We start from the raw sequence: 72,089 nt of genomic DNA on the forward strand, positions 1-72,089 counted from the left end.
ATAATGTTATGGGGTAGCTTATCTTTACAAAGAAAGTCTATATTGCTCAAAAAACGTGGTGCTTACCTACGACCATCTTGTAGATATGTGTTTAAGGAGTTGATAATATAGACTACGGCTCCACAGTATGTTGTAAATAACACACGGAGGTCAGAAGGAAGAATGATGTACTAACTACAATACTAGAAGAAAAAGACATTCATTATGTCACATTAAGGTTGTCTCTAGCACAAAAAGGGTGTACAGTGCTGCAACCAAAATATTTGATCGCTTACTCAGCGATATAAACGGTCCAGCAGACGCCAAAGTAAAAAAATAAAATTTGAAAATAGACAGAAAAGTTTCTCCTTGACTGAAATTTATCATGTAAATGATGCATGGAACGGGAAACTAACTAACTAGCTGACTAACTAACTACCAAATGAATACTGGTAAACTTTCCCACATGTCAAAGCGATCAGTGGAAGGTTGGCCAGGCCACTCCTTCCTAATGCCATGGAGAAGGAAGCCTGTACTCTATATGCAATGAGGCCAATAGCCCAGTCACAGGCTTAAGCCACAGACTTAAAAATTCACCTACTTAGATTTAACCTAATGAGTTAGAAAGGAAACTGTTACTTGGCTGCCTCCTCATTTACACTAAACAGTTGTTGTCTATGCTAATGGTGGGTTAAAACTTACATGATTAATTTATTATTTTTCAAAAAAAAGTAGTATATAAATTTTCGAATATAGAGACCTGTTTACGATACACTGCTATTTGTCATGCAGCTCCACAATGATTACTTTCACTTTTCATGTAGCTAACAAGAATTTTCAGTACTAGAATCTCGATAGGAAGGAATTTGTAGACGTACTTTGATCAGTGCATCTTGAATATATTTTCAGTAGAGTACGTAACTATACCCTGAATACTATATAAGGAAATGAAAATACTTTTTATTCGTCGCCGTAAAGGCAAAAAATATCTACTCCTTATTTTCTTGTTAATCACCAATGTTTGTTGCTTTTGGTCCATTTACGAATGATTTGAAACCGAATAGGCAAACTACAATGATCACTTCTTACTGGAGACAGAATGAATGACTGAATAGTTCCTGTTCTGCACAACAAAGCGTTTAGCAACCCGTGACTTCTGTTCATCCCGCATTAGATAGCCGGACGTTGTGGCCGAGTGGTTCTAGGCGCTTCAGTCTGAAACCGCGTGACTGCTACGGTCGCAGGTTCGAATCCTGCCTTGGCCATGGGTGTGTGTGATGTCTTTAGGGTAGTTACGTTTAAGTAGTTCTAAGTTATAGGGGACTGATGACTTCAGATGTTAAGTCCCATAGTGCTCAGAGCCATTTGAACAATTTGCACTAGAGAAACAAGATTATTCTGCAAAAATTGCACAAATCAAAATTTAACTGCCACTACTTTTTAATACCAACAAAACTAATGCATTAAGTAGTCAAGCTACTGGGAACTGAGTGTAAGAATTTAAAATTTTTTGAAGAAAACTATGCTAGATGTGCAGTTATCTACTGTACACAACAGTTTTACAGCTAGTTTCTGATGATTAAAACCTCTTTTTACTTTAGGTACACCGCTCCATAAGACAAAAATGAGAAAAAATAATCAAATCAATACACTTGGTTTTAGGTCAACGCACTGAGAGCAGTCGACGCTGAACTGAGCTTCTTGAGTAGTTTATCCATCTGTTGACATCATTTCAACTTATCCAGTTAGACCAAAAATAATTAAACACTTTTCATTTAGTTTTGGGACATTAATGTCTTCTTCTAAAGATCAATATTGTTTGCTCGCAGTGGCACGATTGGAACTGTCTGCCGCGCGGGATTAGCCGAGCGGTCTGTGGCGCTGTAGTCATGGACTGAGCGGCTGATCCCGGCGGAGCTTCGAGTCCTCCCTCGGGCATGGGTGTGTGTGTTTGTCCTTAGGATAATTTAGGTTAAGTAGTGTGTAGGCTTAGGGACTGATGACCTTAGCAGTTAAGTCCCATAAGATTTCACACACAACTGAACATCTGATCCGGTGGGAGCTGTTTGCTGTGACCAAGTTGTAGGCCTTTCAGATACAGTTCTACCCGTCTCTAGTAACATTAACTTGTGACCCCTGATTAGATCCTTTATGTCACCAGCAGACATTAGAATTATTGAATACCTGAAGTCATTGGAAGACAATTCAGGTTGGTTGAGAAGAACAGAGGCTCCCCATTCTGAGACTTTCATCACTTAAGTGAAACAATCAAGGTGAATTTCAGCTTTCTTTTATAGAGGTAAATGCGTATACATGCCAGACGAAGGTCATTAAACATTTTGATTCCACAGGTACAATTTTGTTACTTACACAGTCAGAGGCTTTGCAATGGTCACAGAATATACCACCATAATTTTTTTCTTGATTCAATTAGCTACGTCTTCATCTGAAGGTCTTATATGGATTTCAATGTGGAGAATCCCTTATGAAAACCAAACTGAACGGCAGTAAACAAGCTCTACTCTACTCGGGAAGTGTTCCAGTCACGAATGAGGAATGATAACTGCCGATAAACGTCAATATGAGTCCTAATTTCACTGATTTATTCTTCGTGGGTGTTTTGCGATACATTTGTGTTTGGAAGTAGTATTTTGTTGACTTTTTTTGAAAGTACGCTCTCGGAAATTCAGTTGTAAACGAGCAACGCTATAGCCCAGAAGTAGTCAACCACTTTTACCTATCATCCACTTTAGTGTCTGCCTTAGTAACGAAATTTTGTCATTGCCCACCCAGTTCCACAATATTGATGATACCTAAAGTAGAGAAGAAATTTTACATTATAAAATTTGCAATGGAGAGTTACAGCAAGTTAATGAACGTATGTAATAAAAATTACTTAAATACTTTGTGTCAAAATTTTATGACAAAGTACTGAAAATGATTTTAGAACTCCTACCGACCGCCGCCCACTATGAAAGCTGGAATGCCCACTCGTGGACGGTAGGAACCAAGATGACTACCACTGCTCTAGCTCTCACTAAACGATCAAGTGACGAAACACACAGCTCTTCGTTGTATCTTCTCAATCTCTTCTATTAATACAACCTGGTAAGGTTCCCAGACTGATGAGTGATACTGAAAAATTGATCGAACAAGAGATTGTATGAAACTTCCTGGCAGATTAAAACTGCGTGCCGGACAGAGACTCGAAATCTGGACCTTTGCCTTCGAGTCTCGGTCCGGCACGCAGTTTTAATCTGCCAGGAAGTTTCATATCAGCGCACACTCCGCTGCAGAGTGAAAATCTCATTCAGGAAGAGATTGTATGCCGGTTCTTCTGCGGGTGAATTACAGAGTTACAGTACCTTACATTCCTCCAATAAATCTCTGCCTGGCCTCTTTTTTTCCTATTATTAAAAAGACTTAACATCTATGGTCATCAGTCCCCTAGAACTTAGAACTACTTAAACCTAACTAACCTAAGGACATCACAAACATCCATGCCCGAGGCAGGATTCGAACCTGCGACCGTAGCGGTCACGCGGTTCCAGACTGAAGCGCCTAGAACCGCACGGCCACACTGGCCGGCTCCTATTATTAGTTTTATGTGGTCGTTCCTCTGTAGGTATCACTGGACAGGTACTCCTTGGTATTTTTTTAGTAGTTATCGCTTACACCGATTTATACACAACAGCGTACACAAACAGTAATGTATCCTTTGCCTCTTTATAAGCAAAATGTGGCATTTATTTACGTTCAGGGTCAACTTTCAGATTCTGCACCAGTCATCGATCATCCATAGAACTTCCCTCTTCTCGCTACAGTCTTTTGGCGTTGTATGTAACCTTCCTACAGGCTGGAGTAATTTTAACGAACAGTGTCAAGGAGCTTCGGACTTCATCCACTACATGTTTTATATCGGCGTCGTTCAACAAGCAATGCAACACTTGCTTTCGCGCCAGTTTCGATTGAAAATATGCGGAACCCTTTGTGCATCCTTCAATCTTCCCGCTTCAGCCACTATAATTTAGTGAAGTTCTGACAGGAGCCGGCGTTAAACGTTCCAACCAGAAGCTGTCGCTGTGTTTCTTTTTCGGGAAAGCATCGCAGATAATCATAGTCGCTTGCAGGGTGTCTACGGAGACCTGGCAGTGGTCAAAAGCACGGTGAGTCGTCGGGCGAGACGCCTGTCCCCACCGCAACAAGGTCGCGCAAACCTCTCCGATCTCCCGCGTGCTGGCCGGCCTTACACAGCCGTGACTCCTGCAGTATTGGAACATGCGGACGCTCTTATTCAGGTTGATCTACAGATCACAACCAAACATCTCGACGCCCAGCTGGACGTAGCTGTTGGTAGTACTGACACACTCGAGCACCAGTTGCGGTACTCAAAGCTGTGCGCCCGCTAGTTTCCTCGCCACCTACAGAAGACAGTAAAGGGGAGGTTACTGAAGCAACGAAACGGTGGCTCCGACGTCAACCACTCGGGAATATAGGCCGTCACAATGAACAGAGATTATGTTGAAAAATGTGATTTTGTTGCCACAAGAGTAAGAAGTGTCATGGTGTATTGGGATCCTGAATAAAACCAACCTGCCATGAGGAAAACTGTGTTGCACTACTTACTGAACGTCCCGTGTATATTTTGTAACAGTAATGACCCAATAACACTTGCTGGGGTTCTCCTAAAGTTCTTTCCATCTATCGAATTCGGCCGTTATTAATGTCGTGCTGGATTCTACGTCTAGAAAGTCCTGTATCCAGTCACAGACCCGCTCGGAAACTTTGTAGATAATGGGGAACTGTATCTGCTGTCTTCTGGAAAACGAAAAAAAAGGCACTTTTTATGTGGGGTTCTCTTGAACTCACGTACGAACAGGACAAGCTGAGTATAGTATCATTGTTTTCGGCATCCTCGTTGATTTTTAAGATGGAGATATTTGCTCTCGTCCGCCGCTCATGGTCGCGCGGTAGCGTTCTCGCTTCCCGCGCCCGGGTTCCCGGGTTCGATTCCAGGCGGGGTCAGGGATTTTCTCTGCCTCGTGATGACTGGGTGTTGTGTGCTGTCCTTAGGTTAGTTAGGTTTAAGTAGTTCTAAGGGACTGATGACCATAGATGTTAAGTCCCATAGTGCTCAGAGCCATTTGAACCATTTTTTTATTTGCTCTCGAAAAAGGTTAAAATACGTGAGGATGAAATGCGTTCCACGAATCTACAACATATCGTTGTCAGCGATAGTGACCTAGAGTTATGAGCACCTGTCTGACGATTCTTCTCGAAAACGAGAATAGCGTGCTGTTTCTTCCAATCGTTTGGTATCCTTCACTGCTGTAGCGACTAACGATAGCAGAGGAGGAAATTCTTTCGCATAATCCCTGCAGTACCCCGCAGGCATTTCTGCATAGACTACTTCCTCAAGACCTTTAAAATGCAGGAGATCCTGCAACGAATTGTCGCATGGTGAAGGGAATGGCAATTGGTTCAAATGGCTCTGAGCGCTATGGGACTTTACTTCTGAGGTCATCAGTCTCCTAGGACTTAGAACTACTTAAAACTAACTAACCTAAGGACATCACACACATCCATGCCCGAGGCAGGAGTCGAACCTGCGACCGTAGCGGTCGCGCGGTTCCAGACTGTAGCTCCTAGAATCGCTCGGCCACTCCGAATGGCCACTGAATCTCAATGTAGACAAGTGTAATGCGCTGCGAATACATAGAAAGAAAGGTCCTTTATCATTTAGCTACAATACAGCAGGTCAGCAACTGGAAGCAGTTAATTCCATAAATTATCTGGAAGTAGGCATTAGGAGTGATCTAAAATGGAATGACCATATAAAATTAATCGTCGGTAAAGCAGATTCCAGACTGAGATTCATTGGAAGAATCCTAAGGAAATGATGTCCGAAAACAAAGGAAGTAGGTTACAGTACACTCGTTCGCCCACTGCTTGAATACTGCTCACCGGTGTGGGATCCGTACCAGATGGGGTTGATAGAAGAGATAGAGAAGATCCAACGGAGAGCAGCGCGCTTCGTTGCAGAATCCTTTAGTAATCACGAAGGCGTTACGGAGATGATAGATAAACTCCAGTGGTAGACTCTGCAGGAGAGACGCTCAGTAGCTCGGTACGGGCTTTTGTTGAAGTTTCGAGAACATACCTTGCATGGGGGCTTCATTATAATATAATGCAAGTAATTTTAATTTTTGGTATTTTTGCTTTAGTAGCTGTCTGTCCGATTAGGAAGTCTCGTAAACGGTTGGCCCTGACTAATATTATTACGCTATCTGACTGCATAGAACAACAACAAAGAATGAAATGGTAATTTTCATTAACACAATTAATTAATTAAGTCCCCAGCAACTATAAAACTTACGAAACCAAAGCACAAGTATAACTGTTCTGTGTGTGGAAGTATGACTCAACGTACGCATCTGGCACGGTTCTTCTTCAATAACACAAGAAATTTTAAATATCATTTATACTGAATTAATTAAAGAAAATAAAAATACCATAATTACTCAAGAAAACCAGGTTTACACTCTAATCCAAGAACACAAGCCAGATGCTTTGTTGACTGAACCTGTAATGAAGCATTATTTACGACATTAAATAATGAAAAATAAATCAAGTTTCGTTACCTTCATATATTGACCAAAATCACTCTAATCATTACAATATATCTCCACACCGACTCGCTATTACCACATCTCAACAAGAACTTTTCAGTATCACATCTCAGCAAGCACTCCCTACTAGCACATCTCAACAGACACTGTCTGCTACGAGTTCTTAACAAGCACTGACTACCACGAGCTCTCCCCAAGCACTGCCCACTACGACATCTCAATAATCACTGCCAGTGGAGGCGGCGGAACAATACTCTCTAGCGCGATCTCTGGCGCTGTGGCTCAGTGTAGCCACCTTTCATATGCCCTTCCTCCACAGGCTAGAATTTGATGGTATTTTTGCCAGCATTGGTGGTGAAAATACCACCAAATTCGTCAAAAAAAAAATACAGACAAAAATAAAAGATAATATTAATGCGTAAATATCATATAACTAGATAAAATTTTGGCTTTGCACTGACCTTTCAATAACCTAATATATAAAATACAGTAAGCAATACAAATTCTTTCATACATGTGACTTTACATAATAGTTCACACAAGTATTATGTGGTTAAACAGTTCAATCAATAGCGTCAGCAATGACGAATATGTGCAGGTAAGAGTCTCATAACTTTTCACAAACAGTAATACACAAAAAATCAGTTTATACAAATATTCACATAAACGCTTTCCATAGCTCAAGAATAAGCAGTTGACAGTTCCAGCAGTAGCACCCAGTAATGGTCAACAGGTGCAAATACCAACAAGTAACACTATTTCAGTAGAAACAGTCCATCAGTGGCACCCAGCAATATTGAGCAGGTGCCGACACCAACAAGTGACATCATTTCGGTAGAAGCAGTCCATCAGTGGCACCCAGCAATGTTGAGCAGGTGCAGACACCAACAAGTAACACCATTTCAGTAGAAGCAGTCCATCAGTGGCACCCAGCAATGTTGAGCAGGTGCAGACATCAACAGATGACATCTTTTCAGTTGAAGCAGTCCATCAGTGGCACCCAGCAATGTTGAGCAGGAGCAGACATCAACAGGTAACACCATTTCAGTATAAGCAGTTCCATTAGTGGCACCAGCAATGTTGAACAGGTGCAGGTATCAACAGGTGACATCTTTTCAGTAGAAGCAGTCCATCAGTGGCACCCAGTAATGTTGAATAGGTGCAGACACCAACAAGTAACACCATTTCAGTATAAGCAGTTCCATTAGTGGCACCAGCAATGTTGAGCAGGTGCACACAACAACAGGTGACATCTTTTCAGTAGAAGCAGTCCATCAGTGGCACCCAGCAATGTTGAATAGGTGCAGACACCAACAAGTAACACCATTTCAGTATAAGCAGTTCCATTAGTGGCACCAGCAATGTTGAGCAGGTGCCGACACCAACAAGTGACATCATTTCGGTAGAAGCAGTCCATCAGTGGCACCCAGCAATGTTGAGCAGGTGCAGACACCAACAAGTAACACCATTTCAGTAGAAGCAGTCCATCAGTGGCATCCAGCAATGTTGAGCAGGTGCAGACATCAACAGATGACATCTTTTCAGTAGAAGCAGTCCATCAGTGGCACCCAGCAATGTTGAGCAGTTGCAGATATCAACAGGTAACACCATTTCAGTATAAGCAGTTCCATTAGTTGCACCAGCAATGTTGAACAGGTGCAGGTATCAACAGGTGACATCTTTTCAGTAGAAGCAGTCCATCAGTGGCACCCAGCAATGTTGAATAGGTGCAGACACCAACAAGTAACACCATTTCAGTATAAGCAGTTCCATTAGTGGCACCAGCAATGTTGAGCAGGTGCCGACACCAACAAGTGACATCATTTCGGTAGAAGCAGTCCATCAGTGGCACCCAGCAATGTTGAGCAGGTGCAGACACCAACAAGTAACACCATTTCAGTAGAAGCAGTCCATCAGTGGCATCCAGCAATGTTGAGCAGGTGCAGACATCAACAGATGACATCTTTTCAGTTGAAGCAGTCCATCAGTGGCACCCAGCAATGTTGAGCAGTTGCAGATATCAACAGGTAACACCATTTCAGTATAAGCAGTTCCATTAGTGGCACCAGCAATGTTGAACAGGTGCAGGTATCAACAGGTGACATCTTTTCAGTAGAAGCAGTCCATCAGTGGCACCCAGTAATGTTGAATAGGTGCAGACACCAACAAGTAACACCATTTCAGTATAAGCAGTTCCAAAAGTGACACCAGCAATGTTGAGCAGGTGCACACAACAACAGGTGACATCTTTTCAGTAGAAGCAGTCCATCAGTGGCACCCAGCAATGTTGAGTAGGTGCAGACACCAACAAGTAACACCATTTCAGTATAAGCAGTTCCATTAGTGGCACCAGCAATGTTGAGCAGGTGCACACAGCAACAGGTGACATCTTTTCAGTAGAAGCAGTCCATCAGTGGCACCCAGCAATGTTGAGCAGGTGCTGACCGCAGTCCATAAAATTCACTATCACTAATCACACTGTTCATCAGCAGAAATTAAACATGTCCTAGTGGTACCAATCATGTAGAAAAAGTGCAAGTAACAGTCCATAATATTCCCAATCACTAATCACACAGTTCATCAGCAGAAATTAAACATGTTCTAGTGGCACCAATCATGTAGAAAAAGTGCAAATAACAGTCCATAATATTCCCTATCACTAATCACACAGTTCATTAGCAGAAATTAAACATGTCCTAGTGTCACACATCATGTTGAAAAGTGCAGCACCATCACTAATCAGACAGTTCAGGCATGAACAATAGTTTGAATACACATACAAATGCTTTTACACTAAACATACAAATCATAACAAACACACAAATGATATCAGATAATTGTCCTATTAACTATTACAATACACAAATAATAGTAAACCTATAATATTTATGGGTGTCAGTGCAAGCCACAACAAACAAGTAAAATAATATTTAGGAGATAGGTTGGGATCACTTCTCTGGGATTATAAAAGGAAAACACACAAAACACACTCACTCATCTTTCATCCACATTAAGTGCTACTGTGTAGTTGAATAGCGTTAACTGTGTAAATGCAATTCTGTCAAAATTTTATGTTCATCATGTGTATCAAGTAGTAGTGGCAGCAATGTATAACAGTCAATAATAGTTAGTCAACGTCATAGTCATCATGTCAAGACCAATGTTTGCCAAGCCATATCAAAACGTACGGTTGTTGAACAACTGTCAGTGAGCCAAGATATGCAATTACTTCCTCTCTCCAAAAAAAAGTATATACTGCTTATTGATTTAACAAAGTGTGTGTGTAGGCAATCTTCTTTCTACTTGAGTGTTCTAGTCTGCCATCTTCATCCTCCTTGTCCCATATAGACCAACAAAAAAATATGCTCCTCACTTACTTTACCTCTTATCCACCAAAACTCCAATAATCATCAGCATCACATAACCTCAATACTTCTATAATACATCTTCAGTACGTTGATACATATAAACCTTATCATCAATATCATTTACCTTACCTCTTGTCCACGAAAACTCCAATAATCATCAACTTCACATAATCTCAATACCTCTATAATACCTCTTCAATACGTTGATACATATAAACCTCAGCACCAATATCATTTCACTTCCATAACAACTCTTCCCTCTAGTCAGTCTCCTCGAACAAGTACAGACAAAATCCTAGTGCAAACTTCAATTCGGCATCCCATACAATCTGAAGACACAGTGTCCACACACAACCTCTGTATAATCCATCTGACTCAAATCTTCTACTCATTATAAATTATAAGATACATTGTGGTTCCTTGTCCATCATTAAATAAAAGAAATGCATACATGACCTCTAACAGACTTAGTTCGAATAACTCTCAGTAATGAAGTACGATTATGAAGTGTTAATGATCGTGATTTTTCAGTGTGTACACCACTTCAAAAATTATGGCAAACAGAAGCAAACATGTGGAGTATTTCTTGTGTCAAGTGTCACTTCCTATTTCAATTGCTCACAAAGAATGCAGTGTAATAACTGTCAATGGTCTAACCTAGTGTTGGTATGTCATGTCGTTAACTTCCTTCCTATTAGCATAAATTTATACAGCTTCCATAAAACCTCCAGCTCATGTGACTTCTATGAAGTTTCTCGTACTAATGTCGTTCGTCGAATTATAGCAGTTCATTTTCTTATCTTAAAAATATAAGGCACTGAGCGTAAGCAATACATGCAATATCGCGACAATATACCAGTAGCGAACAGAATGTCAACAAGTGGATGCAGCACAATCCTTATAACGAGGCTCTGCCAAGCGAACAATCTACAATTAATACCATAGTGTAACCTAATCTCCATGTTTGTACACTGTACATCAGCATTGCTATATTCTAAATTGAAGAGTAGTTATGACAACAAAAGGAAATGTGTTAATATATAATCCATACGCAAAGCAGCAAATATGTATCTTACATAATAAACAGGCCATTATCATCATATCAGCATAAGCAAATAAATGTTCATACGTAATCTTAATAAGTAAACATGAAGGCGCAAGCAGATAAATCACAAAGTATAACCTACATACCTAATTACAGTCAGCACAATTAATCAGGTGACAATTATAATTTAAATAAATAAGCACAGCAGGCACATAATAAAAAAATATGACATCAGTGAAAAAGCATAGCAGCCAAGCGATGTATAATATACACAAGTAATAACACTGTTCATTAATCAATCATCGTCAAAATCAGTAAATGTACACAAGCACGTCGCTTCACAAGTAAATTCATAGAACATGAAATTTAGCACAAAGTATGAGTCACGTAATCGCAAGCAGCAAATTACGTCTAAAGTACGTACCTAAGTGGAAATATGTTACCTGAAAAATAAACTCAATTAATAGTTACCCTTTTTAGTTTATTACTTTTTTCTTCGAAATTACATTCTTCCTGAAATTTCCTCCAAAGCAAGTCGTCTTAACGTCGGACACGCACAGAATTTACCTGAAGGTCTTAAATATTTTACACAACCGTATCCTGAAAAATGCTGAACGTTAATAACATAATTTATAAAGTCACCATAGCTTTATACTGAATTTAATCCGAGAAATTAGACTGTGTATTTGTTTACGTCTGTCAGTGCATTCGCACTGAGCGCTCGATCAGCTGTAGGCGCGTGACGTAGAAAGTGATTGTTTGCGGTCAACGACAGCCTTGTGTGGCGCGCCGACTTCACTGTTGCTTTGAGTATCTGCCGCCGCCGGAACACGGCGCGGTATCCTTGCATTCTCCGCATGTTTACTTATAACTGTTGGTTTCTCAAAAGTATGTCATTCCACAAAAATTTTTACATTCGATATGTGATGTATTCCCTTAGAGCGTCGAGATTTAAGAGTTTCTACTTCAACAGTGTTATCATGGATAATTTTGCGAATTCTGTATGGACCGTTATAAAGCAGAAAAAATTTGCGACATAAGCCTTTTCCTTTATGAGACAAACGATGATACTTAATTAACACCTTTTGACCAACTGACAAGATTTTTAAACGACCAGGACGTTTAGCTGATTTCTCTCTTCTAGCAGCTGCAGACGCAATATTTCGTAGAGCCAGGTTGACAACTTCAGAATGCCGCAGTTTCCGTGAAGGCGGAAGAGGAACGATTTCAGAAATGTGATTTGTTGGTACTTTATTTTTTAATATCAATAGGGGCGGTAAAGAAGTTGAGTCATTAGGAAGTTCATTCAGAATGTTTTGAAAAATATGAAGATACTGATTCCAAGTTCTGTGATTCTGATGACAATAAAGACGGCACAATTTATTGATTTCCTTCTTCCATCTCTCTGAAGCATTAGATTGAGGGTGAAAAAGTGAAATAAAAATTGGTTTAATCTTACGACGCCGTAGAGTACGAAGCCAAATTTTAGAGCGAAACTGTGATCCATTATCTGATATAACCTTATCAACATGACCAACTTCTTTAAGAAAATGTCTGATGAAAGCATTAGATACTGAACGAGCTGTTGCTTTGCGTAAAGGTGTAAAACACACATATTTTGATGTCAATTCCACTGCTACGAAAATGTACGCAAAACCATTAGTAGAACGAACCACTGGACCGAACAAATCGACTGCAGCCATGTCCTTTAATTTCGCTGGAATGATAGGAAACAACGGTGCTCTGTGAGAAGCAGTTGGCGGCTTAGCCTTTTGACATAATTTGCATTTGGCAAGAACAGATCGAATACGTTTTTCCATATTACTGAAGTAGCAATTTTCTCGCAATTTATGAAAGCATTTTCTGGGACCAAAGTGCGCATAACTGAAATGTGTGTACCAAATCAATTTATTGACCCACTCATCAGGAATACAAACTAACCAAACAGAGTTGTTGACCGATTTTCGTTTGAAAAGAATGTCATTGCGAACTAAATAATGCTGTCTAATCGCTACGCTTTCCTTTCTCCTCCACTTCTCCTTAATGTCCTTCCAGATTGGATCCTTATTTTGCTCCTTAGCGATGTCCTGGAGCGAAGACGAAATAAAGTTCTCAAACGCAACACCTTGAATGTACATCAAACAATAATGGTTTTCTTTGCAGTCCTCTTCAGCACTTTGTTTCAAACCCATAGGTGCACGTGATAAAGCATTAGTAACAATATTTGAAGATCCCTGTATGTAAACAATACTAAAATCAAATTCCTGTAGGTACAACGCCCATCGTGACAATCTGCCATGAGTTAATTTTGTCGACATAAGAAATTCCAGAGCTTGATGATCAGTGTAAACCTTAGTATGTCTGCCAAACAAAAATGTGCGAAATTTTGTGAAAGCTCAAACAACAGCCAAAGCTTCAAGTTCCGTAATCGAATAATTCTTTTCGGATTTAGAGAGAACACGACTTCCAAATGCAATAGTCTTCTGTACTACAACGCCGTTTTCCTCTATCTCTTGAAATAAATGTGCACCTAGGCCTTTGTATGATGAGTCCGTCGCCAAACAAAAATCTTTAGACAAATCCGGATGTGAAAGAAGTGGAGCAGCAACTAAAGCATCACGAAGTTGTTCAAATTCTGACTGAGCTTCCTCATCCCAACACCAATTAGAATTTTTTCCAGATAGTTCACATAAACGAGGTGTGGCCAAATTGTCCAATCTAACAAAGCGTCTAAGAAAATTACAGACACCAATGAAACTACGAACATCACGTTTTGTGGAAGGAACAGCATAATTGCGAATAGCGTCTAGCTTCTCTGGATCAGGAAGAATACCTTTTGTAGAAATAATGTGACCGAGAAATTTCACCTAAGAACGACCAAATTCAGATTTTTTCAAGTTCACTGTAATGCCAACTCTTGCAAAAATACGTAATAATGAATCCAAAATTTTGTTATGCTCACTCCAAAAACGTTTAGCAATAAGAATATCGTCAACATATGAAGTAATATTGTCACGAAGATAAACAGGTAAAATTTCATTTAAACTACGAATGAATGCTGCAGAAGATACAGTAAGTCCAAACGGTAATTTCCGAAACTGGTAACAGTTACCAAAGGCTAAAAAGGCAGTATATTTTCTACAATCAGGGTGGAGTTCTATTTGCCAAAAACTTGCGCGCATATCAATCGTGGATAAAACTTTAATTCCATGGAAATGTTGAAGAAGTTCATCTAAATTTTGTGGACGGTCAGTTTCAGGAATGATGATATTATTTATCTGTCTGGAATCCAGAACCAAACGAATTGACCCATCCTTTTTAAGAACAACGTGTAATGGGCTGGTATAAGGGCTGACTGCTGGCTCAATAATGCCCTGATCTAACATGTATTGAAGTTCATTCTTAACCTTGTCTCTGTAAGCCAAAGGAATAGCGTACGTTTTCCCGCGAAATGGTGTGTGTTCTTTTACTTTAAATAAATATTGTAAGCCTTGTATAGTTCCTGTGTGATGACTAAACACTGTAGCATGTGGAGTCAAAATATGGTGCAGCTCTTCTCTTGCAACGTCATCTGGCACTTCAGCTTTCTTAACCTTTTCATTAATTAATTCTTCGCTACTAATTATATCCTCCATCGCGTTTCTGTATCTATTGTCATTGTCATGAATAAACACACTGTCGTCATAATGCTCAACGAAAACATCAGAAGTAAGAAACCTTAAACATTTTGTATCTGATTCAGATCTTGCTAAACACTCGAAAAATTTCAAACATTTCGGCATTCCGGCAACAGTCAAATTCACATTTCCTTCTTTAAAGTTCAAAATTGCCTTATGTGTGTTAAGAAACTCCATACCTAATATAATTTGTGTGTTGAGTAATGGAACAATTATAAAATTAGCAGACAATTCGTATCCTTGACAAATGAAATTTAGGTTGGTCTGTTGTTTAACTTCCACACCTTTTCCAGAAATCGCTCCTCGAATTGTAGTTTTAGAAATAGGTAACACAGGACAGGCAATAGTTCTTTCACATATATGAAAAACTGATTCACTAACGACGTTCAATTGGCTCCCAGAATCTAAAACTGCAGTGAACTTATTCTTACCCACACATACTTCAATAACAGGATGTAAAAATGCGTCTACATTATTTTCCTTTTCGTCTAGCAAAATGTCTCTCATGTCTTCCAGGCGTACGTAGTGTAAAGTCGTAGTGTCATTACTTTCTGAACCGTCTATATTGCTGCCAGAAGCCGAAGCTGCAAGTCATGGTCGATTGTTTGCGCCACGTCTTTGATTATTCCCGTCATTTCGCGGATCAATTTCTACTATTTCCACTTGTCTCTCTGAATTTCTGTCACGCGGAGGATGCCAATTAGGTCCTTCCTGTCTGTTAGATGCAAATTCTTGGTTGTGTCTGTTATTAAAATTTCTGTTTTCCTGTCTGTCTGCATAACTACTTCTTGTATAATTTCGACTGTCACTTCTGAAATTATTGTTGTATCTACTACCCTGGTTATTTCTGTAGTAAGAATTTCTATTATTGTATGAATAATTTCTGTCTTGATGACACCGATTACTGTTTCCGTATGATTGATCATTCCGGTACGAATTACCGTTATTATAATTGTCTGTGTAATCTCTGTTAGAACGTCTGTTATTGTCATAAGGCTGGTATCTATTGTCCTGTCTGTTACGTCTGTCATTCTCAAAATTACCCATATAACGCCCGTTCCGATCACTATCCCTTTTCTCTGAAAATCTATCGTAATTACTGTTACTGAAAAAGTTACAAGAAGTCCCGTCGTCGTTGTCATACTCAAGTTCTTGTAACAAAGTCTTAAAAGTCTCAATGTCGTCTTTACATCTTCCAGCTAAAGCAATTTGTCTTATGGATTGTGGCAGCTTAGTTAAAGAAATGCGAATTAATTCAGTCGGGCTATAAGGGTTGGACAGGAACTGATTCTTTCGAATCATGTCTTCAAAGTATTCTGCCGGCGTGCGGAACTCAGACTGTTTAAAATTACGCTGCATAATCAGACTATGTTTGACTCTGTCTTGTGTGTTTTCGGACCAATATGCTGATAGAAATGCATGATAAAAATCATTCAGATTATTACAATCTCTAATGAGTGCGCGCATCCGCGTCGCCGGTTCGTTTTCTAAATATCCACACATAAATTCCAGTTTGTGACTTAGTGGCCAATTTGGTGGGATAAATTGATCTAACCATGCACATGGATGTATGTCATTCTTAGAATTGCGGAAGATCTTAAATTTCCGAACAGTCAAAAAGTGTTTATGGTCAAAGTTTTCGCCTCGTGGCGACAAAGACCTACCGCGTCTGTCCCAGTTTGAATGTCGATTATTGTCAAGTTCGCGCGCCTGGCGCTCTCTTGTTGCATCCCGTAAATGAAACAAATTATTTTCTTCAAACCCCTCTGCTATCTGTGATTCCAAATTTCTTTTGCTGTCTTTTCCTACAATTTCCCCTTCAATTTGTTTGACTTGCTTTCGTAATGCCTCAACTTCCCTTTTAACACGTTCATTAAATTTTCCCTGATTTTCAACATGCTTATTTATGTTCTGGTACTCTTCGGTTTCTGCAAATGGTAATGGAGCTGTATCATCCGACTCTCTGTCCCCATGTAAACTAAGATTTGTCAATTTATCTGAAATCTCAACTCCTTCCGATAAGTTTACGTCTTCCGTCAGTGTCGCAACTCGGGTTTCGGTATTGTCACATTTAGTAGTTGACTGTTCACACTGTTGCGTTAAGTCATTTGTTACGGATTCCTCGATTCTCTCAAATATTTCCTCCTTATCGTGTGCACGTTGTAAATTTAACTCTGAAAATTTTTGTACTATCACGCGATCTTTTTCTTCCTGTTCCCTGTCCTGTTCCTCTTGTCTAATTCCTGTTGAAATTAAACTATTATTGTGAGCCTTCATAATCGGTTGTACTTCTTCTCTAATTTCTTTCTTTGATTCATCATTCGTATTTTTGAAACAAGTCCCTATCCGTGAGCATAACCGTGTTGTCATTGCTTCCATCTCCGTTCTAATTTCAGATCGTAACTGTGAACCCACTGTTTTTATCTCGGTTTCAATTGTTCCTATTTTTGAGCAAAACCGTGTTGTCATTGCTTTCATCTCAGTTCTAATTGTTCCCATCTCAGCTTTCATCTCGGTTCCAAATGTTTCTATTTGTGAGCCTAACTGTATTGTCAAAGTTTCCATCTCCGTGTTAAATCTTCTTATTTGTGATCCCAAATTTAATATAGCGCCCATCAACTGCTCCATCTCTTCTGTCGTTAATCTCGTATTCTGAGAATTTTTCGATTGTGAAAAATTTTGAACTGTTTCCGGACTATTTTCCCTACTTATTAAATTATTTTCAACTTCATTATTCATGATACTGTTTTCCTCTGTTGGCGAGTTCGACATGTTAACAATTTCGTAATTCTCACTATTCATCATTGTTACCTTTTTCATCGATCGCGTAATCATTTACAAAACATACAAAACTCGTCACTATATGAAAATTACAGAGAATATAACACGTTATCACCAACAATACCATTCACACGAAATGTTTCCCTCAAACACGATTAATCGAACAATTGAAATAATTGCACCAAATTGTCAAACGCGTATACAAGACAACAAAATTAAATTCTGAAAAAAAAACATTAGAAGAATGCCAATTGCCAAATCTACACATACAATATAGACTACAATTACTAGACTACAAATTACTACAACAATTCTACTGTCTACTATTTTTACAGTCAGAAGATTCCAAGGGACGATCCGAAGCAGCGGTCGCCACGTGCATGGGGGCTTAGTTAAAATATGATGAAAATAATTTTAATTTTTTGATTTAGTAGCTGACTGTTCGATTATGAAGTCTCGTAAACGGTTGGCCCTGACTAGTATTATTACGCTATCTGACTGCATAGAACAACAAAGAATGAAATGGTAATTTTCATTAACACAATTAATTAATTAAGTCCCCCAGCAACTATAAAACCTACGAAACCAAAGCACAAGTATAACTGTTCTGTGTGTGGAAGTATGACTCAACGTACGCATCTGGCACGGTTCTTCTTCAATAACACAAGAAATTTTAAATATCATTTATACTGAATTAATTAAAGAAAATAAAAATACCATAATTACTCAAGAAAACCAGGTTTACACTCTAATCCAAGAACACAAGCCAGATGCTTTGTTGACTGAACCTGTAATGAAGCATTATTTACGACATTAAATAATGAAAAATAAATCAAGTTTCGTTACCTTCATACATTGACCAAAATCACTCTAATCATTACAATATATCTCCACACCGACTCGCTATTACCACATCTCAACAAGAACTTTTCAGTATCACATCTCAGCAAGCACTCCCTACTAGCACATCTCAACAGACACTCTCTGCTACGAGTTCTTAACAAGCACTGACTACCACGAGCTCTCCCCAAGCACTGCCCACTACGACATCTCAATAATCACTGCCAGTGGAGGCGGCGGAACAATACTCTCTAGCGCGATCTCTGGCGCTGTGGCTCAGTGTAGCCACCTTTCAACCTTCACCGAGCAGTCAAGCAGTATATTGCTCCCTCCTATGTGTATCTCCCGAAGAGACCATGAGGATAAGATCAGAGAGATTAGAGCCCACACAGAGGCATACAATCTTTCTTTCCACGAACAATACGAGACTGGAATAGAAGGGAGAACCGATAGAGGTACTCAAGGTACCCTCCGCCACACACCGTCAGGTGGCTTGCAGAGTATGGATGTAGATATTTATGTAGAAGTATGTATAGGAGGGAAATGGGTCTGTAGTTGGAGATCTTCTGCTTGTACTGAGTTTTATAGGTGGATTTTACCGCAGCATTCTTATCTCTGTTAAGGAATACGCCCTCGGGCTGATCACAAAGACAGTTTAAGAACAGGCCTTTTCAAGTTACCACAAGAGTTTAAGATCGAGACAGAAACACCATCGTAGCCAGCGATCCCAAGGAAATTTATTAAAACTCGTACTACCATTAAAAGTGGGTAATACCGGAACCTGTGTTTTGAACTTAAGTCTCTCACTTCGATAAAAAATGTTAGTCACGTATGCCGCAGATCTCCCATTCATCTGGTCATCCACATATACGAATTCGTGTCGTCGTAGCGCCGTTTATAGAGATGGTGATCATTTCATTGTGAGAATATATTTTTTTCTTCATCTGCTTATTGCGGATATGGTAACCCACTACTGAGGTACAGTACACTAACTAAAATCGCATTTCCAGAAGTATTCTTCTCTACTGAAGCACTCGTTTTGCAATGTAACTTCATTCTTCATGACTTCCAGCGTCCTCATTTTCCTGGTCTTGTCTACAGCCTAGGCTGTTCATAAACGACTGCCACTAGCAACTTCATTGGACCGACAGTTTTTCCCTAAACATTTCTATATCTACTGCAAGGTTATCACAGGTGACGTCTTCTGCCAACTTGACATTAGGAATTATTGCCAAAGCTATTCGTGGCACATCTCTCACAGAGTGACGACATCTAAAGATGGATGTGCATGGGCGCACTTGAAGAACGCTCATAATAATAATAATCTGCAAATGAATCTCTAACTTAAACACGTTTGCATGAAGTCTAAAATACTAATAAGGAATCGATGTTCGATGTTCTTGCATTTCGTAATCACAACCGCTGGATGTTCGCGAAAGACATAGCTAAACTACCATAACTGCTACGGAATCTTTAATTAACAAATTGCATCAGAACAATTACACTAATATTTTCCATTTTGCTCTCTGAATACATGTAGCATAGACATTCTTCCTTTCAAAATGTTATCTAAATGAAAATTAAAAGAAACAGTTAGCAACAGAAATTGACAGACTGCCCTGGTTTCACTTACACGTTTTTATAATGCGACGAGAAGCAATTTTTATTTTATAAATCTTGCTTCCTTCTAGGCAAACTTTCTGTTCAATTCAAACCAATTATTATACAATAATTTTCCAATTATTGAACAAACAGTGACACAGAATCCGGTATGTGTATGTGTATGTGTGTGTGTGTGTGTGTGTGTGTGTTATTGGTCCCTTTTTTCAGTCTTGGGTAAATGCAAGGAAGTAAACATAAACAGGAAATAAAAAAATCTCATATTCTCAATTTCATCATTAGTGAAGGACCTGAAGATTCAGTTCCATAAAATGCGGACGCTGAAATGAAAATAACAATTACAAACATCGTACACATAATAATTCAGCAGAATTTGCTGCATGTTACACTCCTGGAAATGGAAAAAAGAACACATTGACACCGGTGTGTCAGACCCACCATACTTGCTCCGGACACTGCGAGAGGGCTGTACAAACAATGATCACACGCACGGCACAGCGGACACACCAGGAACCGCGGTGTTGGCCGTCGAATGGCGCTAGCTGCGCAGCATTTGTGCACCGCCGCCGTCAGTGTCAGCCAGTTTGCCGTGGCATACGGAGCTCCATCGCAGTCTTTAACACTGGTAGCATGCCGCGACAGCGTGGACGTGAACCGTATGTGCAGTTGACGGACTTTGAGCGAGGGCGTATAGTGGGCATGCGGGAGGCCGGGTGGACGTACCGCCGAATTGCTCAACACGTGGGGCGTGAGGTCTCCACAGTACATCGATGTTGTCGCCAGTGGTCGGCGGAAGGTGCACGTGCCCGTCGACCGGGGACCGGACCGCAGCGACGCACGGATGCACGCCAAGACCGTAGGATCCTACGCAGTGCCGTAGGGGACCGCACCGCCACTTCCCAGCAAATTAGGGACACTGTTGCTCCTGAGGTATCGGCGAGGACCATTCGCAACCGTCTCCATGAAGCTGGGCTACGGTCCCGCACACCGTTAGGCCGTCTTCCGCTCACGCCCCAACATCGTGCAGCCCGCCTCCAGTGGTGTCGCGACAGGTGTGAATGGAGGGACGAATGGAGACGTGTCGTCTTCAGCGATGAGAGTCGCTTCTGCCTTGGTGCCAATGATGGTCGTATGCGTGTTTGGCGCCGTGCAGGTGAGCGCCACAATCAGGACTGCATACGACCGAGGCACACAGGGCCAACACCCGGCATCATGGTGTGGGGAGCGATCTCCTACACTGGCCGTACACCACTGGTGATCGTCGAGGGGACACTGAATAGTGCACGGTACATCCAAACCGTCATCGAACCCATCGTTCTACCATTCCTAGGCCGGCAAGGGAACTTGCTGTTCCAACAGGACAATGCACGTCCGCATGTATCCCGTGCCACCCAACGTGCTCTAGAAGGTGTAAGTCAACTACCCTGGCCAGCAAGATCTCCGGATCTGTCCCCCATTGAGCATGTTTGGGACTGGATGAAGCGTCGTCTCACGCGGTCTGCACGTCCAGCACGAACGCTGGTCCAACTGAGGCGCCAGGTGGAAATGGCGTGGCAAGCCGTTCCACAGGACTACATCCAGCATCTCTACGATCGTCTCAATGGGAGAATAGCAGCCTGCATTGCTGCGAAAGGTGGATATACACTGTACTAGTGCCGACATTGTGCATGCTCTGTTGCCTGTGTCTATGTGCCTGTGGTTCTGTCAGTGTGATCATGTTATGTATCTGACCCCAGGAATGTGTCAATAAAGTTTCCCCTTCCTGGGACAATGAATTCACGGTGTTCTTATTTCAATTTCCAGGAGTGTACATATTTCAGCAAACTGTCTTCGCATGGAAAGCTTAGACAATTTTATTAACCAAATTCCATCTGCTGTATTTCATTATTCATTGACCTAAAAGTATCTGAACGAAAGATTCTTGCTTAAAGTTAAAAAGATCGTCTACAATTATTCGTCATGCCTCCATTAACTATCTGCATCATGAAAATTGATGTTTCGGCATGGCAATGGCGCAGCACGCTGGAATTCATTAAGAATGTTTTGCGAAATCTTGGAAAACACAACTGCGAATGACAGGATCGGATATAAAAGCATTATCACTCTTAATAAAGCAAGTTTTCCCTAATTTTCAACGAATTCACTACGTTGCATTTATTATTACGGTATGAATTTGACCTAATGTATTCCTGCTGGGAATTGAAGGCTTTCATTATGAGAAAAGAGTGTGATCGAATTTTGAAAATCAATTATTTCTGTCTAACAGCTTCAAAATATTCTGAATGTCTCGGAAGGCGTGTTTTGGCGAGAGGTCCACACTTTTCTCAAATAAGACTTTGTACTATGCACACAAGACAAAAATATTTCACTGAATTGATGTTGCTGATTCTCTAAAACAGATCTCAGAATCGAACAGATTTACTATGATGTTAGTGTATGAAGCCTAGCGTTCCCTTCAAATTATTCGTGAATTACTACGAGGTAACGTCCAGATGGGTTGTTCCGGAACCAAAAATATTGTTCTGACTTTAAATGCACCAAAATATTGCTCTATTTCATCAAGGAATGAAAGTAGCAAACGTGACCAACCTGCACTGGTGCAAACATGAACAACTGGCACTGGTGCCCCCTTGGACAGTAACAACATACTAACGTTTCACCGGAGGTTGCTTTGCCTTTTCTTTAGGATGAGTCAGTCCTCCTAATAAACATTTTTTTAAAATTTATTTCCATTTTTCATGCAGCATTTTGCCTTAGCTGCCCTTCGCATCCTATTTATTTCATTCCTAAACGACTTGCATCACTTTATTCCTGAACATTTTTATGTTTCCTTCTTTCGTCGATCAACTGAAGTATTTCTTCGGTTATCCATGGTTTCTTCGCAGTTACCTTCTTTGTACCTTTGTTTTTCTTTCCATCTTCTGCGCTTGCCCTTTTTAGAGATGTCCACTGCTCTTCCACTGAACTAACTACTGAGCTATTCCTTAGCGCAGTATCTGTAGCCTCAGAGAACTTCAAGTGCATCTCTTCAGCCCTTAGTATTTCCGTATGCCACTTCTCTGCACATGATTTTTCCCGACCAGTTAAACTTCGGCCTACTCTTCATAACCATAAAGTTTAAACTGAGTCTATATCTGCTGCTGGGTACGCCTTATAATACAGAGCAGAGGGAAAAAAGTGCCAAGGCTCGTGCCGAGGGAAAAAAACCTCTGCGACAGTGGGATGGGTAGTAAGAGCGGTAGTGGCTTACGAGCTGCGATAGTTCATGCAAGATTGGGTTTTTTAGTGTGGGTATCATGCATCATTACCGTGGCAGGTGATGGCTGGGTATCCCGGTTTGCAACAGCCGCTACATTCCTGGAACAGTCAGGATCGTTATACAATAGTGGGAGATCGGCCATAGATGATATAGGTTGAGAGTAAATCAAAGAGAGACGAAAGCAGTGAGAAGTAGCAAAATGAGAACAACGAGAAACTTAACTTCAGTTTTGGTGGTTACGAAATAGATGAAATTAAGAAATTCTTCTGCCTAGAAAGTAAAACAACCCATGAAGGACGGAGCAAGGAGGACATAACAAGTAGACTAGCACTGGCTTAAGGGGCGTCCTTGGACAAGAGAAGTTAACTAGTATAAAAAAGGCTTTAATTTGAGGAAGAAACTTTTGAGTCCGTAGCTGTGGGGCACAGCGTTGTATGGTAGTAACATGGACAGTGGGGAAGCCGGAAAAGAAGAGAATCGAAGCATTTGAGATGCGGTGCTAAACATTTCTGAATCTCTGCCTGACGGCAGCGTAATCTAACTGAAATCTTCCCGTATCTACCACCTTTTCCAAGTATATCTTCTCCACTTCTGATTCTTGAACGGAGTATTCGATGTTACTAGGTGAAATTTATTGCGGAACTCAACCAGTCATTCTACTCCCTGATTCCTAGTACCAAAAGCATATTCCCCGGTAACCGTTTCTTCCATTCCTTTCCCTACAACCACAGTCCAATCCTCCATCACTATTAGATTTTAGTTTTCCTTTACGCATTGAATTCACCTTTCAACGTCCACTGTAATTTCTTTGTCTCTTCATGTTCGGCTTGCAACGTTTACCTATACAACTGAACTGTTGGTGTTGGCTTGCTACCGTTTGTGATGAGAACTACCCTGTCACTAAACTGTTCACAGAAACTGACTCTGAGCCCTGCCTTCCAACTTTACAGGAAGCAAAATATAATACGTTGTGAATGTAGAGGCACACTGCCGTTGACATCTGCAACAAAAAATTGTGGATGTATGTGCACGTCTTATAAAGGGTTGTGCATTGATAGTGACCGGGCCAAATATCTCACGAAATAAGCACCAAACGAAAAAACTACAAAGAACGAAACTCGTCTATATTGAAGGGGGAAACCAGATGGCGCTGTGGTTGGCCCGTTAGATGGCGCTACCATAGGTCAAACGGATGTCAACTACGTTTTTTAAATAGGAACCCCCATTTTTATTACATATTCGTGTAGCACGTAAAGACATATGAATATTTTAGTTGGAACACTTTTTTCGCTTTGTGATAGATGGCGCTGTAACAGTCACAAACATAAGTACGTGGTTTCACATAACATTCCGCCAGTGCGGACGGTATTTGCTTCGTCATACATTACCCGTCTTAAAATGGACCGTTTACCAATTGCGGAAATGGTCGCTACCGTGTTGGTGTATGGCTATTGTAATCGAAATGCCCAACGGGCGTGTGCTATGTATGCTGCTCTGTATCCTGGACATCATCCAAGTGTCCGGACCGTTCGCAGGATAGTTAAGTTATTTAAGGAAACATGAAGTGTTCAGCCTCATGTGAGACGTCAACCACGACCTGAAACAAATAATGATGCCCAAGTAGGCCTTTTAGCCGCTGTCGCGGCTAATCCGCACATCAGTAGCAAACAAACTGCGCAAGAACGGGAATCTCAAAAACGTCGGTGTTGAGAATGCTACATCAACATCTATTGCACCCGTACCATATTCCTATGCACCAGTAATTACATAGCGACGACTTTGAACGTCGTGTACAGTTCTTCCACTGGGCACAAGAGAAATTACGGGACGATGACAGATTTTTTTGCACGCGTTCTATTTAGCGACGAAGCGTCTTTCACCAACAGCGGTAACGTGAACCGGCATAATATGCACTATTAGGCAACGGAAAATCCTCGATGGCTGCGAAAAGTTGAACATCAGCGACTTGGCGGGTCAATGTATGGTGCGGCATTATGGGAGGAAGGATAATTGGCCCCCATTTTATCGATGGCATTCTAAATGGTGCAATGTATGCTGATTTCCTACGTAATGTTCTACCGATGTTACTACAAGATGTTTCACTGCATGACAGAATGGCGATATACTTCCAACATGATGGATGTCCGGCACATAATTGGCGTGCGGTTGAAGCGGTGTTGAATAGCATATTTCATGACAGGTGGATCGGTCATCGAAGCACCATACCATGGCCCCCAAGTTCACCGGATCTGACGTCCCCGGATTTCTTTCTGTGGGGAAAGTTGAAGGATATTTGCTATCGTGATCCACCGACAACGCCTGTCAACATGCGTCAGCGCATTGACAATGCCTGTGCGAACATAACGGAAGACGAACTACTCGCTGTTGAGAGGAATGTCGTTACACGTATTGCCAAATGCTTTGAGGTTAACGGACATCATTGTGAGCATTTATTCCATTAATGTGGTATTTACAAGTAATCACGCTGTAACAGCATGCTTTCTCATAAATGATATGTGCACAAAGGTACGTTTATCACGTTGGAACAACCGAAATAAAATGTTCAAACGTACCTACGTTCTGTATTTTAATTTAAAAAACCTACCTGTTACCAACTGTTCGTCTAAAATTGTGAGCCATATGTTTGTGACTATTACAGCACCATCTATCAGAAAGCGAAAAAAGTAATCCAACTAAAACATTCATATTTCTTTACGCACTACATGAATATGTAATAGAAAATGGTGGCTCCTATTTAAAAAAACGCAGTTGATATCCGTTTGACCTATGGCAGCGGGCTCTAGCAGGCCAACCATAGCGCCATCTGGTTTCTCCCTCCAAGCTAGACAAGTTTCGTTCTTTGTAGTTTTTTCGTTTGACGTTTATTTCGTGAGATATTTGGCTCGGTCGCGATCAATGGACCACCCTGTAGGTACCGCGCCATATAGTTACAGAACTGATGGTGTGTGCTACAACACCACATTTACGATAAACTATCTGATAGTGACACAAGATACTTCGTGTACCAACGTAACGCTGTTACATGAGATCTTATTCAAGGTGGAGATTGATAGAAAGGGCAAGATTGCTAAACAGGTTTGGCTAGGGGGCAAATGCAAGGATGAAGATGGATGCAAGGCTGTAGACTAGGGAAAAGATAGATGCCGCCAATAGGACAGTTATAGAATCCCTAGGAAAGAGCCGGCCGCTGGTGGCCGAGCGGTTCTGGCGCTACAGTCTGGAACCGCGTGACCGCTACGGTCGCAGGTTCGAATCCTGCCTCGGGCATGGATGTGTGTGGTGTCCTTAGGTTAGTTAGGTTTAAGTAGTTCTAAGTTCTAGAGGACTTATGACCTCAGCAGTTGAGTCCCATAGTGCTCAGAGCCATTTGAACCTTTTTTTGAACCCTAGGAAAGAAGACAAGCAGCTGTATGAATATCAAGAGTTACAGATGGCAAGCCAGCAGTAAGCAACGAAGAAAAAACTGAAACGTGGAAGTAATATTTAGAACGGCTATACGAGGAAAATGAACTGGAAGAAATGTTATAGAAATAGAAAAGGACGTCGACGTCGATGAGACAGCGAATGTGATACTGGTGAAGAATATGAGAAACATGAAAACAAGCCCCATGGGGTGACGAGATTTATTCAGCACTATTTACCCTGCAATTGTAACACTATCGACCTTTTTAGAGTCGAGAGACATGGCACGAATCAAGCAAAGAATAAGATTTCTACAGTATGCATGTATAACAGGGTCTGCAGAAGACAATATCCTTTGACTGTGTGAAGTTTAATGTTTATAAGTAATTAACAAATGTTTATAATGTAATGTAAGTAACAATAAGTATCTTTAATTTAACTACGTATAATTGTTTGTAAAGTGAAGTCAACACCAGCTCAGGGCTAAAGTTAAATATAGGTGAAAAACAGTAGGGATTTACCTGGAAGGTCGGAAAAGGTGGAGATTTTTTGCTGCTAACTGAAGCATCTAGGAGAGGGGAGAAGTAGAGTGAGACAGGTGGAAGACACAATTGAGGCCGGCCGGTGTGGCCGAGCGGTTCTAGGTGCTTCAGTCTGGAACCGCGTGACCGCTACGATCGCAGGTTCTCATCCTGCCTCGGACATGGATGTGTGTGACGTCCTTAGGTTAGTTAGGTTTAAGTAGTTCTAAGTTCTAGGGGACTGATGACCTCAGATGTTAAGTCCCATAGTGCTCAGATCCATTTTTGAACGCGCTTGAGGCAGGTGACGAAAGCTGATGCGCGCTGTACTCCGCAGTACAAAGCTAAAGTTTAACTGCTTAATAGATATGAGTGAAGGGGAAGTGCTAAGGTACACGTTTTCAACGCTTTAGAGGAGATATAAAATTACGTCTGCAACTAGTGTTAATTCCTGGAAGTGAAATGGTCATATTTGCGATGGTATAAGTCGCATAATTCGACGTTAAGAAGACAAGCAACAATCTCCGTTGCTGCAAAACGGTACGTGCATTCAAACCACCTAAATCTCCAGCAACTGTGCTCACAAAGACACTACTGAAATTAAACGTCCATAGTTCTGTATACGAGCTGTGTTGACAAGTTTTTGCGTGTTTTGTTCAATAATCAATTAAGTGTTTTTTTACACAAAACTACTCATTTAACCCAAATTGTTCCAAGTAGGGTTCCTTTCCTATACTAATAAGAATGAAACCGAGATTCCATTCGTGTGAAACATTATTGCGAAACTGAGTGTTTTCTTGCAAAGTAAATTTAAATTATTACTCAATTGCAACAATTCAAGTAAATGTGGAGAATTGTAGATTGGCTTGAAAGTACGTAAAGTAAATACCAATTCTACCTAGTGTGTGAACTTGGTTATTGGGACCTTCTGTCCAAGAAATTACGTAAAGTAACTATATCAATAATTCTGAGAAAAATCAAGTACAAGAAACCTTTTTCAATCATTTCGTTACTAACAAAAGTATCGTAAAAGTATTTCTTGTGTATAATACATGTTTTCAGAGGCAGTGTTGCTGATCTTACCTTCAGAAGCGTAAGTAGGCATTATTGTCTTTCCGGCGTTGTTTTCATGGACCAAAACTTTCTACGTGTGTGCGTGTGACCAATTCTGAAAGCAGTCATTATTCAGATATCTACATGCATTAGCCTGCTCCTTCAATGTTAGAAATTATTAAAAGAGAAAAAGTTTTAATAAGGACCAAAATATAATAAAGACCAATTCTGGTGAATTTGTTGAACAACGTCAATCGATTATTCGTCATTTCGGCTGGCGACCGTGTTTTCAGTATTATCATTCGCAAGAAGCAGTTTGACGAAAAAGAAAAGCTGCAACCAAGACTATACGAAAACTTCACATTTAACCCAGCTTTATCCATTACGCAGCATCTGAGGTCACTAGCGATTGTTAAGGAGATAGTTGTGTTTAAGTACTTCAATTACCGAAGATAGAATAACATCTGAAGTACTAATCGTAATTGCAAGAGTAGAAAAGGTGACTGTTGTAAGCGGCCTTTGGACAGGACCAGAAAATTTACTACGTCTACATACTATTGTTTTATAAGTCTTAAGGTGACAGAACAGCGCTTACATCGCCATGCTACCGTTATACTACGAGAAGGTTATTTCACATAATGTGTGAGATATATGACTGGTGAAATACTCTCAGACTTCGAAAAGAGTGTAGTATTTCAACTTCCAAAAAAAAAAAAAAAAATGATATGTGCTGACAGGCTTGAGTATTACCAGATTATTAGTTTAACATAACTTGCATCGTATTTATTCGATTAATTTACAGAAAAATAGAAAACAAGTAGGGGCGACCTAGGAAAAGATCACGTTCAGGTTTCGCCGAACGGTGTTGAACAGTCCCTAGTGGTTGCACCCGTACACCGGAGCAAAAATTGCGGCCATACTGTACATCAAAGGGGCGAGGGCACGCTCAGTGAGGTCGCTAGCCCACGATGTCACAGCTGGTTGAAGAGTCAGCATTACCACATATTACCATGAACGTGTCCCAGTTGCTCATCGGACAGATAGCTGTCGTTTTAGACAAAGAAATGTGTGGGATTCGACGTCCCAAGGAAAGGGGTGGTTTCACTGACGCCCTTTCTGCCACTCCCTAAGGCCTTTTCGTGTAGATTCTTAGCGGCGATGGTCTGAAATATTGTCGTTGGCCACTCATAAGAAAACTGCGTGATTTAAACTCTGGGCATTGCAGTTCTGACCGCCATCTCAGAAGCTTCAAAAGTAGGGGTGAAATGTGTGTAAGAGGGGCTGTGACGTCCTTCCCATCATGTGACACTTCCACGGTGAAACTTGATAGAATTTTAATAAAATTTGGTGCCAATGTGACACCACTAACCTCATTTACACATCACATGAAATGAACTCTGACCGTTTTTCCACGTGTGACGCCACCTTGTTATTTGACGTGTTGCTGAGCCCGATGGTATCGTCACAGGACGCAAGCTTTTGTACCGTTACAGAGGAATGTTGTAGGTACACTTGAGCCAAATTTCAAACTTACGCGTCGCAATGGGAGACAATTGCGGGGTTCCGGAAAAGTTATTCTGTAATTGTGTTGCGCAGTGTAGATGACGCTGCACTGCCTAATCTGTGCAGTAGCGAGTAATGCTAAGGCCTTGCAAATCGAAGCATGGAGTACACTTAATGCCAGTCTGTCGCTTGTTGCGTGCAGCCTTCATGGTATTCCAGTTTTAATGGTCGGCAGTGTAGTTTAATAAAACTTAATGCTAGATAACGTCCACTGGTAAACCCTCTTCCACATTCTAGTCATCAAGTCAAATATCGAACTTCATAACATTCATTGAAGTAGTGAGAGGTACGTAATCAAATATGAATAAGTAGGGTGCGAATTGGTGGTGAATCAGTAGTTAGATCAGTACTAAATACACTATTATAACGATAAGCTCACTGAAATTTTGGCACCTAAGCACGAACAGTTAATTTTCGTTCGGTTTTTATGCGAGCTTGGCACACGTGGTAGAGAACAAAACTGGTCCCAAGAATTGGCCGCGCACTTGTTTTAGAAATCAGAAGACTTCCAACAAACGGAATGTCGCTCCACCAATCGGCAACATTCAAAGGCAAGTAATATTTCAGCACACGCCCGGTCGCAGCAGCGTTATTAAAACATTCTTTTCGGATTTCTGATTCTGGTATTGATGATTTATATAAATATACCTTTAAAGGCATACGAACGTTGTTTTTCGACTGCATGAAATATTTGAACTTTAGCTACCTCTACTTTATTTCCTAGTATTAGAAAGAAAAGTGTATTCAAATGGTTCAAATGGCTCTGAGCACTATGGGACTTAACATCTGAGGTCATCAGTCCCATAGAACTTAGAACTTCTTAAACCTAACTAACCTAAGGACACCACACACATCCATACCCGAGGCAGAATTCGAACCTGCGACCGTAGCGGTTGCGCGGTTCCAGACTGTAGCGCCTAGAACCGCTCGGCCACCCCGGCAGGCAAAAGTGTATTCCTTTGGCACGGTTTTCCCCAAATCTAATGCGATGTCTCTGGTGAAAATCTCATTGCCCGCCACTAATGTCTAAAATCTGGCAGGTAAAAGTGTCCGGACTACACACTCCACTATGCATTGAAAAGTGAGTAGCGAAGAACATGTTAGCATGTTCGCAGTTACGTATAAAACGGCCGCAACCACGATCCTGTCGATTTAATACTACTACATGTCGATGACAATTCATTTCTGCTGTTCCTGATACAGTTATCCTATTTTAAGCTTTTCCATTTGTTTCCCTCGGTTGGTGTCGACGCCATTGAATAGCCCTCACAACACGTTTTTTGCCTTCTTCCTGTCTAAAATCCAACAAGCTGTTGATTATTAATTTTCTAAAAGTTGAGAAACGGCGCACATTAGTAAAGTAGCAAGAATGTGGACTCCGGTGTGCTGTTGTGGTATGGGGAGACTGTGCAGTCCCGCTGCTGACGGAATTCGCTGACGTAGCTCACTAGCGAGCACGCGACCTTGTGCGCCGGTTCCGGCGGACGTACCCCAGGCTCGCTGTTGTAACCTACAGTGCCCGAGCCGAGTCTTGACTCATCGCACAGTAGTTGGAAGAGCAAACTGCCTAGTGCAGTCCCGGACGGCGGCCGACGCAGACTGTCTGCTGGATGACTAACAGCCACTTCATGCCGTCCAGTTTAAAGGATGGGAAGTTGCTACCATACGCCGCGGTGGAGACATGTTTTCTAATCGGTGAAGAGCTTAATGCCTTTACTTCGGAGAAACGGCTTTACCTTGCGCTGATAATGATAGAAATTTCAAGTTCTTACTTGAACGTCCTTTTTCAGCTAATGGCATTCCGTGTTCCTCGTACAAATCGTTTTATTATGCGGTTCCACAGTGAAATTTTTTGTTTCAGACATTTTATAATCAACAAATTCACTCAAGGATGGTGACTGCTTGCTACGACTCCATTCATTTATTACCAACAATTAGGGGCAGCGCATTTCAAGTCAACATAATCGTACACGTTTTGATGTTGACCCACTCTAAGGAAACCTCAAAACTAATTATAGATGAAAACATCTAGAATGTGCACAATGAGATATTAGGAGATCGTTGATCATGTTGTATAAAACACCTCTTGCCTCTGTCATACAAAAGACGAGATTGGTGCATTTTACATGACGAATTAACTTTGAGAAATGTTTGTGCAAGTTAAACGCACACTTCTAGTATGAAACGATGCAGGAATCGAAGCAGTAAGTGCCGGAATAGTTGTGCCTAAAATGCATTATCCTTATTATTTAGCTTGCAAACCTTAAAAAATAGCCGGATAATACTAACCAAATCTTCTCAGTATGGTGGATAGAAAATATACAAGACTTTTATCGATAAAGGCAAAACACAATGGAAGGTGTTCGGCAGTGGGAATATGGACGATCTGAAATACTGTTTGGAGGAAAATCTTTCCTGTTCACGAGATTTTGTACAGCCTGACTTCACAGTTACAACGAAATTCGTTTCTGAAAAACATTTTTAGCCGAATAAACAACTTCCCGCAGCTGCATATAGGTATTTTGCGGAACATAAAGAATAGGACGTCAGTAATGGAATGTACTCCCTATGAAAGGAATAGAAAAGGAGCACTCTCCTAAAAAAATACTCCATTCTACTGCAAGACCGTGATTATTTCACTTCCCCTATCACTCTGCACGCTCCGTCCCAAATAATGACGGTATCAACGGGATGTTCAGCGCTTTTTTCCTTTCGTTAGTAAGTTATCGTAGTCTCTGGGGTAGACATGGATAGCGCAAGGAAAATTTACTAGCTGAAACTGACACGTCAAGGATTTTTCTACATGTCAACACTATTTTATGTTGAATTACAACGTGGCGCGTCGTAGAAACGAAGTAATTTGACTGGGAATTTGACACGAACAGAATTCTGTACTGGTAGGCTGCAATGTTGAAATAGAATGCTGCTTTGAAACGCATTCAACACCAAAACTTTATCAAACATGCTATATCTTGATGTTCACTTAAGGTCGCTGCACAGTTAAAACATTGCAGCCAGTGATGAGAACAAGGAATGAAAACAATCGATTCATTCGTTTCTGGAAAACAATCGACACATTTGGTTATAGTTCTCCTGTCGATTGAATTATTCATTCTTTTTATTGAAATTAGTTTGTGGGAGCAGCTGAGTGAAAATCGTCCAGTAGGTCGGACTACTCCTTGATTCAAAAAATGGCTCTGAGCACTATGGAACTTAACATCTGAGGTCATCAGTCCCCTAGAACTTAGAACTACTTAAACCTAACGAACCTGAGGACATCACACACATCCATGCCCGAGGCAGGATTCGAACCTCCGACCGTAGCGGTCGCGCGGTTCCGGACTGTAGCGCCTAGAACAGCTCGGCCACTCCGGCCAGCTCCTTGATTCTTTTGAATGAAACTAATCTGTAGGAGCACCCGAATGAAACGATCGACTACATCGGTTGTAGTTTTCGCGTCTCAGTAGCATTATTATTCATGTGTTTTTTCGAGTGAAAGCAGTCTGTGGGAGCAATTGAATGAAAACATTCTACACCACTGCAACTTTCATATTGACTGAATTATTCATTAAATGAAACAACAAGTTTACTGTTACCAGTCACCGTTTCATTTATTTCCACGACGCGTTTCAAAGGTTTAAACCTCCATCATCGGGTGGATTTACATTAGTTAGTATGACATTTGTGTGTGTGTTGTGTTACGATTTTTTGGAGGAACTTGTGGCACTGCCTCCAGTGGTCACAGGTTCCTTTCGCTGTCGTAACACATCACATGTATACTGTATACTGTCACATTTGTAAACAAAAGTAAAGTAAATAACAGTCACGGTAAAGCCTAACCTAAAATGTTCGCATTTTAAGTTGAATTATTCATTCCTTTCTTTCAAGTGAAAAACGGATTATATTATAAAGTTTTTTAGCCAAACAGCTACTTCCTGATTTGTAATATTGCGTGTGTGAAACATTCACGACTGGAGCAGGAAAACAGGGAAACAGCAGTACCACACCAAGTACTCTTCGCCACACACCAGAAAAAAAGTGAATTGATATTGCGTTGTCATTCAGTTCGGAGCTAAGTTGAAAGTTACAAGTCTTTATCCTATATGGAAGTTAGTTTAAAATCAACTGCAACATTTTTACCCAACAAATAGACAACAATCCAGCCTAATAAAAACGTGTTAAAAAGTGGTTGTTCGTTTATATACAGATAAATTTACAGTGCTGCACGAGATAAAAATTTTTTGAAACCAACCAAAAATTGAGTTTTAATGCGACAAGTACGAAAACTTGTATTTGAATAAATAAATACATACATCCAGAATGAGATTTTCACTCTGCACCGGAGTGGGCGCTGATATGAAACTTCCTGGCAGATTAAAACTGTGTGCCGGACCGAGACTCGAACTGGAGACCTTTGCCTTTCGCGGGCAGTTGCTCTACCATCCTTTTTATTATTTTTGTTTTTTTTTATTATTTTAATTTTTTAATTTTTTTTAAATTTAAAGACGACGTTCTTCATAAAATAACACAATATCCTTTGAAAACGTAAAACATAAAAGGTAGCTATATTTCCGCAACGGCCGTCTTTTTTTGTTCTTTTTTATTTATTTATTTATTTATTTATTTTTTGCTAACATAAATGAGTATATAGTCTCACCATCAGTAGCAACCTTTTTTTTGGGGGGAGCACAGGAGAAAGAAAACAAATAGGCTGCAGATAGAGAGCTATGTGTGAAAAGGATAAACATGTGTAAGGAGAAAAGAAACTTAGAAGAGGAGGAGAAAAGAGAAGTGAAATAAAATAGGAATACTTTCCGCGCCATACTCCACTTTGGCGCGCCATCAGAACAAAATGCATTCTATCATTGGCCACTGAAGGGGAACGTGGGATCGTCCAGTCTTGGCTGGCACGGTTCGTTGGGATTCCAGCTTTGAGGCGGGTTGGTGAAAATACTCTGTAAATGTTGTGGATTGGCAAGAGGGCCAACCCACTAATGTAAGAGGAAGCCGAAAGGCACGCGTTTTAGCTCACGCAGGCTGGCGTGAGGTCTGGAACAGGACAAGGAAGTTAGACTGAAAAAAAGGATGTAGCTGGTGGAATACTTAACTTTAATCCATTAATGTTGAACGTAGCTCTTGCCTGTACGTTCTTTACAATATCAATAGCAACTGATAATGGCGCCTTGCTAGGTCGTAGTAAATGACGTAGCTGAAGGCTATGCTAACTATCGTCTCGGCAAATGAAAAAGTATTTTGTCAGTGAACCATCGCTAGCAAATTCGGTTCTAAAACTGGGGCGAGTGCTAGGAAATCTCTCTAGACCTGCCGTGTGGCGGCGATCGGTCTGCAATCACTGATAGTGGCGACACGCGGGTCCGACGTATACTAACGGACCGCGGCCGATTTAAAGGCTACCACCTAGCAAGTGTGGTGCCTGGCGGTGACACCACAGTGTGTACTTGGCGATGTACTTGGAGGCGTGTCCAAAAGTCCGCCGGATCGACGATGTCGTCCCGGAAGATGTAGTTGACAGCCGTGCCACTGATCCATGTGATGGCGTGCCACTTAGCCGATGGAAAGTAGGTCGTGTCGGGATATATCATCATGGTAGGAGAAACGTGATGTGGTGGTACTCGGAGGTAGAAAGCCACAATCTTCTGTACGAGGGTCCAGACATCTGCTGCTGGCCCACACTCAAAACGATGTAAATCTGTATCTTCGACATTGCACTTGAGGCACAGGGGTGAGTCCACCAGTGCGATGCGATGCAATTTCTGTCTTGTAGTATACTTGCCGTTGACGAGAAGGTACCACATATAGGTGGTGTCAGTGGTGTGATATGGTTGGTGGATCGTTTTCCAAACTGTAGGCCATGAAACCTGGGGGTGACGTGTTTCGACGGAATTTCGGGGTGGAGACTTTCGGAGAAGGCGGTAGATGTCGTTAGTGGTCGTCTTCCTGGTCCTGGGGAGCTCGGTGCATATGTAGCTGTACTCCAAAAAGAAACGGCCGATATGTGACATCGGAGGTGGGATGTGTGCCAAAGACGTCGGTGGGCGTCTCGAAACAGGTGCGAGCTCGGTGGTCAACATTCCAGTAAAACTAGCATTTTGGCTTTTCAATAACCGGAGCATAGTATTGGTGTAAAGTGACGTAGTCCTGGCTCTCACATTAACCAGATCGAGGCCACCATCCCGCTTCGGTAAGGTGAGAGCTTCATACTGGACTTTGAAGATGTGTCCAGAACAAATGAAATAGCCGAAAGCCGCCTGTAATATGGCCGCCATTGTCGCAGTGATGGGCAGAATCTGCGCTGTATGCGGTATCCGGGCTGCAAGATGGGTATTGACGAAGGTTACTCTCTGGCACATATTCAGCGGGCATAGTATGTGATTTTGTATGTTGACCCGGATGCGTTGCAGCAGCGCCCGAAAATTGATCGCCGAGGTGCGGCGAATGTCTCGCGTGTACACTGTGGTGTCACTGCCAGACACCACACTTGCTAGGTGGTAGCCTTTAAATCGGCCGCGGTCCAGTAGTATACGTCGGACCCGCGTGTCGCCACTGTCAGTGATCGCAGACCGAGCGCCGCCACGCGGCAGGTCTAGAGAGACTTACTAGCACTCGCCCCAGTTGTACAGCCGACTTTGCTAGCGATGGTTCACTGACAAATTACGCTCTCATTTGCCGAGACGATAGTTAGCATAGCCTTCAGCTACGTCATTTGCTACGACCTAGCAAGGCGCCATTACCAGTTATATTGAGCTTATTATACTTTTGTATCATCAAGAGCGATGTATTTCAACTATGGATTAAAGTTAAGTATTACATCATCTACGTACTTTATTTGCAATTCTCAAGACATTGTCCTGTTCCAGACCTCACGCCAGTCTGCGTGTAATTAAACGCGTGTATTTCGGCCTCCTCTAGCAACACGGTGTTGGCTCTTCTGCCAACACTTCATACACTAATCCGAGACAACGAAGGGTGTCCACCAGTTGAAATGGGACTACGCTGTCTGCGGGAAGGCCGCGGCAGATCTTCATGGCACAAGATTTTTCCACGTTCATAGCGCTCCCTGCTCCTGCACTGTAACGGGTAATCCACTGCATCGCAGCTTGTACGTTGCGGCCGCTGAACGTACAACGAGGGCCAAGTCGTCCGTGTAAGCTCGGCAGCGGAACATATGATCCCGGAGTGGAATACCTGTCAAACGTCGCCGTTATCCGCAAATGAGTGGTTCCATCGCAAAGGCATAAACCACCGTCGACAAAGGGCAACCCTGCCGTACTGAGCGTTCAATCCGTATAGGTTCTGTAAGTCTGCCGTTGACGAGAAGTCTGGACATTGCTCCACGAAGGAGGAATTGCCATTCGGTCCATCACTGCGTTGAGGAATGCATGATTGACGCGGTCAAACGCTTGTTTGAAGTCGATGGAGATTAAAGCGCCTGGCAGCCGCGAGTGTGTTGCCACAGCGATCACATCGCGATATTCACTGAGGGCTGTCTGTATATTACGATCGCCGCCTAAGGATGTTTGTTCGTGGGAAACAATGTCTCGTAAGACATGTTTGAGTCGCACTGCTAGAAGGCGTGTGAAAATCTTGAAGTCGGAATTGAGTAACGTGATCGGCCGATAACTGTCGAGTGGTGTTCCTCCTGCGGGTTTTGGGACTGGTACAAGTAAGCCTTCCATGAACATTGGTGGCACGTTCGCCGCGCTGGACAAAAGTTCCCAGTACATGTCCCTCCATCGTGGCATCATCAAAGTCAGCCGTCGTCCATCAGGTAAGTCTAAAGTTGTCATTAAAGCCTGTCGGCGTCGACGAACATTTTGAACAATATGATGCATAGAGGGTTCTTCACCGTTAATCCTATCTTGGCTGCGTGCTCGTACAATGGCTCCCTTTAGACGGCATCTGGTCAAGGTTAAAATCTTTGCCTTGATGCGTTGAGCTTCTTTTAGACGATCCGGGGATGGAGGATGATCCATGAGTTCACGTAGAGCGCTATAGTAGAAATCAGTTACATGGTGATTCCACCTGGCTTTGGCTCTGCCATAGTGTGTCAATGTGCGTCGGATGGCCGGTTTGGCGCACAGCAACCATCACTGCAATGTGGTCTCGTAACGCATAATGCGTTAAACACAGGTGTGCCACGTGTCGGTGACCTGTTGTCGACATTCAGGGTCCCGCAGTAGCGCGACATTGAGTTTCCAAGGTCCTGCACTGCGCCATATAGATTGTCGACGTAGGTTCATGGTACAGATGTAGATGTCATGATCCGAAAAGGCAGACGGCCAACGTTCCGCGTCGATGAGAACTGATTTTAGAGCGTTAGAGATGTATATTCTATCAAGTCGGCTGGCGGAGTGGCTCGTGATGTGTGTATGCCCCGGGTGGTCGCCGTGTACCAGTCGCCAAGTGTCGAGGAGACGAAGGCGGCGGACGAGGAAGCGAAGTTCCGGACATGTGGTGAAATGGGGGAATTGGTCTGTGCGCTCGAGAACACAGTTGAAATCTCCACCTACGATGAGATGATCGTATCGGCCAAGGAATAAAGGCGTGATATCTTCTGCGTAGAACTGGGAGCGATCCCTCCATTTATCAGTGCCCGATGGGGCGTAGAGATTTATGATTTTGAGTCTTTCAACTGTTATGGCCACCCCTCGCGCCGTTGGGAGGTATGCGATATCGGAAACGGCAATCCCTTCTCGGAGGAGGATGGCTGCGCCTGTGTGTTCCATAGCTGCAGGGGCGGCGTACGTCTCATATCCATAACACCCAGTCCAAGTTCTGTCCTCAGTTCTTGTAACAGGGCGATGTCGATGTCCGCTGCTCTGAGCGTGTCACGAAGCAGTTGAAGTTTAGCGTGGGAGCCGATACTATTAGTATTGATAGTAGCTATTCGGTACGCCTGATGGGAGATCCGTGCTGCCGATAGGTTCGTAGCTGGTGAAGATTGTCGTGGTGAATGCTGGAAGTCCATAGAAGTCGCAGGAGTCGCCGTAGAAACTTCCCCCATTTTAGTGTTGGTCTAACGGAGAAACAGATCTCATTTCCGCATTAGATGGAGGTGGGAAATCCGTGTCATCCGCCCATGAAAAGTGTCCGTCAGGTTTGACATCGGCGAGAGGTGGCAGCGCTGGCCGAGTCGGCTCAATTGCGTCGGTGACAACAGGCGTGCTGTGTTCCATGGCTTCTGGGCGCGGGGCTTGCGCACGATCTCTGTTGGACGGTTCACCGTCTTGTGGATGACGCGTCTCCGTGGAAGAGGAGAAAGTGTTATCGTGTTCTCCGTCAGAGTGATGTGCCATCTCTTCGTCCTGCGGAGGGGGCTCAATGGTCGATTCTGATGTCTTTTCGTCGTTTGGGAGACTTCTGCTTTCGGCAATGAGTTTCGGTGTCTGAGGAAGGAAGAGATTCACGTCGTTCCGGTACAAAAGCCGCGGGTGCTATGATGCGGTCGTCATTCTCCAGAACACTCTCATTGGTATCCTTGTGATCTTCTAGCGTGGGTTTGTCCGGCTGTTGGACATGTTCACGGGCGGCATTGCCGGTGTCAAAGTGCTGAGACGGCCGGCCGCTGGTGGCCGAGCGGTTCTGGCGCTACAGTCTGGAACCGCGCGACCGCTACGGTCGCAGGTTCGAATCCTGCCTCGGGCTTGGATGTGTGTGTTGTCCTTAGGTTAGTTAGGTTTAAGTAGTTCTAAGTTCTAGGGGACTTATGACCTCAGCAGTTGAGTCCCATAGTGCTCAGAGCCATTTGAACCATTTGAGCCAGTGCTGAGACGCCTCCGGGTGTATCGGACCAGAGAGACGCTCATGAACGGAGTCTTGTGAGGGCTGGACGTGCTGTGTCGCCGCATAGGTGAATGGAAGGGTGGTCGTGGTTCTGTCGGTGTTCGTATCGTCGGGCCTTAGTTGTGTGATGCGGCGTTGCAGGCATTCATTACGGACGTGGCCTTCTTTGCTACAACCGGAACATGTTCGAGGTTGTCCGTCGTAAATGACCACCGCACGGCAGCCGCCGATAGAAATGTACGATGAAACATGCCGTTTGAGATCGATTCGCACTTGTCTCACACCATTAAGCACCGGATACGTCGTACACTGTGCCCATGTCTCGGCTAAGTGGCTCTGGACTTTTCCGAACGGGCTTAGCGCCGCGATGACTTCATCTTCATTCACCTCGAAAGGCAGTTCGAATACACGGATCGTCCGAAGGCCAAGTCCTGCATGGTCGACATCCACAGGCCCGACGTTTCCGTCGGAGTGCCGAAATTTTAGTCCATATCGGTCCTTTGAATAATCTCGTTGCAGGCAGCGTCGGAAGTCATCTTAACATAAACGACGCTGCTAATGATCGATAGGTGTATGCCGATGAGTTCGTCACGGGGGATCTTCACGTATTCGCGTGGGAAGCGTTCGACGGCCAGTGCTTTGGGTCGTGCGTATTCATTTGAGAAGGTGAACTTAAGTGTGTTCTTCCTGTAAGAGTTGGCCATTAGAGCGTGTTCGACTGAGAAGCGCTGTGACGAGGAAGTAAACAAAACACTCCGCGCGCGAAGCGGCGTGGACGGCCGAGCGCGGTGCGCACTGCTGCCCTGCCGAACGCAGACTGCGTCATCTGAGCTACCGAAGCACCACTCACGCCCCGTCCTCACAGCTACGCCATGTCTCCGCAACACCCTTTCTTCCAGGAGTTCTAGTTCTGCAAGGTTCGCAGGAGAGCTTCTGTAAAGTGTGGAAGGTAGGAGACGAGGTACTGGCGGAAGTAAAGCTGTGAGGACCGGATGTGCGTCTTGTTTGTGTAGCTCAGCCTGGGAAAGGCAAAGATCCCGAGATCGAGTCTCGGTCCGGCACATAGTTTTAATCGGCCAGACAGTTTCAAATACATACATTTTAAAAATACTTTAATTTTAGAAATTTACTTTTTATTGACATGTACTTGAATATCACTCAAACCGGTAGACTGAGTGAAAAACAATTACATAACGGCCACAACCGTCAAAGACCTGTTTCAGACAGTTCTTTTGCATTGAGTGAAACTACTTAAACCCGCTGAGTGAACGAAAACATTCATACAGCTGATGCGGCCGTGAAGACTGGCTTCATTTTACTCTTTCATTCGGCTGACCAATCGGTTATTAAAATCACTTGGTTGTCCCATCACCAATGTACGCCAACACAAGTATCTGTGGGAACAAAAAGCAACCCGCATGAGGACAGCACAACTGTTAACATCCGGCTCCTGAAATCAGTATATCAGCACGAATAAGACAGGGGACTCCACAGGCAGATCTACAGTAAAATTTCTATCGTGGGAGCGATGCGTGCCCACACATATTTTTATGAAATCTTAGTGATAAGTAACAGGGAAGGAGAAGTGACTGAGTCATATCATTAGAGTGGTATTCAACATGATTCATGGTTCTTAGCACGGTGTGCTGTCTGCTGTAGGAATGCGTACACCAGAACAGACGCTACGTAATTATCTTAACGCCTTAACGACCGGAAAAGGGCACAGCACGGCGTTCGCCGGATGTAGCATCGTTAGCGAGTTCTGGCCAATTTTATATCAGATATCTCTGGAAGACGTCGAAAGTGTAGAAACGTTGATCCACACAATATTTACCTAGCTTGTTTCTTGTCTCCTTTACTCTTGCAGCATAGTAGATTTTGAATTTACGTAATTCGCGTAAATTTACTATCATTCTTTTTATTTGCTTATCCTTTACGTCGCATTGTTTGAATAGCGGCAACGCAGGCCACGATGGCTGTGCTGACGACATACTAACAATTTAGGGACATACCTGCGACACAAGATACAAACTACTGTTGGTCACCAACTATCTCCCTGCTCCAGTAAATAGTTTATAAAGTACTATATATATATATATATATATATATATATATATAGATCTTTTTTCACTCATGAAATAGATTATTTTTCAATATATGCAAAATAATCTGGGCGACGGAGAACAATCATTGCTTCGTTATACACTCCTGGAAATGGAAAAAAAAACACATTGACACCGGTGTGTCAGACCCACCATACTTGCTCCGGACACTGCGAGAGGGCTGTACAAGCAATGATCACACGCACGGCACAGCGGACACACCAGGAACCGCGGTGTTGGCCGTCGAATGGCGCTAGCTGCGCAGCATTTGTGCACCGCCGCCGTCAGTGTCAGCCAGTTTGCCGTGGCATACGGAGCTCCATCGCAGTCTTTAACACTGGTAGCATGCCGCGACAGCGTGGACGTGAACCGTATGTGCAGTTGACGGACTTTGAGCGAGGGCGTATAGTGGGCATGCGGGAGGCCGGGTGGACGTACCGCCGAATTGCTCAACACGTGGGGCGTGAGGTCTCCACAGTACATCGATGTTGTCGCCAGTGGTCGGCGGAAGGTGCACGTGCCCGTCGACCTGGGACCGGACCGCAGCGACGCACGGATGCACGCCAAGACCGTAGGATCCTACGCAGTGCCGTAGGGGACCGCACCGCCACTTCCCAGCAAATTAGGGACACTGTTGCTCCTGGGGTATCGGCGAGGACCATTCGCAACCGTCTCCATGAAGCTGGGCTACGGTCCCGCACACCGTTAGGCCGTCTTCCGCTCACGCCCCAACATCGTGCAGCCCGCCTCCAGTGGTGTCGCGACAGGCGTGAATGGAGGGACGAATGGAGACGTGTCGTCTTCAGCGATGAGAGTCGCTTCTGCCTTGGTGCCAATGATGGTCGTATGCGTGTTTGGCGCCGTGCAGGTGAGCGCCACAATCAGGACTGCATACGACCGAGGCACACAGGGCCAACACCCGGCATCATGATGTGGGGAGCGATCTCCTACACTGGCCGTACACCACTGGTGATCGTCGAGGGGACACTGAATAGTGCACGGTACATCCAAACCGTCATCGAACCCATCGTTCTACCATTCCTAGACCGGCAAGGGAACTTGCTGTTCCAACAGGACAATGCACGTCCGCATGTATCCCGTGCCACCCAACGTGCACTAGAAGGTGTAGGTCAACTACCCTGTCCAGCAAGATCTCCGGATCTGTCCCCCATTGAGCATGACTGGATGAAACGTCGTCTCACGCGGTCTGCACGTCCAGCACGAACGCTGGTCCAACTGAGGCGCCAGGTGGAAATGGCATGGCAAGCCGTTCCACAGGACTACATCCAGCATCTCTACGATCGTCTCCATGGGAGAATAGCAGCCTGCATTGCTGCGAAAGGTGGATATACACTGTACTAGTGCCGACATTGTGCATGCTCTGTTGCCTGTGTCTATGTGCCTGTGGTTCTGTCAGTGTGATCATGTGATGTATCTGACCCCAGGAATGTGTCAATAAAGTTTCCCCTTCCTGGGACAATGAATTGACGGTGTTCTTATTTCAATTTCCAGGAGTGTATTATTAGTTTTGAGAGTACTGTAATTGACAAAGATTTAATTAAGTTGCCCTCTAATACAACCAACTTGACATTCTTTTAATTGGATTGATGTGGCCCGCGACGACTTCCTCTCCTGTGCCACCCTCTTTATCTCACAAGATCATTGACACCCAATGTGGTCGAGTATTTGTTGGCTGGTTTCCAGACTCCCTAACTACAGATTTTGCCCATTACTGTTTCCTGTGCTAGCACGGAAGCTGTATCCTGACACCTTTACAAATAATATACCATTCAATCTCCAGTTCTAGTAAGGGTTTTCGATATTTTCCTTCCCTCACCAGTTGCTCATTCGTACATATTATGAAACGGGTTTAACGTGTATTGTATATAAGTATGTTCCACATCTCCTCCTAAACAACTGGACAGATTTCAACCAAACTTTGTACACATATCACTTACTGTCTGGAAATCATCACTGAGTGTAGCCAAAGACGCGTCAATACACGTAATTTAGTTGTCCAGTATTTGAGATTGAAAGCACTTAGTGACTTTTAACAAGTTTTAGACATACTTTCAAACCTCTACGAAACTTTTTATCACTGACAGTCCGCACAAAATGATGAAAGGTAATGTTTATTGCTTGCTACATTTTCAGTGTTAGTGCAGTAAAACTGCCGCATGAAGCATGACGTTTTAATATATTACTTCTTTGCCACTACGTTCATGACACATTATGCAGTTAGTATTCTCATATACCACTAAATTTACCCGAAAAAATTATATCATTGTACGACACAAAGATGCATGAAGAACTGTCCCATCATATAAGACATTTAATTTTCTTACTTTGTTGCTGCTGACTCTATTTGCAGCACCCTAACCACATCTGCCTCTGAATGTGTCGGTACCTACAAAAATACTCTCCTGGACATTGAAATAAGAACACCGTGAATTCATTGTCCCAGGAAGGGGAAACTTTATTGACACATTCCTGGGGTCAGATACATCACATGATCACACTGACAGAACCACAGGCACATAGACACAGGCAACAGAGCATGCACAATGTCGGCACTAGTACAGTGTATATCCACCTTTCGCAGCAATGCAGGCTGCTATTCTCCCATGGAGACGATCGTAGAGATGCTGGATGTAGTCCTGTGGAACGGCTTGCCATGCCATTTCCACCTGGCGCCTCAGTTGGACCAGCGTTCGTGCTGGACGTGCAGACCGCGTGAGACGACGCTTCATCCAGTCCCAAACATGCTCAATGGGGGACAGATCCGGAGATCTTGCTGGCCAGGGTAGTTGACTTACACCTTCTAGAGCACGTTGGGTGGCACGGGATACATGCGGACGTGCATTGTCCTGTTGGAACAGCAAGTTCCCTTGCCGGTCTAGGAATGGTAGAACGATGGGTTCGATGACGGTTTGGATGTACCGTGCACTATTCAGTGTCCCCTCGACGATCACCAGTGGTGTACGGCCAGTGTAGGAGATCGCTCCCCACACCATGATGCCGGGTGTTGGCCCTGTGTGCCTCGGTCGTATGCAGTCCTGATTGTGGCGCTCACCTGCACGGCGCCAAACACGCATACGACCATCATTGGCACCAAGGCAGAAGCGACTCTCATCGCTGAAGACGACACGTCTCCATTCGTCCCTCCATTCACGCCTGTCGCGACACCACTGGAGGCGGACTGCACGATGTTGGGGCGTGAGCGGAAGACGGCCTAACGGTGTGCGGGACCGTAGCCCAGCTTCATGGAGACGGTTGCGAATGGTCCTCGCCGATACCCCAGGAGCAACAGTGTCCCTAATTTGCTGGGAAGTGGCGGTGCGGTCCCCTACGGCACTGCGTAGGATCCTACGGTCTTGGCGTGCATCCGTGCGTCGCTGCGGTCCGGTCCCAGGTCGACGGGCACGTGCACCTTCCGCCGACCACTGGCGACAACATCGATGTACTGTGGAGACCTCACGCCCCACGTGTTGAGCAATTCGGCGGTACGTCCACCCGGCCTCCCGCATGCCCACTATACGCCCTCGCTCAAAGTCCGTCAACTGCACATACGGTTCACGTCCACGCTGTCGCGGCATGCTACCAGTGTTAAAGACTGTGATGGAGCTCCGTATGCCACGGCAAACTGGCTGACACTGACGGCGGCGGTGCACAAATGCTGCGCAGCTAGCGCCATTCGACGGCCAACACTGCGGTTCCTAGTGTGTCCGCTGTGCCGTGCGTGTGATCATTGCTTGTACAGCCCTCTCGCAGTGTCCGGAGCAAGTATGGTGGGTCTGACACACCGGTGTCAATGTGTTCTTTTTTCCATTTCCAGGAGTGTATATTACTATACGACATATAGTTCAGGGGATATGACCCCAAATACTGTGATGCGAAAAAACCTGCGACATCATGTATGACATTTTAATTCATTACTTCTTTACTAACTCTATGCGTAACACACCTGGCAGATTGTATCGAAATAAGCCGCTGAATGTACCTAGAAAAATATTTCATTGTACGACGCATAGTTCAGAAGATATGTCACCATAAACACTGAAACGCGTGAAAAGCTGCCGCATCATGCAAGAAGTTTTAATTTATTCGCGACACATTTTGTAGACAGTAACCACGTTCAAGGTGTAGGCAATTCCCGTTATAAACTTCTAGAGGGTGAGTAGACAATATTTTGAATTGGAACCCATGTCCGGAAACGTACCGTTTCCATGCTACAACCATTTGAAAATATGTTGTTAATCTGAACACTTTTACTAGTAACTGATCAGATGTGACCCAGTACATAACTTGTTTTACAATTGTACAATACCAAAAGAAAGTGCTCATGTACGCATGCACGGGTTCTCTTCAATGTGATGCAGTACGGCCTCTTCCAACTCGTGGGTGCTTCGTCTCCTTGGAGCACCACAAGGACGCCTACTGATGGTGAAGGTACCCTTTCTCGAAGCCGCTGCGTGATTGTGGTGAAGAACGACCTAAGATAAAGGCGACAAGTAGTTGTTACACTACCGTGAACGTCGCCATTTAGAAGTATCATGTACTAAACCATGTTGCTCTAACACTTACACACGTGAATGTGGCTCGAACTAGGTCAGATGGTAGGACAGACATCAAATGACATCAGCCGATCTGGCGTAACCCACCCCCACCAGGACTATCCTGTTGCATGTTACCTAGCTCTGTCATGGAAACTGTACGTCCCAGGTATGGAATCTTATTCAGAATATTATGTACACATTTCCCTCTACAAGTCTTAGAGGTTTGTAATGGGAATTTCCGAACACACTGTATACCACTGGGTGAACTGGTTAAACTACAAGCCTGCTATTAGGGTCAGCGAGACAAGGAGAGCGAAGGGGTAGGAGGAGATGGACAGATAATGATGTGGAATTAGGAGACAGGCACAATTGAGTGGAGAAGGAGAAGATGGAGAGAGTGAGAGTGAGGGGGAGCTGGACAGAGACAGGGGACTGGAGGAGATGGACAGAAAGAAGAAAGAGGAGGCAATAGATGGAGATGTGAGGCATAATAGATAGTCAGAGAGAAGGGGGAATAGGAGATGTGAGAGGGGGGACGAGAAAATGGATAGAAAAAGGAAAGAGAAAGAGACAGACGTAGGTGAGAGGAGATGGACAAGGAACCGGGGAGTAGGAGATGGACAGACAGAGGGGGAGGAGGAGACCAACAGAAACGTGATGTAGTAGGAGATGGAGAAAGAGAGGCGAGGAGAGGTGGAATTAGAGGGGGATGAAGGTGAAAAGGGATGATGGAGCTGATGGGCACATTGTGGATGAGCAGGTGTACAGAGGGCAGAAGAGCAGATTGACGGGGGAAGGGGGAGGAGGACAGAGAGAGGTTCAGCAGGAGATGAACAGAGAGAAGGTGAAGGAAAAGTCAGACGCGAAGGGGGGAGGAGGAGTTGGACTATAGAAGACGGGAATAAACGTCGGGTACACAGCTAGTTTCTTATATTATAAGTTGACCTAATTTTCATTATCCTTCTGCAACACCAGACCATAAACGACGACTTCGTGGTTGCCTTTTTGGTGGAATCCTGTATTTTGGCTGTTGAGACAAGGTTTCGCCTCGTCCTCATTCTGAAAATGCTTACTACTCGATGGTTTCTTCATCTACATAAACAGGAAGAAGCGACTCGGTCCTATATCAGGACAACCAGGGGGTGGGGCAGTGAGACAAAATTTGATAGCCCTAAGAGGACGCATGTGTAACTGGGTCCTGTGCAGGACGAAATTAAGCTTTTGTCGTGGAGCAGAAACTAGCTCATGGACAGCCTTCCATAACCTCGTCTGCCAATCCTAAAAATCTGTCGGCATCAGCTTTCCAATGATAGTTCCGTCTTGGTCTTTTTAGACAGTGGAAATCTACAATTTCCAAATGTAGCAGCAAAAGTAGGATTGAATGTTTCACTTGAAGAAGCAAGAGAATATATTAAAAATGTTATTCCACAAAACTTCAAGCAACTAGAAGTAGCACTACCATCCTTCACTGAAATTAACAGAGTTATAAAAAATTCTAAAAAAACATAAGTTCATATGGTATTGGTGCAATTTCATGTACAATTTTGAAGAGTTTTTCCAACTTAATAAGTAAGGTCCTTAATGATATATGCTATACATTACTAACACAACGAATTTTTTCAGGCAGCGTAAAATATGCAGTTGTTAGATCTCTTCATAAGAAAGGTGAGGAGACAAATTTAAATAATTATCTCCCAGTTTCCTCACTGACTTCTTTTTCCAAAGTATTCGAAAAGGTAATGTACTCAAGAGTAGTCTCACAATTAAGTGGAAACAATTTACCTACAATATTACAGTCAGGATTCCAGAAGCGTTGCTAGGCTGAGGATGCTATTTATACATTCACTCATCAAATAGTATAAGCATTAAGTACTAAAATATCACCGGTTGGTATTTCTTGTGATGTTTTCAAGGCGTTTAATTGCGTAGATCAGGAGTTCCCACACTTTTGGTCACTGCATACGGCTTGCCGTTTTTAAGAATTGGTGCGTACCACGACAGCTTTATAGCTGGTACACTTTCTAACGAACACTACAGAGTGGGATGAGAAGGGGTTGCTGCAGGTTGAGTGAGGACACGTACGGTTTTTTATTCGTACTGATCAACTATTATGTATGGCATAAATGCTACACACACAAGTAATAAGGTTTCGTGGAAACACTTTTCTACCGAATTCTTCATGTTCACGTTTGGTACTTACTTGTGACAAAGAATATGAAATTAAATTCAGCCGGATCCGGTTCAAATATTCAATAAGTAATACAGTAATGATATTTCAAATGATTACACAGGCCAACGAAAAAAAAATTTTTAAAACCTTCTTTTACTTTGATAGATGATCTTTCTAGAGTTTCATGAGCTGAATCCAAATCAAGCCTTAGTTTTCTTGTATCACCCATAGTTTTGAAATGACTAGCACCTTGAAGACTCCTGGTCATGTGCTATACAATTTTTTGGTATGACTATTTGTTGCACAGAACTGAATGTGGTGTGTGGTTTTTTTTTTTTTTCAAATTTACGGAGAGTATTTTCTGGGAACCATTTTACAGTTCTTTCAAAAATATCATTTACCATCTGCTCTGTTGCTTTTTGTCTTGTGAGGTTTGTTATGACACTTGTATTGCCTGCAAAAAATAACAGTTCTACCTGCTCAATGTTAACTGAAAGGTCATTCGCATAAATAACCAATAGGAATGGACCAAAAGTTGAAGCCTGTGGGGCTCTCTTTGTGATCATTCCCTTCTCACTAAATTAAAAAAAAACCACATGACATTCAGTTCTGTACAACAAATAGTCATACCAAAAAATTGTATAGCACATGAGCAGGAGTCTTCAAGGTGCTAATCATTTCAACTGCTCCGTCACAGTACATACATTCGTTAATGAAATTAGTTATAAATAATCCAGCCCAGTTTGAGAAGAAAAGTGATGTCTATACCTACAATATTAGTGGGAATAATGACCTTTATAACCGATTATTATTAAAGCTTTCAGTGGTTCAGAAAGGAGTGCAATATGTAGCACCAAAAATCTTTGATAAATTACCCAATAACTTAAAATGTCTGACAGGTAGCAAAGCAAGATTGAAATCTAACTGAAAATCATCTCTCATGGTCAAGTCCTTCTGTACCGTTGACGAATTTTTACTTGAAACTGGTAGCCAGAAAAAAAACAAATTCAGGGGCCTGATGGCATTGCAGAGGACCCCCGGAACCGACCGCTTTTAAATAGAGATTTAGATACAAGGTTGACGGTATTACCATTAATTCTCATATCCTGACCTGCTATGGAGCCCAGTTTCCATCCGAGGTTGAAGATGGATCTTCAAAAATTGGCAAAGAAATAGTCTGAAGGTGGTTTGATTCTTGATATTCCATTTTACTGTCCGTTATTAGTTCTTGCACTTATTGCTTATTAAAATATTTAGCTCATATCTATTCTTACGCAAATTTCCAACTTCTTGCTCCATTTAAAACTGTAGAATGCTTTTTTTATGATTGACAAATCCTATTAAGTTGTCTTCACTCTTGTATCTGGATTGCAATATGGGCGTAACATCAAAATTGACTTTCTGGTGCCTTTACCTTCACCAAAGTAAAATTTTTCATCTAACAAATGGTTTTCTATTCCAATTATCTGTATAATATTCTTGTCATGAACTTTGTCCATAAACTGTTAAAATGATTGTGAATTTTTTCTCACATTTATCTGCTTTCGATGTCTTCGGGATTATGTGAATATTCTCCTTCTAAAAGTTCGATATTACCCCCCCCCCCCCCCCCCCCCGTGTAACAGATTCTACTGACTCACAAATAATCGTTTGGTGGACAATTGTTTGATTGTAAATCTTCCAAACTTCTACTTAAACCTAACTAACCTAAGGACATCACACAAATGCATGCCCGAGGTAGCATTCGAACCTGCGACCTCAGCAGCAGCTCGATTCCAGACTGAAGCGCCTAGAACCTCTCAGCCACAGCGGCCGGCATGAAGGTATTGAACGATTAATTCAGTACGGTTTGTAAAGGAAGAAAAACCTCATAAACTTGGGAGATCGGAATGCGGTTACAGCGGAAGGAAAAGAATAAAGAGTTATGGCGGAATGTGGCATCAACGGCAGGAATGAGAGATTTAGGAATCATATATTGTGGCGCAATGAAGTAATGCTGAAGAAAGACTGCAGTTTAGGAGAATCGTGAAGATTAATCAGTGTGGAAAGAAATAAGGTACTGAATTACTGAGAAATGATAAAGTAATATGGCTGCAGATACTGTGATAATACCACAATAGGCAATTCAGTTGAAGAGGAATGGGTGTCTCTGAGAGTGGCACTTAGATAAACCGGACGGACAAATATAGGTAGAAGGAAAGTGGCTGTGAAGAAACCTGGGGTGATGGTTGAAATAGCCCCACTGATAGACCAAAACGGGAAATATAAACCAATTCGAGAGAAGGGAAGAAGAGAGTAATTTACGCCATTCTGGAACAAAAAACCCTTGCTGAGAAGATGAAGTGGCTGAAGATGTCTTTCTTTTTTTACGCAATCGAAAAAGTAACCATCGTGAAAGCATAGATAAATCAGAATAACCTTTAGTCACATTAAAATCAAGAGCATCAACATTAAAATTGGAGTAAGAATTCAACTGTTAGACGCAGAGGGGAGAGTGGGTAGGTAGAAAGAGTACTTTGAGGGCATTCACGAGAGTGAGGAATTATCTGTTGACGTGATAGAAGAAGAAATGGGTGTCGATTTGGAAGACATAGGGGATCGAGTATGAAATTCAGAGTTCTAGGTCTAGGGAACTGATGATCTCCGGTGTTAAGTGCCATAGTGCTCAGAGCTATTTGAACCATTTTGAATAACTTCATACACAGAAGCGCCAAAGAAACTGGTGTAGGTATGCATATTCAAATATAGAGATATGTAAACAGGCAGAATACGGCGCTGCGGTCGGCCACACCAACAAGTGTCTGGCGCAGTTAGATCGGTTACTGATGCTACAATGGAAAGTTGTCAAGATTTAAGTGAGTTTGAACGTGGTGTTATAGTCGGTGAACGAGCGATGGGACACATCATCTGCGAGGTAGCGATGAAGTGGGAATCTTCCCGCACGATCATTTCACGAGTGCACAGTGAATATCAGGAATGCGGTAAAACATCAAATCTCCGACATCGCTGCGGCCGGAAAAACATCCTGCAAGAACGGGACCAACGATGACTGAAGAGAATCGTTCAATGTGACAGAAGTGCAACCATTACGCAAATTGCTGCAGATTTCAATACGATTTCTGGGATGCCTTGCAACGAGCTATTCAGAAGAAATCTCCACCGCGTCATACTCATGCGGATTTATGGACAGCCCTGCAGGATTCATGTTGTCAGCTCCCTTTAGCACTACTTCAGACTTAGTCGAGTCCATGCCACGTCATGTTGCGGCACTTCTACGTGCTCGCGAGGACCCTACACGATATTAGGCAGGTGTATCAGTTTCTTTGGCTCTTCAGTGTATATTCACTCCTTCACTTCATCTCCTGATTATGAGTTAGCGTTGGTTTGCTGATGATTCTGATGAGCTATATACGTAGAATTTCAAATTTATAAAGAATGCATTTAAGTGATGGGGCATATACACAACAAAAAATTGGCTTTTCAAGTTAGTAGAGATAAGTAAAGTTACAGTGAATCAACAATTACTGCTCTAAATGTAAATGTTAATGATATAATCAGTACCTGCGATTTGTCTGAATGAACCTTAATTTTTGAGTTTCTTTCATTTTTCTTTGAAATTACACGTTACAACAAACAAACATTGGCCACTTTAAATAGTAAAACAAGCTCTGCAGCTATTTGTTGCTATACTTTACGACACGCCACGAAGGAATTATCCGACTGGAACATAAATCTGTAGGTGTGATGCACACGTACAGAAAAACAAATCATTTTAATTTCGGAAAAATGGGATGATTTATGAAAGAGAAAGCGCTTAAAAAGATGAAACTGAGCAAGTCAGTAACGCGTTGGTGCACCTCTGAGTATTATGGAACTAGTTATTCGGCTTGGCATTGATTGATCAAGTTGGTAGATGTTCTCGTCAGGGATATCACGCCAAATTCTGTCCAATTATCGCGTTAGATCGTCAAAATGCCAAGTTGGCAGGAGGACCCTGCCCATAATGCTCTGTACGTTGTCAATTGGGAAGAGATCCGGTGACCTTGGCAAGGATTTGGCAAGCACAAAGACAAAGAGTAGAAACTCTCGCCGTATGTAGGCGGGCATTTTCTGGCTGAAATGTAAGCTCAGGATGGCTTGTCATGAAGGGCAACAAATCGCGTCATAGGATATCGTCGATATACCGCTGTACTGCAAGGGTGCCACGAAAGAATTCACTGAACCCTCTGCGAGGCACTTTATTATGAATTGCACAGTAATCACGTAAATGTAGATGTAAATGTAGAATGACAAGGGGTCATGCTATGAAAAGAAATGGGACCCTTAAACGTCATGTTGTCAGACCTCATACCGTGCGACTGTCAGGTTGGCATTCGATCGTTGTGTGGGGCATCTCCTGACACTTCTTCAGCTTGGAATGTCATTAACTGGAGTATGTCTTCTGTGATGAGTCCCACTTGGAACTGAGCCCCAATAACCAGCGAAGAAGCGTGTGGGGACGCCCCGGACAAGGATGGGATTCAAACCTGTCACCTGCCATACAGCCAAACCAGCTGGAGTGACGTTTTGGAATGTCATTTCTTTTCATAACAGAAACCACGCCACCTACGGCATGCTTACAGAACAGCGATACGCCGACGATATTCTTCGACCCGTTTGGTTGCCTTTCATGGCAAGCCATCCTGGTGTTAGAAGTAAGCAAGGTAATTTCCGTCCGCACACGGTGAGAGTTTCTACTACTTGTGTCTGTGCTTGCCAAACCCCATCTTGACCAGAAAGATTTTCAGATCTCTCCCAGATTCTGAACGTTTGGAGCGTTATGGGTAGGGCCCTCCAACCAGCTTGATGTTTGACGATCTAACGCGCCAATTGGACAGAAATTGGCGTGATGTCACGCGGGACATCGAACAACTCTATCGATCAATGTTGAATAACGGCTTGCTTATGGTTCAGAGGTGGACCTTCGCGTTATTGACTTACACAGTTTGTGAAGCTCTTACTCTTGAATAAGTCATCCAATTTTTCTCAAATTTTAATCATTGATTTGTCTGCAAATATACCTAACATCTACCGATTCCCCATAAATTCGGATAATTACTTCATGGTGTGTCGTTTTTTGGGTATTTTTTCCTAGTCTTAGAATGCATGCCACGGATAATTCTAGATATAACGGGTATTTATAGTACGTAAATATGTAATCATATCTTTGGCGAGTGTGCGTTTTTTGGGATAATTTTTTTCTAAACTTGGAAAGTAGTGGGATGGTTCTTTATATTGCATTTTTTCTAGAAATTATATTGTTTAAGTATTTTTAATGGAAGAGCCTGAAACTGAAAAAATGACTGGAACCACGTTTTCTTTATCTGAATTTTTCCAAGGCAGTCTTAGTTTAGTACTCTGATTCAGAAAAAACGTAGAATACAACAATTTTCCAGCAATATATACGTAAATGGAGTGTCGTAGTAAATTAATTAACATGATTAACCGACATAATTGTTGCAGGTCGCAAGATATGCCTTGACAGCTCAGTAGCTAATATGAAAGCTGTGAAAAGCAAGATTACAGGCTCAAGTTACAGTCCAACATGCAGATTTAATCTCTCAGAAATTTCCTCAAAAGTTTAGGCCCTTCGAATGAGCTAGTTGTATTTCTAAGTTGATTGACATAATGGAAACTCAAAAGGTGATCAACGTGAAACGTAAGATGAGAAAGTATGGGTTGTATGAGTTTCTTGATACAAGAGTTAAGTTTACGATGAAGGTATAATATATATGCAAGTGTTTGGACTGTTAATACAATTACGAAGCTACTATGTTGGCGCAAAGACACCTTGGTAGCTTCTAAAAGTTTTAGAATCTCTTCAGTAATTCCTCTGAGCGGTTGGAATTGCATAATTAGGAACAGTACTTTAAGTTACTGTAGCTGCTATAGAAACGCTCATACTTGCCTATTTTGTGCTGGGGAACAGTATATGATTGAAGTGTTTGTTATTATATTCTTCCCGTGCACAACCGAAATGCTTTGATATCACCTTGGGGAAAGTGTGTACCGTGAATATTTCGTGGATAGACATCATGCGTCGAGTATCAAACATCTGGCAAAATAAGTCACTGACTGGTAACGAATTGGATCCATGCACACAGTCTGTCCGAACAAAAAAATGGCTCTGAGCACTATGGGACTTAACATCTGAGGTCATCAGTCCCTTAGAACTTAGAACTACTTAAACCTAACTAACCTAAGGACATCACACACATCCATGCCCGAGGCAGGATTAGAACCTGCGACCGTAGCGGTCGCGCGGTTCCAGACTGACGCGCCTAGAACCGCTCGGCCACACCGGCCGGCTGTCCGAACACCTCTTTGTCACCTTACAAGGTGTTCTGGGGACCAAGCGATAGATTTTAAATCGGTGAAAGAAGTGTAATGAGCAATATAATAAGTTCGAATTGATATTCGGGGACGTTGCTTATTAGCAGCCTGGAGCTGCAAAAAAAAAAAAAAAAAAAAAAAAAAAAAAACTGCTCGCAATCGCAGGACTTGAGCGACGTATGTGTATACATCCGGTGCCATCTCTCTCTGGCAAAACACTAAGAATTAGAGGTCACATACATCGACAAGAAGGCGCTGCCTGTAGTATCAAAGGTGATCTAGTACGCTACTCGTTCGCCTAGTTCTAGTTCTTGAGTTGACGTACAGCATTTGAAGCTATAGGTTTGGTGTCTAACAGTCCCCTCTGTGAGAACAATCGAATTTTTGCCTTCTGTTGTTGTAAAATGCTGGCAAAAACTTTATATCTAGTAACACTGTATCTACGTCAGAGACTGTATTTGTTATGGAAAATATTTCATTTCTAATTTCTGAATGACTTTTAGTCATGCTGGACATAACTTCTTCGAAGAGCTTTATATCTTGGAACAAGGTGAAAGTCGAGGCCATGCACAATACACTGCCATTCAGTTTACTGTGGCGCTATGTGCCTTTACCCACTGCAGTCTGGCGCAATAACGTATAGTTTCTCGTTGAATGTTATCCGGTAACGTACGTAAATTGAGCATTTCCTAATGACTCTGGGGTGTACTTCCGAAATTTCCGGCAGTCGCCATTATCTGACGCACATTTATCAGCGGCTGCGGCTACAACTTCCTCGCGGGACTGTTCGCGGAACCACCTCGCAACTCTTCCTGCTCCGCCCTGCTTCCTCACTTCCTCACACGGCCAACGTTCAGTTGCTCTACCACTTCGCGTTACGTCAGCTTGAAACGTCCCCTCAGAAAAATTAATGAATTTTTTTGCTGATAAACCCCTTACGTTATTTGATTTTCAAACATCTGAGCAGAACTGAACGTACTCAGACATTTCGCTCTTTATCTATTCTGATCAACACTAAACTGACACACAATATTTTTATCGCAACGCAATCTGACTTTCAAAAATCCCTACAAAAGAATTGCCCTGACTAACAATAACCTATACCTTTCATGAATCAATTACCTCACAAAAATCTTCGTTACTGGAACTACTGCAATCCAGCGAGCGCCACTACTGCCAGCAAAATAAAAGATTCTAACTACTGAAGGCACTAACTACTGATAGGCATAGTTAGCAAATGAAAAAGTTTGATAGAGAACAAACAATGTATTTACCTTAATAGTGTTCAAAAGTCATATATGACATCCAGTTTTACAAATTTACTCTCTTTGATGGACACATGACCAGATCATCCGCTCTCAGAACTCCGTCATCTCACTCCCCACATCCACCACTGCTGGCGGCTCACCTCCAACTGCACAACGCTACGCACTGTTAACAGCCAACTGCCCAACACTAAAATAGCAAATTCCAACAATTCACACCAGCCACCGACTGCACACAGCACAGCCAGTTACCAATATAAAAACCTAAACAGCCTACTTACAAGCTGTCAAGAGCGATATTGCAAAAGAAATTGATTCACAATCTAAGTTGTATAATCAGAATATTCTGTGGACACTGAAAGAGATGTGTCAATTTTCAACGTAGATGCATATTAGTTTTGTGACGTTGCCGTCGTTCTTCGAATTTACAGTGAAACTCTCATCTTGACCACAAGTCTTTATTACATTCCACTAATCCTTATACGTTTCAGAGTTAAACTACATGCAGAGGAATAGGATCCATGTACACTAATGTTTCATGCGATCAACTTTAAGCCAGTACTTTGAACCAATAGGATTTTGTTGATTTAAAAATGGCTTAACGCTGTAAAGCGTACCATTAATAAAATATAATAAGTGCTTTTATTACCAATATGAAGACGCAGGAGTTACCACACCAACTCATTATTTTAAATTATCACAAATACATTTCTTGACCGTTCAGGATAATACTGAAAATTTGTGTTTGGCATAACCATCAGCCAGTCGCGATTCGCTTCCTCCAAATATTTATTCTTCACTCCCGCCCCACCCCCCCTCCCCTCGATTTGGTCTCTCATTATCGCTTGGTAACACATTACAGTAAAATTATTTTATGATTTTGATGGTATTTTCACCAAGATTTGGCCACGTCAAGATAGAGAAGAATTTTTGTGTTCCTGAACCGGAAGGCAGTATGATGAGATTCAGTATCCCCCAGTGTGGATAAGAGCTGGCCACGGTTTCAGATGATCGGCGAGTGAGACGATGAGCAGCCGGCCGAAGAAAAAGAACGAGACAATCATGTAACTGGAGCAAGTTGACGGCCATTGATTCTGAGTAATCTAATAGTTTACTTGAGAGCCCGCGGACCCCCGAACGTTGGCTGGGGTGAGGAAGCACGCTTCTGACGTTTGAGCTAAGTATAGCTATTGACATGGTACACACGTACCGTTTATTTTACATTTTACGCGAGTCTTTTGCTCTTTTGGGCGTTCTGTATTAATGTTGGACCATGCCTCTTTAGGCAGTTTGTAGTTTTAGGGTGTTCCGAAGAGGGCATGCTTATCCGCGCCGAAACCTACGTCTACATCCGGTTTCTATTTGCAATCGAGGTGGATTCTTTATAATTATTTGATCTAATACACTCTACGTGTCACGAAGAGAATCACTTACGTGTAAGTTACAGTAGTGATTGGTTTGGTATTATTATCAATTTTGCAATCGGGAAATAAATCTTAATACTGTTCAGTCACATTAGCACGAGCCTGAACTACTACCTTTTGCATGGCGGACCGTTGCGAGACGCCCAGGAGGAGAGTGAGTGAGGTTCTGAAAGGTACCGAGAAGGATATGGGAGCCATGCCGACATGCTGCCCCAATAACGCACCTACACCGCGAGCTATGAGACACGTGTCATGGTTCTACTAGGAGATAAGGTCATGCTGAGGAGAAAGAAACTGCATGTAGGTGTAGTCATGGTCCCCAATGATAAATTCACTCTCATATTCATCTATTTCACCTTCCATAATGAGATCACTCAGGGAATGCCACGAAAACATTCCCCACATGTCCGCAGCTCGTGGTCGTGCGGTAGCGTTCTCGCTTCCCACGCCCGGGTTCCCGGGTTCGATTCCCGGCGGGGTCAGGGATTTTCTCTGCCTCGTGATGACTGGGTGTTGTGTGCTGTCCGTAGGTTAGTTAGGTTTAAGTAGTTCTAAGTTCTGGGGGACTGATGACCATAGATGTTAAGTCCCATAGTGCTCAGAGCCATTTGAACCATTTGAACCATTCCCCACATCATAACGCTTACTCCGGCCTGCAGCCTTATGACTAGTGTTGCAGCATGGTGCATGGGCAATTGTCCGATGGATCATAAAACGTGATTTATCTGAAAAGTCCCGTTGCGGTTACTCAGTGAACGCCCATTTGCAGCATTGGCGTGCAAATTCCCAGCCTTCGTCGCTAATGAACAGCAGTCAGCATGGGTGTATGAACCACTTGCCTGCTGCGGACGCCCATATGCAGCAACGTTCGCTGAACGGTGGCCCCTTGGTTCATACTGGCCGTCAGTTAATCAACTATTGCACGTCTATTTGCCAGCACACATCTCCTCAGTCGTCATTCAGCCCCATGTCACAGTTGCCTCGGCACTGGTTTTGGATAGCGCCATTTTGGCAAGCGAAAAGTGTACATACTTAACTATTTCGGTAATGCTTCTATCCTTGGCCTGAAAGCCAATGATCAAGTCCTTTTGGACGCCGAATAAACTGTGCCGTTTCCGCATTACGGCAACGACTGCACTGTTCCCGGCGTTCCCCGAAAATGCTTCATAAATTCCCTATTGCCAGTGCTGCCACCTGTCGTTTGTGAGTGATTATTCGACACTGAGTCCGAACGTAGACCGAGGTCGCATTAATGTGATCGGACCGTATATTTCAGTTACGTTACATCAAATATCAGATATATGACACATTCTGGAAGAGCTATATATAATTTTTGTGGGTGATCCTGTGGCACAACTGGATGAATCCCCAATATTCGCAGTATTTTTAGGTATTACTTTGTTCAACCTGCTTTTGGTTGTCTTTCAGTCTTGTGCTTTGGTCTAGATTCCCGCTGTTCACTAAGTCGAAAGAAAGGCCTTCCTGAGACGATAACCAGACTCCCAGTTAATACTGTAGTCCGTTGTTATAAATTAAATGGTTCTGTCACGATAAAACCCAGAAGCTGGGGTTCTGTATCAAGACCTTAGTTTGGTTGAAATTCATGGAGTGGTTCGTTTCCAGGAAAAACTTGCCGATTGTTGAATACTAGTCTTGTCGCCTGTACAGTTGGTGTTTAAGCTGATGATTCAACTTTGTTAAAATAGGTTTGTTGACACAGTAGATGATGGCACACATGTTGATCATGTAACCTTCCCTTTGAAAATGAGTTGTATTAATGGTAATAAGTGTTAACAGTTCTTGGAAAATCCCTGTGTGCTACATTCCGTTCAATGGCATAGGCACTTCTGAAACGTCAAGCCTACAGCATGAGGCTGCGAAATTAACGAACGATGTTGGTGTGGAGGTAGCGTCTATATCTGTTGTGGCTCAATGTTAGTACTGTAGTAGTAGACAAACTGAAGCATGGCACAAGTTTATAAACACCTATTGTTTACTCACATTGTAAGTACTTCTCTTTATCCAAGTGACATGTTAAACTAAATATGCAGTATCTTAGCCTCCAATCGGTCTTGAAATTAATACCACAGTAAAAATCCAGGGAAGCTTTGCTCTGATGTGTTGCGCAGAGTCTCTAGTGTGGCTATCTAGTAATGTCACACTTTTCAGTTCTGATTGCACAGTGAACATGTACAGATGTCTAGAAAATAGCGTCTCCCCCATGTGTGCTGAGGGGTTTCGTCCGATTTCATGCAGCCACATAGCGTAGCTGTCATGCGTTTCCTTCTTCATGATAGTTTTCAGACGCATACTGTAGTTCCAATGAAGACGCTCCTTCAGCGTTTTCGGTGGGCGGTCTCTGATCACCCAGCAGACAGATCGGAGTTGTCTCCCTCCGAGTTTCATATCGTCGCTCACGTGAACCGATGGCGATGAGGACAACGTTTCTTCAGAGACAACGAGTTGCAGTCCAGGATATAAAATTGGAGAAATTCTGTGACGAGGATGTCGGAAGGATGGTACCACGGCACGGAAAACGTCTAAGATGGGAGCTGCAACTGTAGCTAAATGTTGGAAATAGCACATTTTGTTTTCACTATAGTTCACCATTTCGCAACTGAACAGACATTAGACACAAAAATAGCCCTCGTAGGAGGGGGTATATTTTCGATGACAATAGAAGTTCTATTAAAGGGCATTATTTATTGAAATTAATGAAGTACAGTGGATGGAGACATTTCATGCAGCAACAGAAATACTGACCAAAATGATGAATGATATCGCCAGGAACTATATGTCAAAATTACTATACATACACTCCTGGAAATGGAAAAAAGAACACATTGACACCGGTGTGTCAGACCCACCATACTTGCTCCAGACACTGCGAGAGGGCTGTACAAGCAATGATCACACGCACGGCACAGCGGACACACCAGGAACCGCGGTGTTGGCCGTTGAATGGCGCTAGCTGCGCAGCATTTGTGCACCGCCGCCGTCAGTGTCAGCCAGTTTGCCGTGGCATACGGAGCTCCATCGCAGTCTTTAACACTGGTAGCATGCCGCGACAGCGTGGACGTGAACCGTATGTGCAGTTGACGGACTTTGAGCGAGGGCGTATAGTGGGCATGCGGGAGGCCGGGTGGACGTACCGCCGAATTGCTCAACACGTGGGGCGTGAGGTCTCCACAGTACATCGATGTTGTCGCCAGTGGTCGGCGGAAGGTGCACGTGCCCGTCGACCTGGGACCGGACCGCAGCGACGCACGGATGCACGCCAAGACCGTAGGATCCTATGCAGTGCCGTAGGGGACCGCACCGCCACTTCCCAGCAAATTAGGGACACTGTTGCTCCTGGGGTATCGGCGAGGACCATTCGCAACCGTCTCCATGAAGCTGGGCTACGGTCCTGCACACCGTTAGGCCGTCTTCCGCTCACGCCCCAACATCGTGCAGCCCGCCTCCAGTGGTGTCGCGACAGGCGTGAATGGAGGGACGAATGGAGACGTGTCGTCTTCAGCGATGAGAGTCGCTTCTGCCTTGGTGCCAATGATGGTCGTATGCGTGTTTGGCGCCGTGCAGGTGAGCGCCACAATCAGGACTGCATACGACCGAGGCACACAGGGCCGACACCCGGCATCATGGTGTGGGGAGCGATCTCCTACACTGGCCGTACACCACTGGTGATCGTCGAGGGGACACTGAATAGTGCACGGTACATCCAAACCGTCATCGAACCCATCGTTCTACCATTCCTAGACCTGCAAGGGAACTTGCTGTTCCAACAGGACAATGCACGTCTGCATGTATCCCGTGCCACCCAACGAGCTCTAGAAGGTGTAAGTCAACTACCCTGTCCAGCAAGATCTCCGGATCTGTCCCCCATTGAGCATGTTTGGGACTGGATGAAGCGTCGTCTCACGCGGTCTGCACGTCCAGCACGAACGCTGGTCCAACTGAGGCGCCAGGTGGAAATGGCATGGCAAGCCGTTCCACAGGACTACATCCAGCATCTCTACGATCGTCTCCATGGGAGAATAGCAGCCTGCATTGCTGCGAAAGGTGGATATACACTGTACTAGAGCCGACATTGTGCATGCTCTGTTGCCTGTGTCTATGTGCCTGTGGTTCTGTCAGTGTGATCATGTGATGTATCTGACCCCAGGAATGTGTCAATAAAGTTTCCCCTTCCTGGGACAATGAATTCACGGTGTTCTTATTTCAATTTCCAGGAGTGTATAATGAAAGTTAAGAAGCTAGTGTCGTCAAATTCGTTGTTAAAACTGCAGCTAAATATGTAATAATAGCATTTTAAACGAAGTTGGCTGATCGTGCCTCAGAGTACACACAGATTCTCACTGCCACTAATAGCAGCCTCTGGCGTATATACGTTGGTTGCTGTAACTTCGCATATCAGTTCTCCTGCTATTGTGTGACAAGAAGCACTGATAATAGTCTACGTTATAGATGATTTTGTACATATGAATCATGATTGCCGATTGCGACTGTTTTCGAATGTACTAGTTATATTATGTTTCTATACTTACGATGAAGGTATGTAACTATTTGTTTATGAAAAACAAGAACTACACTGAGGTGAGAAAAGTCATGGGATAGCGACATGCACATAGACAGATGGAGGTATCACGTACAGTACAAAACGGCAGTGCATTTGGCGGACCTGTTGCCTTTCTTCCCTCCCCTCCCCCCTTCTCCCAAAAACTACTAGCATCACCAGTTACCCCCTTCACTCCACTCCCCTTTTCTGTCCCTAAGGCCACTCCTACCCCACCGCGGCAATACAGCAGTGTTCCATCCTTATACCACCAAATTCCTAGCCTCTTCATAAAACAACATTTTCCCCTTCAACAACAGACTCCCTATCACATGGCAGGTCCTTCCAATTTCTGACACGAAAGTACTGATTTCCTATAAGAGTTTTGGCAACATGTTTTAAATGATTGAAATGTGCGCTCACTGTATTTCATTTTAACTTTCATTATTACTATTTTTAACTACCAGTGCAAAATTTTATTTTTCATCTTTAAAAAGTTTTAAATTCAGTGTATACGTCTTCGCCATTTGTTTTTATCGACTTATCTTTCGTATTGTCCTTTGGCCACAGAGCGGGTTGTCTGTAACTCTGACACCACCCTCACCCGCCAACAAACCCCCCCCCCCAACCATTCACATGGGGTGCGGGGGGATGGTATAAAAATAAAGGAAAAAACTAAGCTGTCATTTTTAGTCAGCTGATTCATATGGAAAGGTTTCTGACGTCTTTACAGCACAGTAGGAACTAAGACATTGAATGTCGGATGATAGTTGGGGCTAGACGCATTGGACAGTCCATTTCAGATATCATTAGAGAATTCAATATTTCCACAGTGTCTGGAGTTTACGGAGAATATGAAATATCAGGCGATACCTCCTACCAGGGATAACACAGTGGCCGACGGCCTTCACTTAACGACCGAGAGCAGCGGCATTCGCTTAGAGTTGTCAGTGCTAACAGACAAGCAACACTGCCTAAATTGCCGCAGAAATCAATGTGGTACGTGTGACAAATGTACCCGTGAGAACAGTGCGGCGAAATTTGGGTTAATTGGTTATGGCAGCAGACGACCGACGCGTGTGCGTTTGCTAACGGCACATCATCGCCTGCAGCGCCTCTCCTGGGCTCGTGACCATATCGGTTAGACCCTGGGCGACTGGAAAACCGTGGCCAGAAGAGTCCCAATTTCAGCGGGTAAGAGCTGACCGTAGAGTTCGAGTATGGCGCAGGCCACGCTAAGCCATGGACCCAAGCCTCAACGAGGCACTGTGCAAGGTGGTATTGGTTCCATAATGGTGTGGCTGTGTTTAAGTGGAATTGATTGGATTCTCAGGTCCAACTCAATCGATCATTGACTGGAAATGGTTATGTTCGGCTATTTGGAGACCATTTGCAGCCATTCATAGACTTCATGTTCCCAGACAGTGATAGAGTTTTTAGTGGTGACAACACACCACGTAACGGGCCACAATTGTTCACGATTGGTTTGGAGAACATTCTGGAGAATTCGAGCCAATGATTTGGCCACCCGGATTGCCCGGAATGAATTCCATCGAACATTTATGGGACATAACGACAACAGAGGCAACATGGCTCAGCAATTCTACAGGGGACTTCCAACGACATTTTGAATCCATGGCAAGTCGAGCTGCTGCACAACGCCGGGAAAAAGGAGATCCGGTACGATATTATGAGGTATCTCGTGGCTTATCACGTCACTGGATATCCTCTGTATGTGAAATTGTTCATCTTAAAAAAAGTTCTTAACACTTACTGTAATATGTTTGTAGGCGATGCTTTGACAGTGAACTGCGTTTCAGAAGCTAGTCACCGCAAACAATGGATATTTCTCATTGCAACTTTGACAGAATTACAAGTAGCAATTTTAATAAAAAAAAGTTGCTGATCTGCTTTCGTGCTTTATGCTGGAGGCTCACCCTCCTTAATGTCATCTGTTTTATTAATTTCAGTAATGTGTAAGAACGGGATGAATAGATTTCCTGGAGGCAGTACGTGAATTTTTTATGACTGTGGCCATAATTTTTGGACTTCGCTTATCGTTTTAAGATAAGTAACTGCTTCCGAACCAGTATCATGAACTTCAGAAAGGGCGCTGATGCCTATCCTGTTCAGCCCCCTACAATTTAAACCCGTCCATTCACCCATAAAAACGCAAAAGTTACGCTATGCAGTGGAAAAATTGATAGCTACATACTTTTGGAGACAAAGTTGTGGCTTCTTCAGATAGGGTCGTATACCAAATACCAACATAATAAGGGCTTTGGATGGCGACAAAACAATAACAGACACCGTAGAGACGAAAAGCTTAAAATGTTATGGGCATCTGGAATGATGGACGGTAGCCGATGGCCACAGAAAGTGTGGCAGTGGACCCCAGCGGAAAAAAGAAAGCGTGGGCGACCTGCGAACGGCTGGAGTCGAGAGGTTTGGCAGACGATGGCTGCCAGAGGGCTACAAGGAGGAGACGCACGGTCGGAAGAAGTCGAAAACGAGAAGCGAAATGCGCCACCACCAGTGGATTACTAGCAAGATGGTGATAAACTACGATGAGCATGGAAAACACAAAAACTCATCACCTCAGTGTACGTAAAAACAACTTTGTTTCAGTATTTTAAGATCAGAGCTCACCAATCTGTGGCGGAAACATTCCAGAGATTTGTATGTAGAGAATCTACTAACAAACGCAGTATTATTTACGTATATTAAATGCTTCATGCTTCATGTTGGTAGACCATTAACAAAACATTTGGTTAATGGTGGACTAATATAAATAAATGCTGCACTGTGTTCCAGAATAAGGTTTTGAGAAAAAACATTTGAATATGGATGATGTTTCTCTTTTGTAACCTAAGATGGGTTCCTCATAGTGCGCTTACAGTTCACCTTAAATGAAATTTCTTAACTAATTTCGCCAGAGAATCGACGCACTTGAATGTTTTGAGCCCTCTTATCTTTCAAATTTTCCCCGATTAAATAACAGCTGTAGAAATTGCTAACTCTGAAATTTTATAATGGTTTCGTGACTCATTATTCACTGCATTACTACAAATTTATTCGGATTAACAAAACCTCAGCTATTCTGCCGAATATTGCATATTTTCTGCCAAGTAGTTATGTCGCAAGTGAGCTTTTCGACACAAGCGGTTCTAAAAGGTACGTTCATTTTATAAATTTCTTTATTTGCGACAATTTGTGGGGCCGTGAAGACTGGTTACTGTTTATAGATTACTGACAAAGATTTTTCCCAACTATGGCCATATTTGAAGTCAACATGTACATTCGGTACTCTTCATATAACGTACCCCTGCTGAAGCATGAATCTTATTAATCCACCGAGAAGTACCTGTCAAACTATATTAGTACATTGTTAACAACTTTCTCTACCGTTTGCGCATGCACAGCCCAAAGGTATACAGTAAACTTAGCAGAAAAACAATCGAGAGAAGTACGAAAATTATTCGTAAAATAGTATGTTACTCTGAACTGCTGACGACATTTTGCCAATACGCACATGATTCTACGTTGAAACCACGCCAAATGAATAGTGTCTGCTCTATGCATTAAGTAGCTACAGTCGATGATTAGGCTATCAGTGTACCTACTCCATCTGTATGAGAAGAAGTCCTGACCGCGTCTTTTGTATGTTTTGCACAAACAGTACTCGAGTACTAAGAGTCATAGAGAAGCAGAAGTGTGGCTCTATGGCTGAATGGGTGTCACAGCAAAGATCCCGAAGATAGTAGTTTCATAGCTAGTCAGTCCTAGATTTTTCCGTCTCTCATTTTTTTTTTCTTTCATCTGAAAAATTCTTCTTTTAAGTGAAAAACTGTGAAGTTGCACTTTGGTTTCAATAAAACTGTAAACAGTACGTCCCCTTGTAACTGACTGTTACGTCAGTGCACAGTTCAAAAGAAGGAAAAGGCGTACCTGGTCCAGTAACCTCGTCCGGCACAGGCATGCATAGTAAAACATAATGTTGTTCACAACATAATGTTGTTGTGGAGATCTTTGCCTTAGGGATTCAGTCTGGTTTCCATTAGAGGTTTTCGGATCATTGGCAGATTAATGAGCAGTCACAACCACCGCGAGATGCGATATCTAGTGACAAGTATCCGTACACCGAAATGTAATGAGGAACTACCCACTAGACGTCACGAGACGCTGACCCGCCAGTATAAAAGGAGGCGGATTGTGTTGTGTTACCTAGTAGTGTCACTAGAGAAGCAGAAACAGCGCTGTGGGCCAATTAAAAGAGCTCGGTAACTTATAATGTGGACTAGTCATAGAATGTCACCCGAGTAACAGATTCACCAAGGACATTTCAACCCTTCTAAAGCAGCCCAAGTCGACTGGTGATGATGTGAGTGTGAAGGGGAAAGGCAGACCTCATTTACTGATAGAGAAGGACCATCTAGTATTTCGGACAGCAGTTTTAAACTGTTGTCAACAGTGAAATATGGAAGAGATGGTGTTATGGTATGGGGGTGTTTTCCGTGGTTATGGAATGGTCCCGTCATTCCGTTTAAGAAAACGCTAAATGTGGAAGTATATGAACATATTTTAAAGCGTTGTGTACTGCATACACCGGAGGAATAGTCCGGAGGCGATGGTCACCGAATGATAATGCACCCAGCCGTAAAGCACCAGTGGCATGTAGATAATACCATTCCCGAAATTTATGTAAGTCTGCTGGTTGTTGGGCCGCGTCATATTTCTGCCAAACTGACGACGTTCCGACCTCTCTACTGGGCTCTTCTTCAGGATCTTGGAGTGTCCACTGCAGACTGAGTGCTTCAGCTTGATCATCGGATGTCATTAGCGGTCACAAATCTCAGACTACAAGTCGGTACGTTGGGTTATCAATGGCTGGTCATGGATGACAGTGAATACGACAGCAACAGCTGTACAAATACCATGTTTTAGTGCTTATAGCTAGTAAGCCGTTATTTTCAGATAGTAGAGAGAGCGATAATAACAAAAATGAGGTTTTACCTCTCGATGGACGCTTAAGTGGGAGATGAGGTGTGTTGTTAAAAATAGGTAGTACACACAACAGCCTCGAAACAGCGAACGGCTCTCCGTCAGTCCGATTTAGAATTGAGAGAACAATAAAATATGCCGTGTACAAGCTGACCGTCAGTCCTTCCAAGAGTAGATTCCTGCTACACGTGATTTCAGAGGTATTACGGAAGTGATTGTAGCATCGGTGTGCCAAAAGGAAAAGGTAGAGAACCACTACAGTCCTTAATATGTGTGGACGATTTACATACAGAGTCATCAGCACTGTTTGCTGACGATGTTGGTTCTTATACTATTATGGAACGTAGCGAAGGATGGTGTCATGCTAACAGCTCAATATTTCAATGAGGCAGTTAGTCGTAATCTTCAGGTGCCACTGTGGTGAATTGTGGTGGCTTGCCATTTTATACGTTAGTTCGCTATAAAACGCAGCACCAGTAGATGGGGCTATAACTTCGTAGGAGATGTCGATATCCAGAGGCCCTTGCCGGAGAAATAAATCCCGAATTCCTCCTGCGTAGCACAGCAAACCAAGCCACTGGCCCCAGCGTAAGCACGAGGGCAAGGTGTTGGTATCTCCCCTAGCTGTCCTGGTTTCGAGCCACCATCCGTGTGATCTTGTGGAATTCATTTCTTTGTAGCTAGCGATGCCTTACTGCCGCAATTCTGGTAACAAGGTTTTTAGAAGCTGAAATCCTGTCTCTCTGTTAAGGTTCATTCCTTGGTTGTGGACGTAGCATTTGCATTGAAGTATTAGCATGGAAATAAAAAAGAAAGATAGACCTGTTTACAACGAAAGTTTGATGCTGTGGGTTATGTTGATTTGTCAGCAAACAAAGGAACAGAAAGTGTTACAGATGTAATGAAACCTTCACTTTCCATGGACATACCATTCCGTATCTTCAGGGGTAGCATCTTCGATTCATAATCAAAATATGTTCGGTCCTGGGTTCGAATACCCCGCTCCTTAAATTTTGATTAATAATCGGAATTGGTGGCCGAAGACTTCCCGCATGAGAAGTCACTCTCATTCTGCCAATGGCCTTGTCAAAGAGTGTGGAGGGGAGGACAGAGGTTCAGGGCACTCTCTTATCCTAGGGGTGGGGAATTGCTCCTAAATGCGGAAAAATCACCAATGATCAACGGCATGGGGCTGCAGAAGGCAATGGAAACCACTGTATTAAATACATCTAACGTGTATCCTCAGGAATGTGAGCTGTAATTGAATAAGTGTCATGATGATCTCTCCATTGGCAAACGATTTCGGGACAGTACCCCATTGGAATCTCCGGGAGGGGACTGCCAAGGGGGAGGTTACCACGAGAAAAAGACTGAATAATCAACCAAAGGATAATGTTCAACACTCGGGGCGTGGAATGTCAGAAGCTAGAACGTGGTAGGGAAACTAGAAAATTTGAAAAGCGAAAGGCAAAAGCTCAATCTCGATATAATAGGGGTCAGTGAAGTGAAGTGGAAAGAAGATAAGGATTTCTGATCAGATGAGTATAAGATAATATCAGCAGCAGCAGAAAATGGTATAACGGGAGTTTAATTCGTTATGAATAGGAATGTAGGGCAGAGAGTGTGTTTCTGTGAACAGTTCAGTGACAGAGTTGTTCTTATCAGAATCGACAGTAAACCACGACTTAGAGAACTACTACATGCGTATTTTACAGACGCGCTGACTTGTTGTAGTAAATTATTAGGTTGTTACAGAAGATCTTAGGGTTTTCCCGTAAGTTCAATTAAACGCGACAGATACACGTAACAAAGACGTTAGTGATCAATAATATATTCTCCTTCACGATTTTCGCACGATGGTGGAATGACCACAGTTCATCACGTTTGTCAGTTCTCGAGTATACTGACGTGGATCATAGTGGATAATTTCGGTTAAAAGATATTCATCAATCCTCAAAAGTCTTCCTGAACGTGGAGAATCACTGATGTCAAAACGATTCTCCTTAAAACGAGAAAACCGTTTCTTTGCCATGATCCGTCCAGTGGCATTATCCCCATGCACGACGCAAATGTTTCTGACTGCCTCCTCTATTGAACTCAAACAGAAGAATACGTCAGTAAGGTTCCGATTTCTGTATTTGGCACTACATTTTCTAGAATCTACAGCTCCATTTACTATCTCCAACTGACAAAATGAAAATATGTAAACTCAAATAGTAACAGTGAACTACAAATAAAAAATGAGAATTGCTAAATAAATAAAACCGCTAAGAAATTATGCATCAAACTAATAATGTTATGGCAGTCTCTTTTTGTATTCAGATCATCTTGATATCGCTACAGCCCCCAATCTGGTGCTGGCTGAACAAGTGGAAGAAGACATGTAAGTGTCCTGCAACGTACTAATGCCTCGGCAGTAACAGTATTCAGCCGCCACAGGATGTCTTCCCGACCTGGTGTCGTTTGACTATGCCGTAGGACATCCATAGTCGCCACCAAAGGTACCACATAGTTTTTCGAAATACTCCTCCTGAAGTAATTGTGCAGCGTTGTCTGGCTCTTGAAATGTCCTGAAACCAAGTTTTTTAATGCCAAGAGGGGTATGCCACTATTATCGCATCAACACCAAGAATAATACCTGAAACAGAAGCATTCATGAGCAATGCTATAGTCTGTCGGTAAACTGAAGAGCGAGCGAGCGAGTCCCCACTCTGCCAACCCAGCTACGTCACAAGGCGCTTCTACAGGCTGTTTCACAACGTAGTACTGGCCCTGCCGCGGCGCGCGGTTTAAATCTATGGCGACGCCGTGTACAGATAGGTCTCGGCTGCGTTCATTTTTAGATAAACGCATTAAGACCAGAAGGGATAGAAAAAACGATAGCTTATTCCGAAACACAACATTATAGAGTAAATAATATTAAGATAAAAATGGAAGTCAGGATTACACTACACACATAGAACCGAATGCCTGTTCATGTGAATGTATTGTATGATCCTCTATTGATATTCGTAAAACGAACGCCATATAATGTACTCAATCTGTAGAATTTAAGGCTTGTCCTAACTTTGTGTTTCTGCTAAAAGGTGGAAGTTTTCTTTGAAAGACTTGCAACACGAAGAGTGTTTAAAAAGTAAGCAGAAATTTATAATTTTGTGTGTCCGATTTGCACTACTTTTTTGTCACTGTCTTCGTGAACATGTCTCGAAAGTATGTGTACAATGTTACACATATTGGGTATTTACTCTGTTGTCAGTTGTCAGAAAGGTTACATGTGTTTTGGTAGCATCAAGGATTATTTGTTTTGTATAAAAACAGATTAGAGAATGTGTATTAAATTTTGTTATAGGAATGGAATAAAGTGTATGAAATTTTTAGAAATGTTAAATATTGCTTTTGGTGAGCCTGATATGGGTGAACCAAGGGCATAGAAGTGGTATAAACATTTCAAAGCATGGATGAGATTAAAAATGCACAGTTAAGAGATCTATAAACTATCCCCAAGAAACAGTTCCTAAAGAATCAGGGAATAGGAAAAAGCACTGACACAAGTGTATAGTATGCAACGGGGAATATTTTGAAGAGGATAACGTTGCTGTAGATTAACAAATAAAGTTCTTACCAAAAAATAAAAATTAATTTGTGAACGCACCTCGTATGTCAAGCTATTTGCTTATAAGTCCAGAATCGATGTACATGTTTCGAAGAAAATTTCAGCAGTGTTTAGAATATCTATTGCGCACATATTTCTAGTAATATGTCTCACAATCAGGTGAATAATGACCGAGATAGAGATTTAGTGTTCCATAAGTATCAATGGTTTCGCGTGATTTTGAAACTGTCTATAACGATCGGTTTCCTCCCAAGATTATTAGTTTTCGTTTGTGGCGATTCCATTAAGCCATGCGGTTTATTTTCGCGTTCGTTCCTTATGCGTCCTATTGGACGAGGCTGACTTTTGCATAAATTTCAGCCCTTTGATTGGGGCTGGTAATATTAGCCAACAGCCCTTTTTGTGTCGCCTCCTTAATACACGCTGTAATAACATTAGAGACGATCGGAAGCTCGTTTACTCCGCAAATACCTCCTCTTCCTCGTATTCTGCACATTTTCTTGCAGTGCTAGACGATTATCCATCACTTGCGGATATCGAAGTATATCAGCAAGTATACAAAGTTAACTGACTGACACTGGCAACTAAGGTCCCACCAACAGAAACGACGTATATCACTGCACGCCTATCTACACCGCTACACAGGTAACGGGCAACAGATTTTGGGTGCCCCTGTAGGCCGGTGGCAGCGTTCTTCCGGGAAAGGCCACTTCCCCCACCAAAAGCGCTGCTCGCTCTTGAGTTTACAGACAGACTATAATACGTCTTTTGATACGTCTAATAGTTTGAAATCGGATGATATACCTTCCTGCCCAATCAGCAACAGTGTAACATCGATGTCGTTACACCAGTGATTCCATAACTGACCTACGTCAATATTTTGAAAAACCAGTACTAGACAAGAATGCTTCTGTAATAGAATACTCGGCAAAATCCAGTAGTATGTTGCGTGTAATGGCCACTAAATATTTGTGCTGTCTGGCGACTTCATTTCCTGCACAGAAGGTTTCTCCAAGGCAGGAGAAATAATTAATGAAAACCGCAACAGACTAAAGAAGGAGGATTCAATTTTTATAACAAAATTTTGTATATTTTGCACTGTTGCTTTAATAAATAAAAATTCTTAGAAAGTTATTTTTCGTTTGAAATACTCGCACAAAAATATTGATAGTTAATCGATATATCATTAGTTATTGAAACTACTATCGATAATATCATATGTGTCAGCTTCGCAGAAATACCTTGTATAAGAGGTATACTTGAGGAAGCAGTGACATGTGAGTCGTGCAGCTAAGTAATTTTCTGCTGTGAGGAAGGAGGTGCTTTTCAACATCCATTGATCGCCATTGCAAGTTCACTTCAAACTTCCAAGTCTTTTGAGTATGTAGTATGAGCTGTTCCATCGAGTCGACAGCTCTTGTGTCAGTTTCCATTCTTTTTTGTTTGCTGTTTTTTGAGCATTGCGCAGT

This window comes from Schistocerca nitens, chromosome 4 (assembly GCF_023898315.1).
Source record: "Schistocerca nitens isolate TAMUIC-IGC-003100 chromosome 4, iqSchNite1.1, whole genome shotgun sequence".
NCBI lineage: Eukaryota > Metazoa > Arthropoda > Insecta > Orthoptera > Acrididae > Schistocerca > Schistocerca nitens.